Raw genomic sequence first — 72089 nt, 5'->3', positions numbered from 1 at the left:
AAAATCAAAGAATTTGGATTTCTCAAGAATGCAGAAGAGTCTTTTATTTACAAGAAGGTTATTGGGAGCAACCTAGTTTTCTTAGTCCTTTATGTCGATGACATATTAATCATAGGAAACAATATTCCGATGTTGGAATCAATTAAAGACGGGCTCCGGAAATGCTTCTCTATGAAGGACCTAGGGGAGGCAGAATACATATTAGGAATCAAGATCTATAGAGATAGATCAAGGAGGATGATCGGACTCAGTCAAGAAACTTATATAGATAAGATTCTTCAACGGTTCGAGGTGACAAACTCCAAAAGAGGATTCCTTCCCATGATACATGGCATAGTGCTTAGCAAAGATCAGTGTCCTATGAGTCCTGATGAGCTAGCACACATGATGAAAATACCTTATGCTTCGGCAATAGGATCTATCATGTACACCATGATCTGCACTCGCCCAGATGTTTCATATACCTTGAGCAAGTGCAGCCGTTACCAGTCAAATCCAGGTGAAGCGCACTGGTGCGCAGCCAAGAATATTCTAAAGTACCTAAGGACTAAGGATCACTTCCTGGCATATGGCGGGGAAGATACTCTAAAGGTTGTAGGCCATATGGATGCAAGCTTTTAGACGGATAGAGATGACTTCAAATCGCAGTCCGGTTACGTCTACTTTCTGAATGGAGGAGCAGTGAGTTGGAAAAGTTCCAAGCAGAGCACAATTGCAGACTCTACCACTGAAGCAGAATACCTAACGGCCTCAGAAGCTGCAAAGGAAGGAGTTTGGATAAAGAAGTTCATGATAGAACTTGGTGTCGTACCTGGCATAGAAGAGGGAGTGACTCTCTATTGTGACAACAGTGGAGCGATAGCCCAAGCCAAGGAACCAAGAGCACACCAAAAATCCAAGCATATCCAAAGGAAGTACCACTTGATTAGAGAAATCATAGAGAGAAAAGATGTGGTCATTTGCAAGGTTCACACGGATGACAATGTTGCAAATCCGTTGACTAAACCGTTACCTCAGCCCAAACATGATTCACACATGAGGGGCATTGGTATAAAGCGCATTGGGGAATGGCAACAAATGTAATTTGGATTCATAAAAGAGTTTATGTACCTAATTACTTACATTCGATAAATAAAATAAAAGAAATTTTATTTTTGTCCTTAAATTTTGGTTTGGTATTTAAGAGACAGTCCGTAGATAAAGAAAGCACTCAGGCTTGTCTACGTGATCTGATGAATGAAACCCTACTAAGTGAACTTGGAGTGATTCATTATCAATTCCCTAGTTCAGGTCATTGCATGGACAACAATGACTCACGAAGACTAGTACAGGAGTCGATAGGATAGCGCAGTTTCATGGGCTATAGGAATAGTGTATTCGATTCGACTACGTGAGTGCATAATAGGGATTATACGCTGGAATAACCCACAACATGAGAAGTTCATCCAAAGAATGATGATTCGTCAAACTTCTCATAAAGACAAGATCGAAGAGATTCCTCAAAACATGAGTGCCCAGCTCATCTTATGTAAGGATTGTCTGACTTTGGTTCCGTTAAACGCCGCGCCGTAAAAGGAGGTTATAAAAATGGATACTAGGAAGGACAGGATAGACATGAAGTTGAGTGAGAGCGCAAGAATGGATTATGTCCTCCTAACCATGTTAGGATGCAGTGTCCTCGGGCCACTTGATGAGCAACAACTGAAAATGCATGGCTGTGCTCAAATGGATTAAAAGTTAACCATTTGTTTTGACAGTTGTACTCGAGATCAAGAAAGTCTGGATGACGTGACATATCAGATGGGATACTAAGTGACATGGGAATCGAACATTGTACTTGTTCTAAGTCCAAGTGGGAGTCTGAAGGAGTTGAAGGAGATGTCCTTCGACTAAGGTGACAATGCGAACAACTTGTCGGATGGGACAATTTATGTGGAAGATCATCAAGTCCGAATGATTTAGGGATCGTAGAGTTGTAACTGGAGACCAACTACGATCGTCGAATTACGAAGTAATTCGCGGCTACCTTCGATCGGATCCTACAACGGGTTACACATAAGAGTCTCAAATTGATCTAGGATATGACTAGTTGGAGTGAGATATAACAATGGGAATGTCCCATAAACATATCTCATAGGCCTAAAAAGGAATTAGGCAAAGATAGTACAAAAAGGCCAAAAATAGGGTTTTTGGGCCTTAGCCGATTCGGGCACTTCTAGTGCCCGGATTGGGCTGAAATTCTGAGGGGAGATTTCTGACATATCTATTAGTATGCATGCAAACTTTAGTGGTGTTTGGACACCTCCTCATTAGTGAATTGAGAAAATATCATTAGATGCTATTTTCGACTATTTCCTTAAATCTTATTCTAAAGGGTGTTTTAGGAAACCTTTAAGGAGGTGTATTCTCATTAGGGTTCTATATAAACACTTTTAGGGCATAGAATAAGGTGTGGAATTTCTCTCTAAGCCTTCTTACTCTACCATATCAAGTAGAGAGGAGAAAGTGAGCTAATTCCCATTAACTATCTATCTAGTCAAGAAGAAAGGAGTTCTTCTTCCAACCACCATTGGTGTTCTAGCTAAACAACAAGGTGGAAGATCAAGTTGATTGCTCGTGTCCCAAGTAGAGGTGCTACGTTTGAAGCTCTTGATCTTCTCATAAGCAATTGGAAATGTTCAAGAGAAAACTAGCGAATAAGGTATTTATCTTTCTAGTTTTACTTAGTATTATTATAGGCTTATGCATGTGATCCTGGGAATACTAGTGTAGACATTAGATGTCTTATTTCTGCTATAAACACTAGTAGAAAGGTGTAAAACCCAACATCTAAGCAGTACGCGGACGATTGATTTCGACCATCGACGCGATCACCTCAAATCAAATGTCTTAAAAAGACTAAGGGATGGTATCGAATGGGTCAACGAACCAAGGACGCGGTACATGTTAGACTTAACCGGAAAACTAGATAGAGAATCAGAAAACCTGACAAAAGAGCTCGCGCAGCAAGAAGAGTTATCCTCGTCGATGCAGCGCGTGTCAGAATTGATACGAGAACTCGACGATGCATTGGAAGCCATGATGGAAAGACTGGAACGAAGGGAAGAGTTTGGTCAAAAGGAAAAGCATTCAAACAACGAGAGACAATGCCCGGAAACTATGTGTAACATTAGTTCCATAGCTGGAGGCCCGACCTTCGACAAAGATGGGGAAAACAAGCAGGATGAGTGTGGCAACAAACTCGAAACACCGCCCATCATCTTTACGGACGACGGCTTGGAAAGAGTAATCGTCCCTCATACTGATCCGTTAGTTATTACAGTTGTGATGGCAGGCTGGAACGTCAGACGATTTTGGTCGACACTGGAAGCTCAACTGAAGTCATTAGTAAGGCGTGCCTCCACAAACTCAAGGTAAATCCACGAAAAGTTATACCTTATAGCGTATTGGATAGCGTTCGGTGACAATAAAGTCAAAACGGACGGGATAGTGGCGCTGCAAATACTAATTGGGGATGGAGTGACTAGCAAGGCCATGATGTTAAAATTCGCCGTGATCGACAAGCTCCACGCTTAAAATATCATATGAGGGAGGAATTTCCTGAACAAATCGGGGGTTGGTATCTCCATAAATCATTTAATGATGAAAGTCCAGATCCCGGGCACAAACCTCGTAGGAACGGTCTGGGAAAGCCAAGAAACGGCAAGACAATGCTACCTAATTTCAACCAAAAACTACAAGAAATGAGGAACAACACAGACCACTGTCAGAGAAGGAGTCTTCTATGATGAACCTACGACGGTCGCCCAGGTACTAGGAATAACTTTCTAATATTACCAATTCTCTTTTATAAGCCAATAGGCTGAGACGTGACACCATGAGCCGCTTAATAAATAATGCTTTTTCAGAAAATAAGTATTATCTAAGGAGGAGTCCTAGTTAAACTCATTGTATGCGAGCAAAACAGGTAGCCCTGGTAGCGAAGGCCACGACTAGGGGCCCCCGAGGAGGAGTCCTAGTTAAACTCACTTTGCTAAAGCAAAACGGACAATCCTGCTAGCGAAGGCAACAACCAGGGGCCCCGAGGCGAACTCTTAGTTAAACTTACTTTGCTCAAGTACAACCCTGGTAGCGGAAGCCACAACCAGGGGCCCAAGGAGAAATCCTAGTTAAACTAGTCGTGCTCAAGCCGACAAAACAACCCTGGTAGCGAAAGCCACGACCAGGGGCCCAAGGAAAAGTCCTAGTTAAACTAGTCGTGATAAAGACGACAAAATAGCCCTGGTAGCAAGAGCCACAACCAAGGGCCCTAGAAGAAGTTCTAGTTAAGCTAGTCGTGCTCAAGCCGACGAAACATCCCTGGTAGCGAGAGTCACGACCAGGGGCCCAAGGAGAACTCCTGCTTAAACTAGTCATGATCAAGCCGACGAAACAGCCCTGGTAGCGAGAGCCACGACTAGGGGCCTAAGGAGAAGTCTTAGTTAAACTAGTCGTGCTCAAGTCGACGAAACAACCCTGGCAGCAAGAGCCACGACTAGCGGTCAAGGGGCCCTAGGGAAACTTCGAAGCCACTCAGATACGATTGTACAGGGCTAATTTGGGTTCTATTTGCAGGAGGAGTTAGTAAGTTAGGTCATACTAGAGTAGATCTCACTTAAACTTTGTTTTTTGCAGAAGTGATCATTCAGAGCATGCGTATTAAGCTAGGAAAATTGCATTAGTAAGCTTAGGATTATATTAACCCACTAACACCTGGGTTTGAGTTGAGAATTATTATGCAGGAAGGGAAACAACTCTTTAATTATAATCATTCATTCTGAAACAACACCAATTACAAAAAATTACAAAGTAAGTACATCCAAACCGATCTGAATGATCGACATCTATTACAGAAGAAATTGCAAGAGAAAGGGAAAAGCAGTTTAGGGAAAGAAAACATTAAAAGAGCAAAGGAAATGATCAAAAGGAGATTCCTCCAATTCAGAGCATCGCCGCATGAAAGATTGACTGTCAATCAACCTCAGGAAGAATCCCCATGGCAAGCGAATAAGAAGAGGCCTTAGTCGAAAGAAAGAAGTCTCCGACCAATAATGGAGCCTAGAGTGAATCTAGCCCACTTCCATCTTGGGAGCTAGACCCAAATTGGCATCCCGGGTAACTTAACTATCTCCATTGTCGGAAAAGTTACCCTTAACAATCACCATTATCGGAAAAGCATCCACCAACAAAATACCAACTATGAACTCGAACAGGGGCCTCATCTCAAAGTTATCGAAGTAGAGGGGCCAATCAGAAATCCTCAAAAGACAAAGAACAGTTAGAAGAATTGTTCATGGAAGAAACTCAAACACAAGGAGGCTATTTATAGCAGAAGAGGAAGAGTAATAGCCTCTCTCAAAAGGCAAAGAGGCAATAAAGAGAAGAATAAAGTGATGTGGCGTGAAAATGCCACATTTAGGTCACTTAACTTTGATGAGTTAGTTCTTTTTGAGTTTTATTTCTAACTATTTATGTGTTTTTATTACTAGGTAGTTTTTTTGGGGTTTGGCGTCTAATTCGGAATAAAGAAAGCGAATTATCACATTTTCATCTCATGCGGAAAAAAGAGACGAAAAGAGAACCAGGGGTCTTTTGGTCATTTTGGTCAAAATCCGAAGTCAAACAACAAGTGGAGTCAATGGCGGGTCCAACGGTTAAAACGGAAGTCAATTCCGAGTTCGGACGAAGAAGTTGTGAATGAAAGAAGCCGAGGTTCGGTCTTGGAACAAGGGTTCTATGAAGGCACCCCCTTGGTTCTAAATGTAGAGACAAGATGAAGGTACTCCCTTGCTTTAGAAAGAAGCCCAACCCCAAGAGCCCAAAGAGGAAGAGAACAATAGAGATTTTGTGGGCACCCTTTTTGGTCCAAGTCAAGAGTCTTTAATGATGGACAAAGTCAAGGGTCTGAAGTAGTCTAAAGGGATCCTATTCTACTATTCATCTTCTTTACCAAGCTACCAAGCAAGTGAGGGAGAAAGGGGTTCTAGGGTTTCTTGTTCTGGGAGTTGGAAGCTTGATAGAGAGAGAAAAAGAGAAAGGAAGAAGGGGGTCGGCCAAGACTAGGCGGCACGAGCTCGAGACGTGGGACAACAACAACCCGAGCTCCATGGTAGCAGCTCGGGCTGTTGCTTCATCTACCAACACTAGACGGCAGCAAGGGGACGCGTGCACACGCTCGTGATGGCAACCAGACAGCAGCCTCTTCACGCTGGCAGCAGCTTCCTGGCTCGGGCTGGTGCAAGCTCCGGCCGGAACAGCACTCGGGGAGCTGCTGCAACAGCAGCTCGGGTAGAGTTCCGAGCTCGGGCTGCATACCATCTTGCTCGGGACACCTAGGGACAGCCGCACCTTGGCTCGGCCGGATCTTGTTTGGCCGGATCTTTGATTTGGCCGGATTTAGACATATCCTTGCCGGATTTTCAAGAGGTTTCCGGTCATTATTTTGGTCCAAAACCTTAGGGCTTTTGTTCCCCTCATCTTGGCTAGCTTTCCAAGTGGTTTGATTTAATTTTGGTTGAAGATTGCTAGAGAGAGAAAACTAGGGTTTAGCTATAATGGAGGTTGAGTTCTAAATAGAGAAGATGATGATGGTCGCTATGGGGAACCCAGAATTTGCTTAGGGGAGATCGGCCGCACCTTAAAGATTCATATTTTCCGACGATCTTAGCCTCGAACCACATCGAAAAAGGGGGATTCTCTCATCATTTTCTTTCCATTTATTATTCATTCAATATTTTAGCTAACTCTCGTGTGTCATTGATGAGATGAAATGTGATGAATTCGTGATTATGTTTAATATGATTTAATGTTTTGATAATAAATTGATGTTCTCTTATTTTGATTACTTGTTTCAATCGTTTTTCATGTGTCTTATAAAGTACTTCGCATAGTTAATCGATTAGGCAAAGTGATCGATATCAATCGTAGTCTAGATTCAAATTTCATGTGTCTTGCCATGCACTTCACATAGTTAGGCGACTAGACGACATTTTCGATGATTCGGTTTTTGTAGCGCCCCAAATCCCAAATCTCAAGCCAACCGCCTTGAAATCGAAGATTTGATACCTTCAAACTGGATCCACGAGCGACGCCTAACATGAGTGCACAATCAATACCTGAAAAAAATAAAATAGCTGGGTTAAAACCCAACTGCAGTAGATTTCCTCAAACGGGTAGGCAAGCTCAATCCCCAATCAAGGAAGTATTTCATTCATATTCATTATTGGCGTTATCTGAAATTTAACGTGACAACTTACATAATACAACGAGATTTACCACACGCATGTAGAAATTAGTAATTTATGTTCTTGGTTATTAGGCTTTCAATGTCCTAATATTCTAATCCAATATTAGCTCTAGTGATAATAATCTTTCTTTTTTTCAATAGATATAAAAAGATCACACTATTCACCAAGATAGACCTTTATAGAACCCTAACTTGACGACAAAACATTATGCCATAAGACACAATCATCCAACTCTCATCGAATGATATGACAAGTTGGTGTCCACGTTGTATGAGAGTGTGGTCCACAAGGTCATTCATTATTTTAGCGCCGACCTCATACGCTCCATACCTAGATCACATTCGGTAGAGAGGGCCGAACCAACCAAATAAACTCATACGACCCTCCATCAACTCCATTATCACACACATAATAGCATCATACAACAAACATAAGTTGAATGAGAGTGTTGTCCACAAGGTCATCCATTGTGTTAGCGCCGACCCCATACGCTCCATACCTACATCGCCTCCGGTAGAGAGGGTCGAACCAACCACATAAACTCATACAACCCTCCATCACATCACACACATAATAGCATCATACAACAAACATAAGTCGAATGAGAGTGTGGTCCACATGGTCATCCATTGTATTAGCGCCGACCCCATACGCTCCATACCTACATCACCTCCGGTAGAGAGGGTCGAACCAACCACATAAACTCATACAACCCTCCATCACATCACACACATAATAGCGTCATACAACAAACATAAGTCGAATGAGAGTGTGGTCCACAAGGTCATCCATTGTGTTAGCGCCGACCCCATACGCTCCATACCTACATCACCTCCTGTAGAGAGGGTCGAACCAACCACATAAACTCATTCAACCCTCCATCACATCCATCGCATCACACACATAATAGCATCATACAATCATAATAGCATCACACTACAAACATTGGCTCTACAAAAGAATTACAAACAAGTTCACCAAACCATTCAAGCCAACAACACATGGCAAGTCAAAATGGATGATGCTCATAATAGATCCTCACGTGGATCACAACCTCAAACAAACAAATAACAATAATAGTTAACGAATATAGACTCACCAATATAAGGTATCATATACCTAGGAAATACATTGCTTAAAGAATAGAAACCATGTGAATTATCTCAATCAATTCGCTTATTAGAGATTGTATCGACACCTAGTACAAAAACTATTATAACTCCTCATTCGGAACTTCAATTAACTCACCGTTTGAACCACTAGAAAGTAGACAAACAGACCTTTCCAACCATATAAGATACACACCGAGATTCATTACCAATCAATATCCGATCTAATTTTAATCTAGACCGAAATACAGTAGGGACTGATGTGACACCTCGTACGAAAACTATTATAACTCCTCGCTAGGAACTCCAATTAACTAACCATTAGACAAACAAACCTTTCCAACTATATAAGATACACACCGAGACTCATTATCAATCAATACCAGATTTACTTTTAATCTAGACAGAAATACAGTAGGGACTGCTCTGACACCTCGTACGAAAACTATTGTAACTCCTCGCTCGGAACTCCAATTAACTCACCATTTGAACCACTAGAAAGTAGACAAACATACCTTTACAACCCTATAAGATAGACAGCTAGATTCCTTACCAATCAATCTAGATCTAATTTTGAATTTAGATCAAAATATTGTCCTATATAGATACTTTTTTGGAATTCAAGATAGAACTAATATCTAAATCATTCAATCATTCTTTATAAAACTTATGTGATTAACAATACTAAACCTATCATGGAATAAATTGAAAAGCCTACAAAAGAATTAGGAGATAGGAAATCTACCTCTTTTGCCTTAGATGACATCAAGACCACAATCATGCCTCTTTCTCTCTCTAGAGAACTCCATCTCTACCTCTTTTCTTCTTTATCCATTCTTCATTCACTAAGAGTGGCTTGTTGAAGATTAAGAAGATATACTAACCATAACATAAACAATACATAGATTTCTTCAACTTATTCATCAAAATCTTCTCCAAAGAATACAAAAAGAGCTCTAGACCCCTTTTTATATAATTAACTCAAGCAACCCTAGTTTTCCTTCTAACCCACTTCTATTTTAAGATGCTCAAGCCCACACTAACTTACTCTTCATATTAGGCCCAACCCCAAATTGACCTAGAGTTTTGTTATTTCCACCTAATTTGATATATATAGAAAATAGGGGTGTTACAGTTTTAGTCGTTTAGGAAGTTTGTTTGACTAAGTATTATCTCCGGACATACGTAGTGCTTATGAGCGTCCACCTTAGGAATCTAGACTAGTTTTATATCAATCCATTCGATTGGACCGTACATAGTTATAGGTTTATTATCATGGATTCCCAGACTTCGACACCTCGCTCACTTATTTGCCTCCCGACTCTTGTTCCTCCAACTCTTCTCTTGAATCTCTCTCGCCTATTTATATTAGATTATCTAGTTAGCTTTTTTATTTTCTTCTCTTATTACTTATTACTTATTCATATTAAAACCCCCTAGTTATCTTTGTTCTTTTCCGCCTTAGTCTAAGTTAGTTTGTGATACTTAAACCTTTGAACGAGACCCTTTCGATATCCAAACTACCTTCCTATCCTTGGATCGATCCCGGCTTTGCCGGATTACTACTTGATACCTCCGCTTGGGTGTGCAACCTTTTCGGGTGCATCATAAAGCCACCTCGGTAACCGGCGAAGTCATAATGACAAAATTCTGGGGTGCGACTCAAGACTGACTGGGTCAGAGAAGGAATTGATGGGCCCGACAAAACCGACTCATCCTCCATTCGTAAAACGCCATGTGCCCACATATGGCAACAGAGGTAATGTGGAGGTTAACAAAAGAGCAACGCCAAAAGTGCGTGATCAGAGAACAAAATTTGTGAAGTCACAGAATCATGCATAGAAGCGGAAATCAATTCCCTTCGACAGAAGACAAAACGTGTCAAACAAAAAAGGTCCGCCTGAACGCTTCTAAGAAGTGCTAACTTAGCTCAAACTGGTGGAAAACGAAACTTCATCAGCACAGCGGGAGAAGAAGCTCTCTCAAATGACTTAGCTAAAACAACCCCTGAATGTAGAGCTCCAGAAAACCAAGAGAATGACCGAGCTTCATGAAACAGCTTTGGTCCAGGTATACCCCTTATCGTCAGGACCATTTAAGATACTCAGAGACCAGACCCAAGAGTCACTTCTACTCCTCAGTCTCTCTACTTTGGACTAAGGAGTGGCGGGACTCGTGATGATGCACGAATTGTCCAGACGTTAATTGACGTCAAAAAGTCAAGAACGGACCTGAAGTCCAACGGGTCAACCCGACTTACGATAAATAGAATGGTTACACCTCGCTACCTACGCCCTAATTGGGAGGTCAGCTTGAGATAACAGGCATGTTTCGTTCTTGGCACGAACAGGTCAGCTCCGAGGTCTCTAAAAGGAATGAGGGGGGTCTTCGTGAGTTAGACCGATGCCTCACGCCCTAAACTGGAGAGGCAGAAGCGCGTCTAGCTCATACCGACTCAATCCTGGAATCTCCCTAAAAGATCTTAGTCGGTCACAAATCTTAAGTGTTAAAGCAAGTTTGGGCTCCAAGAGTCCTTCAGGAGGAAACATCTCCCAGAAGATCTATCACCTCGACAAGATATTATCTATCACCTCGATAGGATATCTACGAAGGATCCTTAAACTTAGGAACTTTTATTTATCCTAAATACGAGATAACTACAAAGGAAACCCTAACCACGAACAGTGGAAACTGTTGGGAATTACATGTCTCTAAGACTACCCTAATCATCTAACAAGTGTTGGTAGCGGAATCTCAAACAATCTAATGTTTAACACTAAGTTATCCAGGATCATATACATGAACTAACAATGAACTAGAAGGGAAGAAGAATACCTTTATTCGCTTTCCCACGAACTAAATTCTGACCAGTATTCGGAAGATAAAGAGCTTCAAGTGTAGCTCCTCTACTTGAGACACCGAATGTATAACTTAAACTCCTTCCTTTCAGTCAGGTAGAACCTTCTTGGAGGTTGAGATGAAGAACACCTTCTTCTAGACTTGATAGCTAGAATGGGAACCTTTTCTCTAAAATCTTCTTCTCTCTAAGATGTGTGAGAGAGGTGATTTTCTGTTGAGAAAACTCCACACCTTTTCTGAACTCTAAGTTGGTCCTTATGTAGGCATTACCTTAGTAGAGTCCCACTCAAATAAGGAATCCTAAAAGTCCCTCAGAAAAGATAAGCTTTAGTTAGAGTCCAATCTAACTAGGACTCCTAATTAAGGTCAAAACCCTAATTAGGTTTTTCCTTTAATGTGGCCGGCCTGACTAGCCCTTAATGGGCTTAGTCTGTCCGGCCCATATCCCTCTTATGGCCGGCCAGAGATCTCCCTTTAAGGGATTTCCTTTGTTGGCCCAAAAAGTGAGTTTTGCTCCTTTTCGGACTTCCCTTTCGAGTCCGATTCTTTTCAATCTTTTAAGCACTATTAGACTGGATCATATCCATCTATATGCTAGTTCCCATTAGTCTATTCTCATTGTTCAAGTTACCATTCTTATGTGTAACCCGTTGTAGGATCCGGTCTATGTTAGCCGCGGATAACCGAAGTGATCTGATAGTCGTAAGCGGCTTCTAGCTAAGCATTACGACTTCTAATTGAACCGGATTGATTGATCTTCCAAATAAGGTCATCATTATCCTATGAGCCAAATCGTACGCATTGCCATCTTGGTCGAAGGACATTCCTTTGGAAGGATATACCTTCAGACCTTAAGGACATATATCCTTCAGTCTCCCACTTGTACTTAGAATAAGTGAAATGGTCGATTCCTATGTCTTTTCATATCTCATCTGATACATCATACTTATGCTATTAAATCTGCATTAAAGAAAAAATAAGGTTTAAAAACTTGTTATTAATGCAAAACCTATTTTGCCACATGATCCAATGAAAATCGTCTTTGATAGAATAATGTGATTCCAAGACCCCATTTCTTCAGAGTTAAGTGCACATGGGCCCTACCCTTAACCCTGTCGTCCTGGGTGAGTGAACTCTTGACTGATCATACTCATATGACTCTTGGTTGATGGATCACATGTATTATGCCAGGTCCATCCTTTTACCTCGATATCCAAAACCCTTTTGTTGATTCGTTGAGTAAAACCATTTAGACACTTATACCTCTGTCATAGGTCTACTCGCATTGTCCAAGATAAAACATGACACCCTACGGAGTCAGACCCACCAATCGATGATCGAGGGCTCAATTGGCGTCTTAGTCTGGGTAGGTATTTTACTCAAAATTATTTTTAGGATATGTTCACTTTTTCTAGCATGCATTATAGTGAATTTTAAACTTAAGCATCCACGACATAAACATAAATAAATAAGTAAATGCGCGCGAAAAAAATAAATCAAGCACATATGGATCCTAGTGCAGCCCCTAGCCTAAAAATATCTAATCTTTTCAGGATTATTCTTGTTTCGCCTTAGTTCGCCTAGATCTCCATCCTCAAACCTCAATTGAAGTATCCTACTCGAACTACGACATCCTTGAGTTTCTTTAACAGACTCATAGACCATAAACTCTAATTACAAGACTCAAACGATATACAAATCGTATAAACTTGAAATTAAAATTATTACACCGTGCACACATTTGTGCTTAAAAACGAAAATGAAAGATAAACAACAATCTATAGCCATACTAGTTCCCACATAATATGATATTCGTAACAATCAAATACGCATGCATGATTAACTTTAGGAGATACTTTGTTGACATCTCTATGCCAAACGCACCGTAAGTATATATTCCAAGAATTTTGACTAATGATTTCCAAAATCAATATTAGGAAGAACTCCGTTTGGGCCTTCGGATGGCTCGGGACAATTTCAAAAAAAATATGTGTGGAATCGGGAGAAAAGTTTGGAGAAAAGACGAAAAATTCTCCCTCGGGTCAGGCCCGAAAATCTCAGCCCGCGGTCCGAGACCGTTTTTGGAATGGCCCGGGGAATCTTCAAACTATAAACCGTGGTGGATACTAAAGTTGTCCATATCTTCCTATAGAAACAGAACATAAACATCTTCTTTAAAAATAGAAAAGAAATACCTACTTCATGTACCAGTTCATTTTAATAAAACTTCGATATTTTCATTCTTGAAATGCTATGAAAAATATTGGGTACTTTCTCCGTCAATCGGTTCGGAGGCTAATCCAATTAAAAGACGCCCCAAGAAGGGAACCTTGTCTTATATAATGGTACAAATGAAAGGCCACTAAAGATGCACATGATTTATGTTATTAATTAATATTGTATGGTTATCAGACATGTCTGCATCAGTTATCACCTTATAGGATTTGATTCATATTGTGCTGCATACATTCATCATGTTTATGCAACATCGCCTTCCTCATATTTTTTCCTATTTTTCATCATTATTGCTTTTGAGGTTCTAATCTTCATATACTTCAATGATTGTATATCTTGTTTCAGTTATGTCAACTAACCTATCTTGAAAAAGGATTTCGATTTCTTTATCTTAACCTTCATCTTCCGCGTCTGATTGTGTTTCTGCTCCTCAACTTTAATTTCACATCATTATCATCCAGTTCATCATCTGCTTTCTTCATCATCTTTTATATTATTTTTGTCATTTTAAGAATTGTATAGTACAAAACACATTCCGTACAAATAATTGTGCTCACTTTATATTACAAAAATTGCTATATGAAATTTTGTTTTGTTCATACTTTTGCTTTAGTTTCTATGCATAAAAATTGGATTTTCTCCAAGCATTATCAAATTCTCACGGTACAAAATGCATTTTGAATTTCTCTATTCTAATATTACATTGTTTTTAGTAAAAAAGAAAAAAAAAATTATTTTATCATATGCAGATGCATTTTTTTTTATCAACATCGGAAAATCTATTCATGGAAACATAATTATGTATATCCAATGTGATTGTGAATTTATACTATATAGGATAACACAAAATATATTTCTTATAAAACACAAAAATATTTCTTATAAAACACAAAAATATTTGTGCTAAATATTTTATTATCTGCTCGTACCAAAACTCATTCTGTATGGCATGCAATTTTAAAACAAGATTATTTTATCGTATGCAGAATGCATTTTATCATATAAGATAACACAATCTTTTTTTTAATAAAACATGATCACTATTTGTACTAAATATTTTATTATTTGCTAGTACCAAATCTCATTTTGTATGGCATACATAAGTTTTTGTTTGTAACGTTATGTATTTTATATGCTGAGGCTTACTAATGGTGACGGAATATCATACGCAAGAATGTGCTTCAGAAGGAAAGACAACTCTAAAATCCGATGGGTGAGATAAATTTTGTACTCATGTGAGCTATCCCTGGAGTGCGGAGGCATTTAGGTTTGTCATTCGTTAATATAGTATTAACACCGGTTATGACTTCAAGTATGTGAAGCATGGTCGCAATCGTGTGACCGAAGTATGTCCTTTAGAAGAGTGTAAGTGGCAAGTCATGGTTGGTCCCCAGTGAAATGAAAATCAATTTTTATTTTGAAAGATATGGAAAAGTTGGATGACGCATGGGTGCTTCTCCTGGATTGCAATTTATCATTGTCTGCATGGAAAAATCATGGAATGTAGAATAAACAATATGAATTTCAACTAACATTATAGATTGTGTAGAATATATAACTGCCGATAGATCAGTCACAAACTAACTTTCATGGTGTAATATACGTTTTTTATACTGTAAAACGTCAGTATGCAATCCAACATAATATTATTTCCTTTAACCAAATCATGAAAGTGTTATGAATTTTTCAATTAAAAAAATAATATAAAATACCTTGTTATTATCGAGCAACACACGTAATGGTTAAAGTAAAATAATATATTCAACGACATATTAATAAATTACAGACAAGTAATAATATTATATTGATGGAGCAAAATATATTATGCTAAATAGATTCCCCGACAATTAATAAATTTATGATGTGGTTGATGATTTCTATTGGTTGTCTGAGTGTGTATCTGAAATGTGTTATTGATTTGTTATCTGGTAAAAATTCCGATTCTCCGACAATATCAACAGTTCTTCGTTCACTGGTCTTCTCCTTTTCTTTTTTGTTCTTAGCTGAAAGTCCAACCTGCTTAAAAAAAAATTGATTTAATTCACAGAAATCACTATCCCAACGACCATTTGATACAATTACAGAACCAATTAATCGTATGTAGGGCCGGGAAAACTGTCCGAAAATCCGAAACCCGACCCTAACCGCCGTACCTGTGACGTCCGACAACCGAGAATAACCCGATTCGGGCAGACCCGGCCCGAAATTTCGGTCGGGCTCGGGCGGGACACGGGTAAGGTCTCTTACCCGAGGCCCGACCCATTGTGACCGCCCGATTTATGACCGCAACCCGCCCGCCCGATTTATGACCGCAACCCGCCCGCCCGAACTAACCGCCCGACCTATTATCCACCTGATCTGCCCGAACTGCCCGACCGCCCCGTGAGATAATATGATCCAAAGGCATCATAAATATCTTCTGTACAAATAGGGTTTAAAACCTATGTTGCTCACTTTACAAACCCTAGCAGACAACTCCCACTGTCTCCACCCACCTTCATCATCCAAGAGAGAAGAGGCCAAGATTTCAAGCCACTTGATCGATGTATGTATTTTATTTTATTTTTTATTTTTTCTGTTGATAGTGTATATGGTAATGGTATTATGGTGTATGATGATAAATCATCTGAATGAGTAGATCCATCTCTGAAACCGACCATCAAATTGTCATCTGTTTTAGAAATATGACTTACTTTTGTTAAAAATCTCAACTTTTGATGTAACTTTGTGTAGAGATTATATAAATATAATGGATGAATTTTAGTTTAATTTATTGATATTGTTAATTATGTTTTTTTATGTTTATTATTTTTATTAAAAAAATATGATATTTTTAATGGAACCCGAAACCCGATCCGCCTGAGCCCGTTAGAGCCCGATCGGGCACTCGGGGATAATCGGGTCGCGGGCTCCCAAAGACTCATTTTTACCCGCCCGAAATCCCGATCGGGTAGCTTCCTCTCCCGCCCGTACCCGAAAATCACCCGCCCGAACCCGCCCGATTCCCACCCCTAATCGTATGTAACAACATAACCCATTTTTCTTTGACCAACATGATTTTGCTGACACATATTACACCACAATAACACATTATTGTTCTTACAAAATGAATTATGTTATAATTATAAAAATAATTTTTTATTGCAAAATGAATTGTGCTTACATATTTCTTAATCTCCTGCGCTCACATATATCACACTTTTATTATAAATTTTTCTTAGTTATAGATAAAAACTACTAATTAATGATAATTTTTCTGAGACATGAAGCTAAACGTAGTTCCCTTCAAGACTTATTCAGTTTCCAATTGGATATTAGGTGAATGCAAATAAAAAATAGCAACATATAATTCGCAAAACAAAGAAACCACTAACAAATTAAGTTAGTTTTGTATCACGCATTACTAACGAAACAAGATCACTATTTCAAAAACACTAACAAAAAACAATTTTACCTCAGTCATTAATCCTTCGATTATGCAAAACAGAGAAACCATTATCAAATCTAATGGTGTCTTCTTCGTCGGCTTTGGTGTAGGTTTGCTCTTTGGTGCCTATATACTTAATCTCCTACAATCACATATACCACATTTTCATTATAAATTTTTCGAAATTTTAAATAAAAATACTAATGCAATGTCATTATTTGTAGCTGAGTACCTTACACGTATTTTAGTCCATAATTTTTTTCAATTTCCAGTTGGTTACAAGGTGAGTTCAAAATCCAAAATAACAAAATATAATCCGCGAAACAAAGATACCACTAACAAATCTTGTTTGGTATAAAGTATTTCTACCAAAACAAGACCACTATTTCAAAAACAAGTTTTCCACCTTCAGGAATCTTCATGTATGAATCAAAACGTGTTTTTCTGTATATATTATATACTTTTTATCTGTGGTTATTTCATTGTTCTAACAATCAAAATCATATATGGGGGAAAACAAAAAACATCATACTTTATAATGCAAAACTGAAAAACCACAATCCAATCTTGATTTGTTTCATTAATCCTCAAAGCAAATTGAAAATACGACCATATCTAGTTCTTAAAAGCAAATCGAAAAAATAAATATCAACTTTCAAATCTTCTTTACAAAAGTACATTTTCAAAACAAGATTTGGTTTTAACATTATGAGAAATAACAAAACCCTAACCCCATTTCACTGTAACACAGATTTTTACGGATCATCCATTTTAAAACTTCAACAACTCCACACAAGAAGAAACCATAAACACTACACAGAAGAAACCCTAAAATCGAAAAAGAAAACACTCTACGATGTCGTTTGGCAACCAAAAGTAGAAGTATTTTTTTTTGCTTGTAGTAGAAGTTCTTTAGCTTCAAAAAAGTAAAAAAATTTCAAAAGTATATTTGGCAAAAATGTTACTTATAAATAAAAAAAAGTCAAAATGTAAGTTTGGTAACTCAATTTACTTTTGATAATTTTATTTTTCTTTCTCATAGATATACTTGATTTTAATTGAATTTACTTATGATTTCGACAATTACTCTCGTATACGAAGTAGTGGTGATATTTGTGTTAGTAGTGGTGCCGTGAAGGTATGGTTATGGGGGTGTGGTGGTGGTGGTGGTTGAGGTTTGATGGTGGTGGTGGTAAAGGTATGATGGTGGCAGCGATGGTGGTTGTGGTGGAGGTATGGGTGGGGGTGGAGGTATGATGGTGGCGATGGTGGTGGAAGTATGGTGGTTGTGGAAGTACGGTGGTGGTGATGGTGCAAATACGGTGGTGGTTGGGATACGGTGTTGGTGATGGATAAGGTACGTGAGTGATAGCGACGGAGTTATGGTGGTGGTGTTATGGTGATGGTGGTAAAGGTGGTGGATAAGATATGTAGGTGGTAATGATGGAGGTATGGTGGTGAAGGTACCGTGTTGGTGGTAAAGGTATAGTGGTGGTGGTGGTGACGATGAAGGTCCGGTGGTGGTGGTGGTGGTGGTGGTGAAGGTACCATGGTGGAGATACGAGGTGGTTGTTGTCAAGGCGTGGTGGTGGTGGTGGTACAAAGGTGGTGGTTAAGGTGTGGCGGTCAGTGGCGAGGCCAGAAAATTTTATGAGTGGGGGCACTTTTTTTGTTATAGTTAGTGAAAGAATTCCATAGTATACGATCAGGCTAGAATCAAAAAAACAAATTTTCAACAAAATTTTATTTATATTTTAGATATTCCATGGTAATTTTGATGTACAACAAACAATAATTTTCTCATCAATATGGTTTGGGGATCTTTCCCCCAACGGCATTCCCAAAAAATATTAAAATAAAAAACAAAGGAAGGGATGAAGAGATAGTGGTGAAGATTACGAAAACGATGGTGGAGATGATGAAGAGCAAGTGATCGTAATGGAAAAAAAAATAAAGATAAAAATAACATGTTTACTATAACAAACGTGTAAAAAAACAATCTTGAAGTCCAAAATACAAGTCACTAGAAAATCAGACAGAATCAAATTAAGGGAGTTATTTAGAAAATTCATCATCTCTACGAAGTCGTGTTATTAAGTTGGTCTCTTTGAGGAGGCCAAAATTGAATTAGTTGAATTCATAAGAATCAATTTTAGACCAAACATGCACTTTATAAAGTATTTTCAATAAGCTGTCATCTTAAACCAAACATACTTTCAACTAATGTAAATAGTAGACATTCTACGAAAAAAAATGTAAGTAGTGGAAATTCAAGAAAAAAAATGTGTTGTGTGTGGGTCGATCCCAAGACCTCCACAATGTAATCCAAGCATTTCACCACTTGAGCTACAGACGAATTCTATTTAAAATGTGGAACTATAGATACATAATATAATGACAAGTGTAACTTAAAACATACGAGTCACATTAGGGTTGTGGGGGCGCGTGCCCCCACGGGCCCCTATGTGGGCTCGCCCCTGGTGGCGGTGGTAGTTCAGGTAGGGTGGTGAAGGAGGTGCAATGCTTGTTGTGGTGGTGGTGGGGGTAGAATAGTATGGTAGAAGTTTAGTTATGGTAGTGGAGCGGAGATAAACAAAAAAATAATTCGTCAAGTAAAATTCATGCATGTCTCAGAAAAAAGTTACTTTACTTTGAAGTCAAAAACTAAAAATTAACTTTAAAATAAAGCCAAATTTTAACTTAAGTGAAGTCCGTAATCTTTGCGTACCAAACTAATTTTTTAATTTTTCTACTTAAATAAGCAAAAAATTAACTTATTTTAGTGTTGCCAAACGCCACCGACATAAGAAGAAAAAAGTACTAAAACTTGGAAACAAAATAAAGTCATGGAGAGGAAACAATAGAAGTTCAGATATTTTATTAGAGGGAGATGTGCATGGTGCAACTCCGTTTTAACAATAAGGATGTTGGTTGTGAAAATATGTTTTGGATTAGTGATGGAAAGGACGTTAAAGATTTTTTTTTGGAGGCTAATATGGTCCAAACTTGAGAGGGACTAGAAACCCTTTTTATGGAAAGAGAGGACCTAGAGCCAACGTAGAACCCTCTTTGGGTATTCTTTTGGGGCTAAACCCCCATGGACACGAGAAAAAATGAGAGTTAGAGGGTGTTTGATTTTTTAGCACTTACAAGTGCAATGTCGTTTGGTTTTCATCACTTATAAGCGCTTTAAAAAATGTTAATTGTCTAGATTATCCTTGCATAAAATCTCTTAATTTTGTAACTTTTGTTAATACGAAATTATTCAAAAAATCAATTATAATTGATCAAACTTCACATCCTAAATTGATAAGGTAAATAAACTTCATGTCACATATAGTTATGTAAGAAAATAAGCATCAAGCAATAACATTTGCACTATTACTAGTTCATCTGCAATTTCGTTTCGGAGTTGGGTCATTGCAATTTGATCTTGAGGTCGGAATGTCTGAGAATGTGGCATTGGATCATCAGAGTCGATAGGAACATTGTTGTTTATCTCTGCGTCAACATCTTCATATTGTTGAAACAACGAATCATCAAGTGAACGTCGACAAAGATAATTGTGTAACGTTATGCATGCAACCACAATATGTATTTGGGTTTGAAAACTATAAGATGACATTTTTCCTTATATAGGAAATCTACACTTCAACACACAAAAGGCTCGTTCAATCACATTTCTTAACCGGGCATGCGCGCGGTTAAATATTTCTTCTTTACCAACAGCAGGTCTAGATTTCCAACTCGACAACTAATATCTTTGATTGCAATAAGGAGACATAAACCCTCTAGTGTGCGTGTAAGCAAGGTCACATAAATAATATTTATCTGCATCAACAAATACAAAATAAAATCAATTTTAAAACTCTAAATGAAATCTTATTAAAATAATGAACAAATTTTACCTAGAGGGGGTAGTGGAAATTTCAAAGCTGGGTTACGGACAGTCTCAGATAAAACCCTAGAATCATGAGCTACACCTTCCCATCCAATTACCATAAATAAGAACTTCATATCAAAATCACATACTGCCGTCACATTTTGAAAACACTCTTTGCCACCTCGTCCTCTAAAAGGAATTCTTTTCTCAGGAGGAATCACTGCATGAATTAATGTGCCATCCAATGCACCAATAGCTCCTCTGAATGCCCCTTCTTTAAGCCGCTTATGTAATCTTACTGGTGGCATTGGTTTTTCAAAATTTGGTGCAACTATCATTTCCTTCACGAATTCTTGCATAGCCCTCAGTACTTCATGAAAAAATTTACTTATAGTTTGTCCTGAGTGTTGAAAACGATGTTTAATCATACGATTGGTTTCTTTATGACCAACTGACATTAAGAACATGGAAAGTTTTTCTTCAACATCTACATGTTTACTATCACTAAGAAACCCTTTATCTCTTAAACGAGAAGACACCTTAGTAAACGCATTTTTATGCATTCTTAATAATTGATACATCACTATCGATGGGCCATCTAAAAGTTCTCGTATGTATGCTTCGCTAGTGAGCGAAGAAACACATAACCTTCGGCGAACGTTGGGACTACGAACTTTATTAGGTTTGAAACGTAAGAGTAACAATAATGCAAAAAAAATAAATATTTCATCTTCTTAAATGAAATGTAGAATTATATCCGCATTTGATACCATGTCGACCAAATTTAATATATCTACAAAGAAAAACAATATAAATCATAAGCAACACAAACATTCATTAAAATGAAAATGTAAATCTAAATGTCATATAAAATAAACCATGATAACGATAAAATTAGGTTATGACACTAAATGTATTAAGAATCTTATCAGAAAAAAATTTAAAGAAAAACTAAAAAACCTAAATAAATATTAAACTTAAATTCAACCATACGATTGTTTCACTAGTTCTTCTAAAAAGACTACCTTATCATCTACGTCTTCTTGCATCATGAAAGCCTTTCGCAATTCAGTATTTCTACAAAGTATGATTGTAGCAGCAGCATAATTTTTTGTCTAATTGAACATCAGGTATGACCTTCATTGCATTTATAATCTTAAGACATTCATCAACAGAATAAGTTGGGTCTTCCACATAAGCAACAAAATAAATTGGACCCTTCAAGATGAGAGCGCATTATTCCAATTAATTCACTGTACTCCGCACTTGCTCTTTTTCTTTTTCCTGAACCTTGAGACCTTTCAAGAGTAGGACTTTGTGAAATAGTTGGGTCTTCCACATAAGCATCATTATTTTTTGAAAAATAATCATCTTTGTCAAGATCCACAAAAGTTTCACTTTCATTAGAAGTGAATTTATCATAGTCATCCATTAATGAATCATCATGCACATCTTGATCAAATAGAATGGACTATAAGCCGTTTCTCCAGTTGAGAGTGTAACCTCAAAGAGTTGCTCCAACTCCTTAAAATGATTTAAAGGTTGACTTCTAAACTTTGCAAACCTCTTATCTTTCTGCACATGCAAAAAAAAAGAAACTAAATTATTACTTACGTTATACTAAACTTAATAAAATAGTCTTTATCTTAAATATGTTACTTGCCTCAGTTTTCCATATCTCCTCAGGTCAATTGAATGTTCCTTGTTCAGCGTTGTAACCATGACCAGTCTTATGTGTGAGTCGTCTTCAAACCATATACCTACTCTTCATAGGACTCCACTTATTCTTAAGGGTCTTTTGGTCAAAGTTCTGATTGTATTTGTTATTCAATTCCTTAATAATGTTAGACCAATTTTTTAGAGAACTTCCAGCGTAACCAAACACCCCAACCGACTCCAAACATAAATCGATGAAATCTTTCTCCATTGACGGATTCAATTTCCAGATTTGCATATTTTTTTTGTCTCTTTCCCGACAGACTCTTTACGAACAATATTTAGATTCGACATTCTTCTCATACAAAGTAAACAACTCAAAAAGATTTAATAGATTTTGAGATGATTTTTACCGAAATATTTCATCTTCAATAATGAATTGAACTGGTTTATATAAATATTTCATCTTCAATAAATAATGTACGAATAACATAAAAACCATAATATTTTTAATGAACTGAACGTGTTTATATATTAATTAATGAATAATGTAAAATAACTATGATGAATGACCTTGTATATACATTCTCTTTGATGATGTAAAAAGATTATGATGAATGAATAACAAAAAGATAAATAATATTATAGTAATTAATGTCATAAATTATTTAATCTAAAAAAAATTAAAATGGAGACAAGACATATCAATCAAACAATAAATTAATTAAATAATAAGAAAAAATTATGGAGAACAATACCTTATTAGGTGTCTTCTTCTCTTTCTAGCTCTTTCTTCACCCGATTTTCCCTTTGTCACAACAAACTTTTTAGGTTTTAGGGTTTTAGGTAATTTTCAATAGGTATAGAGTTTAGGATTTTAGGTGGTTATTAATAGGTATGTCTTTTTAATAGGTAGACTTTAGATCCTCTCTAACATTAATAGATAGGTCTTTTTTTTTTTATTATTACTAAGGTTTAGGTGGTTTTGGGTCTTTCAAAAGAAAAAAAATAGGTGGTTTTAAGGATGTTATTTTCCTAAAACCGTTCTCTCTCTAAGAAAGAAAAAGGTGGTTAAGAATGCTAATTTCCCTCTCTGGTATAACACTTTATTACTGGACAGTAAAATAAGATAGGTTGGGAGTAGGGAGTCGTGGTTTTAATATATAAGGATGTATGTGGTAATTTTTTTATTTTGTTTAGGTCTTTTTTGTCTTTTTTAGCACTTACAAGTGGAGCTTACTTTTTTGCACTTACTTTGGCATCACTTACAAGTGATTTTCACTTATTAAGTAAAAAAATAAACGACCTAAAATTACCGTCCCGCACTTATTAAGTTAAAATTACTTAATAAGGGAAAATCACTTAATAAGTGCAAAAATCATACACCCTCTTAGAGTGGAAAAAATGAGTGAAAAACCCAAAAATCTAGACCCTAATAAGAAAAAAACCCACTCAAAAATAATAATGTCAAAAAAACCCATTTTTTGAACATTTTTCAAAATGTTCACAAGATATGTAATTATGTTGTTAACAATACAACATATTTTTTTCATAATTCCATTTTTACCCTTATATGTTGACAACATATATCATTGTGTCGTTATAAAATGTTGACAATATCTATAATAATGTCCGGACTTATTATAAAATGTTGGCGTCATATATAATTATGTTCTTAACAACAACATATAATGTATTAGTCAAAATATTATTTGTTCGTTAACGGATTTGTTAAATACAAAGGATAATATGCATAACATTTTAATTTTTGTAAAAGTCAAATAAAAAAAATGCTTTAGTCTTTATATTTATGTCGAAAGCAAAACAAAAAATGCGGTAACCATTTATTTTTTCTTTTTTTTTTTTTTAAACCAAGGGAACAAATTTCATTAATAAGTGATTGAATCGCAATGTTTACATGGATGAATTCTTATTTCTCTCCTCTGAAAGCTTCATGAGAGTTACATACCTTTAAATGCAAAGTGCCTCATGAAGAGAAAGAAATTAAGACTAGACACAGACACTATTGGGATCCTAAAGATCCGAGAAAAAAGACCCTAAAGGTCTGACAAAAGGATCCTAAAGATCCGTGAAAGGAGACCCTAAAGGTCTGACTAAAAGGAAATTACAACAATAATAATTGAAAATACAAATTAAGAAAATACTAAATTTACATCCCCTTTGTTTTCGCCGGAAAACTGCCATTGTCGCAGGAAAACCGCCGTCGGAAAACCGCCGCCGGAAAACCACCGTAGGAAAACCGCCGTCATCACCGGAAGGAATAATCAACTCAGTTCCCTGTGATTCTGTTAAGATCTTCTCCATAAAATCTTCATTTTTTCTTTGCTAGAGAGAGAAATTAACAACTTCGGCCACATCCTTTACCGACTCCAACAAATCTATTATTATTTCCTCCATCAGTTAAGATCTTCCCATCAGACATGGAAACCCTAACACAAACAATATCATTGATGGGAGGCAAAGACTATTTCACTTCAATTGATACCTAGGAAACCATAATGCAGAGAATATAACTAATGGGAGAGTTGTTGCTAAGCAAATCAATAACGATTTCACTTTAATTCATACCCTGAAAACTCTAACACGAAGAGTATAACTGATCGGAAGGTTGTTTCTAAGCAAATGAAAACCGATTTCACTCCAATTCCTACCTTGGCACCCCTCTCTTCACTGCTATTAAAGTTTTTTTTTTTTTTTGAGAAGAAGTGATTTCTGCTTGATTGCCTTGGATTACAAAAAGAGAAATTGATGGAGAAAGTAGTGGTGATGGTGTTGGAGGAAATAGGAATAGTGCTTACAGTGAAGAGAGTAAACAATAAACAAACTAAAAAGAGGAAAATCCGGCGAAGGAAGATCCTTCGCCAGAAAAACTAGATTTCAATCTCTTTTTCTCTCTCTAAGAAACGGTTTATGCGGAGCAAATAGTTAGGTTTAATAGTTCAATAAGCAGACAAGGCAACAATTACAACTTAGGAAGTAAAATTACGAAGGCTAACCATTTATTTTTTCACAAGACAAATTGAAAAATGTTGTAGCCAAAATGTTTGTGTTAGTTTGTCTATGTAAAATGCAAAAGAAAAAAATGCGAAATATTTTGGCAAAACAATGTCTAAGCAAAAATGAATTTGTTCACAAATTTACAAATTGTTGAGACAAACTAAGATTTGTTCAGAAATTTACAAAATTGTCGAGAGCAAACCAATAATTGTTTAGAAATGTTCAAAATTTTTTTTTTGACATTGATTTGGGCGGAAATTTTCATTTTAGAGGGTAAAATTGTATTTTTACCTACTGGGTTTTTTCCTCATTATTATTTAGTATTGGGTCTGATTCTCTTTAACTTCCCCATTTTGGGCCTTATAATTACCGGCCCCGTAGAGTGAGAGTGTGTGTGTTAGAGGGAGAGATGCATGCTCATAGAAGACGATTCCTTCTTCCTTTATTCAATCAGACATCTTTTCCGGTAAGATCAATTAGATATCACTGACTCAGACGATCTCATCCTCAACAATTAGCAGCTCTCTTCCACAACGTACCTTTTTTACTCCATGGTTCGCCCTTCAACGTCGTGGTGTTAAAGTTCTAGGCACTGACGTACGCCTCTCTCTCTCTCCCTCTCTCTATCTTCAATCTTTACACCTTCTAATACCCCCTCAAACGAGTTTGAAATCCGTATTAGATCTCTTCGTGAACAACCTAATTCTCAATTCACTAAAGCAATTGCTCTCATTGACGAATCAATCATTTCAGGTTATATACCTTCTGCTTCAGTTTATAATTTCCTTATTGAAACCCTAGCTAAATTAAAGAAGTATAATTTGTCTCTTTCAGTTTATAATCGAATGCCTCATGTTCAATTCTTTCCAAATTATAGTTCTTTGTGTGCTTTAATTTTATGTTTCTCAAATACCCATAACCTTGAATCTGCATTTGGAGTTATTGGGTTGATAATTAAAAGCGGTTTGACTGTTAATTTGTTAGTGTGGAATGTGATTCTGAGAGCTCTATGCCAAAAAGGTGAGGTTTTTAAGGCACTTTTCGCTTTTTCGAGAAATGGGGAGGAATAATACTTCTCCTGATGTTATCACCTATAATACATTGATCAATGGGCTTTGCAAGGAAAAGAAGGTCGAAGAGGCATCAGAATTGCTAGTTGAGATTATTAAGGTGAATTGTTACCCTAATTTAATAACTTATTCTACTTTGATTGATGGTCTTTGCAAGATTAATCAAGTAGATAAAGCAACCTATTTGTTTGATGAAATGCTCAAGAGAGGCCTTGATGCAGATGTTATTATATGTAGTACTCTTATAGATGGTTTATGTAGTTGCAGGAATGTTGATAAGGCGAAAAAGCTCTTTGATGAGATGTTGGAAAAGGGAATTTCTCCGAATGTGGTAACATATACTTGTTTGGTTCATGGTTTCTGCAATTCGTGTCGTTGGCAAGAAGCTACTGCATTGTTAAATTCTATGTGGAATGTGGGATTCATGCAGAAGTTATTACATATACAATTATGATTGATGGGCTTTGTAAAGATGAAAGCTTTACTCAAGCTATGAAAATTTTGAGATTGATGAAGGAGAGGGGTGAAGAACCGAGTACTGTAACTTATAACATTCTAATTAATGGATTATGTAAGTCAAGTAATGTTCGTGAAGCTTTTGAGCTTTTGGAAGAGATGATTGAAAAGAAGGAGTTTCCTGATGTGATGACTTATAATGCGATAATGAGAAGATTATGCCGTATTGGGAAACTCGATGAGGCAATTGAGCTTCTGAATGGAATGGCAAAGGGTAAATATTATGTTGAGCCAGCTGACATGACTTATAATATGCTCATCCAAGGGCTTTGCGATCAACATCGTCTGGATGAGGCTTTATCAGTTTATCAGAAGATGTCTGTGAGATGAAATCTCTGTAATTTGGTGACTTATATATAACGTCCTAATTAGCGCATTTGTAAGTGCACGAAACGTTGAAAAGGCTATGGATTTTTGGGACGAGCTACATGATTTCGGGTTTGTCCCAAATACCTTCACCTATAGTATCATGATAAGTGGGCTTTGCAAAATGAAAATGGTAGATATTGCAGAAGAACTTGTACATGAGATGAAGTGTCATGGACATACTCCTACTTTGCTTGAATATAATTCGTTGCTTGCAGCTTTTTTTAAAAACCGTAAGCTTGAAGTTGCGCAAAAGTTATTCGAGAAAATGAGGGATGGAAGACTCTGTGAACCTGATGTGGTCTCTTATAATATTTTGATTAATGGTATCCTCAAATCAGGTGATCTTCAAGCTGCAAAAGAGTTGCTAGTGGACATGCTTCAAAGGGGTTTGGATCCTGATAGGATAACCTTCGCCACTTTGATAAATAAATTCTCAAAATTAGGGGAAATGAAAGAAGCCAAGAATCTATTGAAGAGCATGGTTTCCCGTGGACTTCCACCAGATGCTTTTATATATGATTCTTTACTGAATGGCTACATTGACAAAGGTGAAACAAAAGAAGTCATGACACAACTCCATAAAATGGCAAAGGAAGGAGTTGTTCTTGGTACGAAGTTAACTTCTACTATATTGAATAATTTTTGCTTCTGTAGCGATAATCCTGAATTCATGGACTTATTGCCAACCTTTTCACCCGACACATCTATACAGAAAAATATCTCCTGCTCTAAGTTGTTAAAGAGATTAACAAACTTTACCACGGGCTTCAAGTGCAAGCTGCTTGATATTTATGAATCACAGCTACTAGACAAGCTTCCAGAATTCAATATTCTTCTTCTAACATATGCCCTACAATATTTAGTCATGCAAACCTTTGTTGTATGATTTTAAGCTCAAAATCCTTAATTGGGACAATTCGATGTCCTTGAGAGATTTTGATTGGTTGAAAGAGTAAAGATTGTATGTTATTTCATCTGTCATTACTTGATCCCAAATTGAGTAACAATCCTCTATATGGATCAAATGCTTCAAGACGAGCTAACATTCACAGCACACTTCAAGTACAATTGATCAGTTCGGAAAATACGTATTGATATGGCATAATTTGCAGCTAAAATGGGGTAGCACATTTGAACTTTGTTCCCCATTTAATAAGCGTTTTGGGTAAATGTTTTTTCTGGCAGTGTAGCATTCTCAACCACTTAAAATGTGTTTTTTAGATGCTCTGTAACAACGGTTGTTTTGTTTGGGTAAGTGATTGATAATCAATATGTTGGTCGCAGGTCAGAAACGAAAATGTCGTCCAAAGGAAAGGTTAACTTCTTCGATGCTCTAATTGCTCTTCTCTTTTATACGTTCTTATCAACACTCTGCCAAACATGAAGGAAATGATGTTTGGTGGTATTTGTGGTGTGTATTCCTTGTTAAGTGAAGTCATCGCTAATTTGATAGTAAATATGAACAGATTAAAGAACCTGTTGTTTGTCGAATTGATTTTTTAGGGATGGATCATGTCGAGACACTTGGTACGATCTTGTCTTTCAAATTTTCCTTTACTGAATCAGTGGTTCAATTTGGTAATGTCCCATTTTAGCTCACTGACGAGACTAAATTTTCACGACAACAACAAAAATTGTATTGCCATATTTAGTTCTTGCCTTTATGCTAGCAATTCATCGTGCACTATCTCCCGTTTATACTCTACCGCTTAGAAGAATTTATATTTTCGAGTATTATTTACTACGATATTAGCGGCTCTCGGGCTCTCATCCTTACAAGTTTTTTTTTCGATTTTGTATACATCTCATAAGGTTACGTTTATAAAAGTCGTTGAACAACATAACTTGAATAGCAAATATTATCAATTATGTACATCGGTTAGATACTTTTATGAAAACATATGGAGGAAATACCCTTGGACAAATTGCAACACACAAGGCTGGAATTTTTAAGGTATGTGTTGTTTCAGATAACAACCAAAACAAGCAAACTTTCTAACTTTCTTTGAGCTATAAGTTATTTATTGTAATAATCAGTTTTGGGTATTATGATGTCTCGTTTTCAAGATATTATCTGAAATAGGTTGATTCACCCTGCTTTGAAGCCTCTTATCCCAGGATTCACTGTACTCCAACTTCCCGAGGTGATGGATGTTATTCAAGAGAAGGCTTCTGAATTGAAGGTATGTCGTCTGATTTTTTATCCAATGTATATAATATCTCTGGAAAAAATTAAATAAAAGAAATTTGGTCAAAACTCCCTAGGCCAATTATTTTTGGGTAATAAATTATCCATATTTCATCAACATTTTTAGCCTTGAGTTCCTTATGTTAGGTTTGTATGGGTTTGCACGAAATACGACTTGCACATAGTTTTTATAGATTTGCACAAGGATCTTAAGCCTAAATACTATTGGCATGTCTTTTAACAAAGACCAACAAGAAATTTTGTTTTTGGCTCAATTTCTTGAGAAAATAAAGTGAAATAAGATACCGAAATTTTGGGCCGACTGGCTTCACGGGTTGGGTTACGCTGCAAAATTACTATACTTGCATTTGATACTTTTTATATTTCAAAGATACTTGCTTTAAGTTAAATTCAGATGATCAATATTCGAGACCAATAATTGGTAGGAGTGTGTCACACTGATTGTTTCTAACTTGCAGGTTCCTTTGGAAGTGGTACCACCTCTTGATCCAAAACAGCTCAATGGATTAAAACAGAGCTTGTCTGGTGATCACCAATACACAGATGTGCCCTTGCTGTTGCTCTTTGAAGATGTTGGCTTCAGAAAACAACATGCCCAAAGGACATCATCCAAAATGTTGGTCTAATTTTACCCACCTTCAACTATCGTTTCTTTGATTAAGTATTAAACAGAAGCGAGAACTACAACAATTAGAAGCTGTCAGAATTAGAAGCTGTCGGAAAAACTGATTTAACTAATTGGTTAAGGATTATTTTCACTCGATCTACTCAAAAAAATTAAGGGTTCTTGATAGTGAATTCTAACCAACTGATTTAACTGCTCTTAGGGCAAGCTAACAGATAAATTTTCCCTATTTTATGGTTTGTGTCATAAATTCATAGAGTTAGGAATGAATCAGTCGACTGAGAGTTTCTAGTGCTGCCATTTTCGTGGCGGATATTGAGACATACGGGATAGGATTAGGAACTTCTTATGTTGCTTAACTTTCCTGATTTGTTTAACATTCTTGCCTATACATTTTCTTCATTTTGCTCCAGAATGTAATCTCTAATGAAGAATACAGGTCCAGTTCCACTTCAATCAAATAGAAAACTACATATCTTGGTTGCTTATCATATCTTGGTTGTATCAACAGATACTGAATTGTTCTTTATAAAACTTTTTCATCTTATCTATCTCTTCTAAATCCTAACTTCGAAGCTATAATTTCAGGGACAATCTTTAGAATTGCCAGTGCCATTTCTCAGAGATCTTGCAACTGCACATCTTTTTGGACGGGCACAAATTTTCTACGGAACTCCATCGAAAACTTCCAACACATTAGAAATGAAAGATAGTTCTTCTGGTGATCTGACATTTTACTCAGATGGAGCTCACAGTCCTGAGAGTATGGAAGCTTGTGCTAGATGGTTCTCCAACACCGTAAAAGAAGATACGAGTTATTCGTCTAGGAATCCAAAAGTTGAGGGACCATCACAAAATGGTTTTATTCGAAGTGAAAGCGGAAATTTTGAAGGGTCGAAGAACTTCTCAAAGCAGGTAATATCTGTACAAGGAACTGAACTCAAATTTGTGTACATTTGGATGATCTTGTTCCCTTTGGTTTTCTACTCCTTTTATCCTTTTGATTCATACAATTCATCATAAAAATAAGTATTGAACTCCTTTACTTTTCTCTAGATTCTTCTATTCAACTGCATGGAGGTGAGAGACCCTCGAGCTCTTCTTCCTAAGCTTGTCGATACTTGTGCTTCCTCAGGTATTGCTTCGTTTTAGAAAATCATAACGCGGTTATGATATTTTCGTTCAGCTAAAATGAGACATGAACTTTTGGATATGTGATCAGGTGTTCATTTTCAAAAGCCATTTTTGTTCCAAGTATGTCAACATATAATAAGGTTACTTCCGCCTTCGCCATATCTTCAGATATAGCTCCATAGGATTTATGATAGCAAATGACTCTCCACAAAATCTGGAGAACATAATCCAAGGGAACAGTAAGAAGCTTTCATAGTTTTACTATCTTAACCAGATTCATATATATTTATTCTAGTCTTTTGCCTTAATGTTGCCTTGTCGGTGAACTTTTTTTTTTTTTTTACCTTGATGAACCGATTCGCTCGTTCTTCAACCTTCAACTAGTCTAAGTAAATTTACCTATGTCATGGTGTTGGTTGAGCTAACTGAGAATGTATGTTGTTTCCACATCTCTTTAATTTTTCTGATTACGATAAAATGTTTTCTTGTGTCATGTGCGCTTTCAGATGCCGTTGTTGATGAAAACTTCAAAGCGGAAAGCCGGGAAACGTTACCATCTACTGTGTTCCTCTATTGACATCCTAATAATTTTAGTCCGGAACCTGAGAATCTTACACGCAGTGCTTTTATGCCTTCATTACCCTTGGCAATCAAATGGTTATGGGATAGGAAAAACCCCTCTGAGAATTGAGGTAAAAGAAATGAATCTTTCTCCAACTTGAACACTTCCTCGGTGGCTGGAACAAACTCTAAGTGCTTAAATCTACATATTCCTTTTCCTTTTGGTAAAATAATCGACATATTTAGTTTGGTATCTTGTTCTCTTTCAAGCTAGCTACTGTCATTTTCAGAATTCTCTTCTCTTTCAGACTGCATTTGAATCTCGGGTTGACTAGTCTAAGAACTTTGTAATTGATTTGCTAGTGACTCTAACCATTAAATTTTATTTATCAATTTAAAGTAAAAAGATTTTTATCATGCCCTAAAAGAGGAGTTGGCGTCTCATAATTGTAATTAATCTTGGTTGCATACTCATATGTAACATTCTTTAATTTTTTTTTTTTTACAGTTTTCAACTGTCGTCCATAACCTAAAACATCCAGTTCAAAGTAGAAGAGAAACAAAACTATTAGACCTTTATTTTCAAGAGAAAACAGCGGTGAAAACGTAAAAGATGATGTGTAATTTTGTTGGTATGTCAGGTACTGGTAACCAGATCACTCCATCTAGTTGGGGATGTATTGAATCTCTTGAAAGAGAGGATGATCAAGCTAAAAGTGGATACTCTTATTTATTTATTTGGAAGGCATTTGATTCATATATCTAAAAGTTTGACTTGTTTCAATCATCAAGAACATTGTTTTCAAGTAGCAAGAATCCGTGTCTTATTGCGGTTTCTTGTTGTGGTTGTTGTTGTTGTATCAATTCCCTGAAATTTGTTTATTGTCTGCTTGGGATCGTATGTGAATCATTACGATTGTTGTTATTATTGATGTTGTATTTGAAACTTAAGTATCAATAAGAATGTTTCAGATGAAAAAGTGTTCAATAAACAAGGAGATACTGTTATTTTATAGTATCTAATCTTAATCAGAGGTATGAACTTGTTCAAAATAGTTGCAGGTCTGAAGATAATGCTGTATGTTTTAGAAGAGGGCATCATTCATGCTCATATATTAACTACTACTTAGTGCTCAGAGTGCCTATACTTCTTTAGCTAGTATGATGCTAGGCTGGTAGCGAAGGAAGAGTTTCAAAGACAGTGAAGGGTTGATGAGCTACGGTGTGGTTGGTAGTGGTGGTGGGTTTAGGGTTGTGGTGTTGTATGACTAATCATGTATACATCTTTGCAAATGAAAACAACAATACTTGTTGGAAACTCCGGTAAACGCTTACATGTTATTTACGCTTTGGAATTGTATAGTTTAAGTGAAATATTAGTACATTATTTGCCTAACTTTCGCGGATTAGGTAGAAATTGTCCCATATTATAACACTTACGCAGGTCCATCATAGACTTCCAATTAAAAAAAAAAGTAACACTTACTCGAAGGAGCTCTTGCTCGTACACGATTTTGTAAGCCCATGATCAAACATTCCCATACAAACTATTATCATTTACTTCTTCTTCTGATCACTTTTCTCCCTCCCTCTCTCTACTCTATCAGGTGAAAGGGAGGATCCTCCTTTCGTCGACGTTTGATAATTCACACTTCGTCTAAATTGGGAGTTACAGATCTAGATGAAGAATCGTCTTAATCTGGAAAGAGTAGAGAAGGAGAGAAGATAAGAAGAAGAATAGTAAGAAAAAAAAAGGAAAAAAAGAGAAAAAAAAAAAAATTTGTTGAAAGGTGTCGTCCGACAACCTAGAAGAAAGTGGAGGATTGGTTGATCTAACGGCATTAACTGTGTCGTTAGGTCAAACTAAAATGGGCATTGCGTTCTGTTTCTTACATTGTCTCTAACCAAAATATGTTGCAAAAGAGATTGTCTATACCAACATTGCCTTCAACAAATTTCATAAAAAAAAACATTGGCTTTGTCAATAGGCACTCCCTGTAAAACTTCCCATGGGAGATTTTATAGGGCCTTCTCATTTTTGTTAAAAGGCCTCCCCTCAATGATAAAACTTCCCAACTTCCCATTTGGTTGAAAGGGTATTACCAACATTTCCTTTAACAACAACATGCACTCCCCTTAAAACACTTCCCATTTGGTTGAAAGGGTATTTTGAATCCTTTGAGGGGTCCCCAAATAACGAAGGGAATTTTGGGGTCGAACTACTCTCGCCAGGTAAGACGAAAGTGAAGAAAATATCATTTACCCCTCTCTTCTCGCACTCACCTCTCTATCTTTGGTCTCTCCCCTTGTCTCCCTGAAGAAATATCAAACCCACTTCAAGAACGAATGGTTTATGAGGAGGGAGAGATGCCCGAAGGAAGCCCTAATTTTTGAGAAGCCTTTTTGATGATGTCGAGATGCTTGAAGAAGACTAATTTTCAGAAGCATCTCTTATGATGTCGAGATGCCGGAAGGAAGCCCTAATTTTGAAAAGCCTCTCTGCTGATGTCGATGTTGAAGTCCCTTCACCATTTACTTTTTTCATCTACATCATCTACACTGTGAAGGACGAATTTGTTTCTGCGTTCTTTATCTTTAGTAAGGAGAATCTTGTGATGAAATTGGGGAGAAGAGATCAAGAACGGTAATCTCTATCATAACCTTGCTTGAAACCTATTATAATGTTTTTTCTCTCCTTCCGTCACGACATTTGCGCTACTTTCTATGACAAATTCATCTTAATTTTTTACCTCAAAAAACCCTAAATTATGTATGGTTCGATGAGAAGATCTTTACTCGAAGCTTTTCCTGATTTCCTTTGAATTCTTTTATGGCCTCTCATGTTTAGTCATAGCAGCGACGTGATCTTTAATTCTGAACATCAATAGTACCCTAAGTCCCCTTTGCTCGAATCTGATAAAGAGATGCTTAATCAGTGCCTTTCTAGGGTATCAAGATCCTTAAGCATATCAATCCATTGAGATGATCACAGAGAGGCCAGAAAAATTGGTCTAGTTGTTGAACTTGATATATCACTGTTAGATCTTTGTCGGTGGATATTGATTCCTAATTGGTTGCCTAGTAACCTGCTTAGTTTATCTGATTTATTATCTAATGAAATAGTTCATATATAACTAGTAGCAGTTATATTTCTTTTAACCAAGTACAGAATTATCCCTAAAAAATCAAACATATCAGGTCCATGGATCTGAATTATTACTAGCTCGAGTTCCCATTTCAATGTCGGTTATAGTTCTTAGTTTTGGCTTTAAATTATACTATTCAATTCTCGACAATGAATTGACTTGATAGCTCAGATATTGTTATTCATGATATTGATCCGATTCAATATCAAATATCGGGATGCAATTCATCTCATTGAATTTACAGGAGAAGATTTATCATCTCCATGGGATTAGATCTCGAGTTATTGTGAAGGAAAAAAAAACGATGAGTTTATCTGATTTATTATCTAATGCATTAATTCATATATAACAAGTAGCAGTTATATACCAAGTACAAAATTATCCCTAAACAAACCAAACATATTAGGTCCATTTATCTGCATTATTACTAGCTCGAGTTCCCATTTAAATTTCGGTTATAGTTCTAAGTTTTGGCTTTGCATAGCGTATGCCACTAACAATTGTGGGAATTAGTTAAGATCAACGTTGGCAGTAACTTGACTTTGTTTTAAAGATTAGGAAATATTGATTTCCTACGTACGTGCTGGTTATAATTTCAATGGTTGTAAGGAAAAGTTCATTTTTTCGTTAAATGTTGTCCTTTCGAGATTAAGACTGGTTGTTGGTTATTTTTTGTGTTTGGCTTTTCTTGCTTGTTTAATAAGCCACTATACACGTCGCAGTAAGCTATCAAATAATGTGTGTTGATATCGAGTCGGCTGAATCTGTAACTTTTTTGTCTCATTAAGGCATGGCATAAAAAATGTGGTCTCATTTAAGATTAAGGCTGCCAGTTGGTTTACTTTTTGTCTGGATATTATTTCCAATCTAACAAGTTATTTCGCATGTCGAAATAAAATTTTAAATGATGTGGGCTGATGTTAGATCTATAATTGTTGTCATGACACCAAAAGTGTGGTCCCATTCGAGATTAAGACGGACAGTTGGTTACTTATGTGGTTGACTATTCATTCCATCCTAACAAAGTATTGCGCACGTCGCAATAAGCTATCAAATGATGTGGGCTAATGTTGGATCTAAATATTCGTATCGAATAAAAAAACGTGGTCCCATTCGAGATTAAGGCTTAAGGCTGGAAGTTGGTTTACTCTAGTGGTTGAATATTCTTTCCAACCTAAGAAGCTATTGCGCACTTCGCAATAAGTTGTCAAATGATGTGGGCTGATGTTGGATGTAAATTTTCTGTAATGAATCCGAAAACGTGGTCCCATTCGAGATAAAGGCTGGCAGTTGATTTTCTTTTGTGTTGGCTCTTCTTAACAAACTATTGCACAAGTCGTAGTAGACTATCTAATGATGTGGGCTAAAGTTGGTTTTATAATTTGTGTAATTTTTTTCGTACATCATGGCATGACACAAAAAATTTGGCCCGGTTGGTTCCGTTCGAGATTAAGGCTGGCAATAAGCTTACTTTTGTGGTTGGGAATTATTTCCAATCTTACAAGCTATTGCGCTCGTCCCAATAAGCTATGAAATGATGTGGGCTAATGTTGCATTTATAATTTTTGTCATGACAAAAAAAAATGTGGGCTGCTTCGAGACTAAGGCTGGAAGGTGGTTTACTTTTGTGTTAGCTGTCAAATTGTGTGGGCTAATGTTGGATCTAAATTTTTTGTAAATATTCTCTAAATCATGGCATGAGACAAAAAACCTGTACCCTTTCGAGATTAAGGCAGACCGTTGGCTTACTTTTAAATTTGGCTCTTCTTTCAAATTAAGCAATCTATTCCACATGTCGCGATACGCTTCAAGTAATGTGAGTTGGTGATTGATCTGTTGGATCTTAAAATTAATAGGTATCCACCATGAAATGACACAAAATTTGTGGCTATATAACTATATTCGAGATTAAGGCTGCAGTTGGTTTAATTTTGTGTTTGGTTATTCTTTTCAATTTAAAAAATGTGGTGCACATCGCAGTAAATGGTCAAGTGATATGGGCTGATGTTTGATCAGTTTAATCTATTGGAAACTGCTCGGGCAACACTTATGTTAATGCATGCAAATACTTGCGTCCTTTTCTGTCATTGCATTTCGGGTAAACTTCTATTTCTTTCTTTTGTTCTTACATTGGAACAAATTGGTATTTTGTCTGTTGCTTCACTGACGACAGTTCACAATCACGAGTTGTGGGTTTTAACCAGTTGATTCAATGCTTGATGCATGTTTACTAGGGGTCAAACACAACTTGTGGCTTATACACCCTTTATACATTGTAAGAAATCGATGTTTCATTTGACCACCAAAATGGCCAAACACACGAAACAAAATACACTTCGTATGATAGTCGTAATGCATATTTGATTTCTCAAGAATTGTTGAATTACTATGAATATCTTAGGTCCCCATATGTGGTGGACAAACGTAAGCGATTTTGTATACGAAAGGAATGACAAATTAACACACATAATTGTGAAATTTATTTCCATTGCCTTGGAAATAGTTAAGTTTATTTTTTAGTTACAACCGCTAGCTATGGTTCAATATTCTTTAAGGTGGAGACTTTTTTCTGCTAGAAATATGTTGACAGTCAAACTCGGTGAAATTACAATATTCATATGTTGCAGCGGTTATCTTTTGATGTGGATAATGTGTGGATGCTAATGAATATTTTTTTTTCCAGAAGTACTATAAGGCAGTTTCATAACATGTTTGTGCTTTGGTTTTGATGCTTTTCAAACATGAAGAATGTACTTGTAATCATCTGTTAGGAAGTGTTTGAGATTTTGAAGTTTTGACTACTCAACTTCAAATCGAGTGTGGACTATAATCATGATTATTCTTTATCTGGTTTATGTTTTTCTAAAATTGTAGCTCTGACGTTGTATCTTTTTCTTATATTCAGTTAAGATATCTTACGAAGAGCTCATAGTTTACTGGGATCTTGCAGGTGTATTAGTACATCCTCTTAGTTAAAATGCATAGTTTTCTGCCTAAATTTTTTTTTGCGTTCATCAACTACAGGGTGAAGGACAAATCTGTTTTTGTGTTTGTTTTCTCGAGTAAGGATACTTGGTCTGGAAGGAGAGATCAAGAGAAGTAATCTTGCTGGAAACACCATAAAATCCAGGTAATAGTGTCAACCACAAATGACTACAATTTTTGTTCTATATCATAACACTAGTTGAAACCTAATTGAAGGTTGATACCTATTCTCGCCCGATGACTCTGCATAGTGTATGCCACTAACAATTGTGGGAATTAGATAAGATCAACGTTGGCAGTAACAAGACTTTGTTCTCAAGAATAGGGAATATGGGATTCCTACTTACGTGCTGGTTATAATTTTAATGTTTGTAGCGAGAAGTTCATTTTTTAGTTAAATGTTGTCCTTTCGAGCTTAAGGATGGATGTTGGTTATCTTTTGTGTTTGGCTTTTCTTGCTTGTTTAAAAAGCCACTGTACACGTCGCAGTAAGCTATCAAATAATGTGTGTTGATATCGAGTCGGCTAAATCTGTAACTTTTTTGTCTCGTTAAGGCATGGCACAAAAAATGTGGTCTCATTTAAGATTAAGGCTGGCAATTGGTTTACCTTTTTGTCTGGCTATTATTTCCAATCTAACAAGTTATTTGACATGTCGGAATAAGCTTTTAAATGTTGTGGGCTGATGTTAGATCTATAATTGTTGTCGTGACACCAAAAGTGTGGTCCCATTCGAGATTAAGACGGGCAGTTGGTTACTTATGTGGTTGACCATTCATTCAATCCTAACAAGCTATTGCGCACGTCGCAATAAGCTATCAAATGATGTGGGCTAATGTTGGATCTAAATATTCGTATCGAATCAAAAAACGTGGGCCCATTCGAGATTAAGGCTTAAGGCTAGAAGTTGGTTTACTCTTGTGGTTGACTATTCTTTCCAACCTAAGAAGCTATTGCGCACATCGCAATAAGCTATCAAATGATGTGGGCTGATGTTGGATGTAAATTTTCTGTGATGAATAGAAAAACGTGGTCCCATTCGAGATAAAGGCTGGCAGTTGGTTTGCTTTTGTGTTGGCTCTTCTTAACAAACTATTGCACAAGTCGTAGTAGACTATCTAATTATGTGGGCTAAAGTTGGTTTTATAATTTGTGTAATTTTTTTCGTACATCATGGCATGACACAAAAAATTTGGCCCGGTTGGTTCCGTTCGAGATTAAGGCTGGCAGTAAGCTAATTTTTGTGGTTGGGAATTATTTTCAATCTTACAAGCTATTGGACTCGTCCCAATAAGCTATGAAATGATGTGGGCTAATGTTGCATTTATAATTTTTGTCATGACAAAAAAAATGTGGGCTGCTTCGAGACTAAGGCTGGAAGTTTGTTTACTTTTGTGTTAGCTGTCAAATGGTGTGGGCTAATGTTGGATCTAAATTTTTTGTAAATATATTCTCTAAATCGTGGCATGAGACGAAAAACCTGGACCCTTTCGAGATCAAGGTAGACAGCTGGCTTACTTTTAAGTTTGGCTCTTCTTTCAAAATAAGCAATCTATTCCACATGTCGCGATACGCTTTCAAGTAATGTGAGTTGGTGTTTATTCTGTTGGATCTTAAAATTAATAGGTATCCACCATGAAATGACACAAAATTTGTTGCTATATAACTATATTCGAGATTAAGGCTGCAGTTGGTTTAATTTTGTGTTTGGTTATTCTTCTCAATTTAAAAATGTGGCGCACATCGCAGTAAATTATCAAGTAATATGGGCTGATGTTTGATCAGTTTGCTCTATTGGAAACTGCTCGGGCAACACTTATGTTAATGCATGCAAATACTTGCATCCTTTTCTGTCATTGCATTACGGGTAAACTTCTATTTCTTCCTTTTGTTCTTACATTTGAACAAATTGTTATTTTGTCTGTTGCTTCACTGACGACAGTTCACTATCACGAGTTGTGGGTTTTAACCAGTTGATTCAATGCTTGATGCATGTTTACTAAGGGTCAAACACAACTTGTGGCGCATACACCCTTTATACATTGTATGAAATCGATGTTTCATTTGACCACCAAAATGGCCAAACACACGAAACAAAATACACTTCATATGATAGTCGTAATGCATATTTGATTTCTCAAGAATTGTTGAATTATTATGAATATCTTAGGTCCCATATGTGGTGGACAAACGTAAGCGATTTTGCATACGAAAGGAATGACAAATTAACACACATAATTGGGAAATTTATTTGCATTGCCTTGGAAATAGCTAAGTTTATTTTTGAGTTACAACCGCTAGCTATGGTTCAATATTCTTTAAGGTGGAGACTTTCTTCTGCTAGAAATACCTTGACAGTTAAACTCGGTGAAATCACAATATTCATATGTTGCAGCGGTTATCTTTTGATGTGGATAATGTGTGGATGCTAATGAATATTTATTTTTCCAGAAGTACTATAAGACAGTTTGATAACATGTTTGTGCTTTAGTTTTGATGCTTTTTAAAGATGACGAATGTACTTGTAATCATCTGTTAGGAAGTGTTTGAGATTTTGAAGTTTTGACTACTCAACTTCAAATCGACTGTGGACTATAATCATTTCATGATTATTCTTTATCTGGTTTATGTTTTTCTAAAACTGTAGCTCTGACGTTGTTTTTTTTTTTCTTATATTCAGTTAAGATATCTTACGAAGAGCTCATAGTTTACTGGGATCTTGCAGGTGTATTAGTACATCCTCTTAGTTAAAATGCATAGTTTTCCGCCTAAATTTTTTTTTGCGTTCATCGTCTACAGGGTGAAGGACAAATCTATTTTTGTGTTTGTTTTCTCGAGTAAGGATACTTGGTCTGGAATGAGAGATCAAGAGAAGTAATCTTGCTGGAGACACCATAAAATCCAGGTAATGGTGTAAACCACAAATGACTACAATTTTTGTTTTATATCATAACACTAGTTGAAACCTAATTGAAGGTTGATACCTATTCTCGCCCGATGACTCTGCATAGTGTATGCCGCTAACAATTGTGGGAATTAGTTAAGATCCACGTTGCCAGTAACTAGACTTTGTTCTAAAGAATAGGGAATATGGGATTCCTACTTACGTGCTGGTTATAATTTCAATGTTTGTAGGGAGAAGTTCATTTTTTAGTTAAATGTTGTCCTTTCGAGATTAAGGATGGATGTTGGTTATCTTTTGTGTTTGGCCTTTCTTGCTTGTTTAAAAAGCCACTGTACACGTCACAGTAAGCTATCAAATAATTTGTGTTGATATCGAGTCGGCTGAATCTGTAACTTTTTTGTCTCGATAAGGCATGGCACAAAATATGTGGTCTCATGTAAGATTAAGGCTTGCAATTGGTTTACCTTTTTGTCTGGCTATTATTTCCAATCTAACAAGTTATTTGAAATGTCGGAATAAGCTTTTTTGTCTCGTTAAGGCATGACACAAAAAATTTAGATCTATAATTGTTGTCATGACACCAAAAGTGTGGTCCCATTCGAGATTAAGACGGGCAGTTGGTTACTTATGCGGTTGACCATTCATTCCATCCTAACAAGCTATTACGCACGTCGCAATAAGCTATCAAATGATGTGGGTTGATGTTGGATCTAAATATTCGTATCAAATCAAAAAACGTGATCCCATTCGAGATTAAGGCTTAAGGCTGGAAGTTGGTTTACTCTTGTGGTTGACTATTCTTTCCAACCTAAGAAGCTATTGCGCACATCGCAATAAGCTATCAAATGATGTGGGCTGATGTTGGATGTAAATTTTCTGTAATGAATCGAAAAACGTGGTCCCATTCGAGATAAAGGCTGGCAGTTGGTTTGCTTTTGTGTTGGCTCTTCTTAACAAACTATTGCAAGTCGTAGTAGACTATCTAATTATATGGGCTAAAGTTGGTTTTATAATTTGTGTAATTTTTTTCGTACATCATGGCATGACACAAAAAATATGGCCCGGATGGTTCCATTCGAGATTAAGGCTGGCAGTAAGCTTACTTTTGTGGTTGGATATTATTTCCAATCTTACAAGTTATTGCGGTCGTCCCAATAAGCTATATTCTTTAAATCATGGCATGACACAAAAAACCTAGACGCATTCGAGATTAAGACAGACAACTGGCTTACTTTTATGTTCGGCTCTTCTTTCAAATTAAGAAAGCTATTGCACATGTTGCGATACGCTTTCAAGTAATGTAGGTTGGTGTTTGATCTTTTGGATCTTAAATATTAATAAGTATCCATTATGAAATGACACAAAATGTGTGTCTATATAACTATATACGAGATTAAGGTCATATCCTATTAGTGTCATCATGAAGGAGGATGTGGCCATTTCAGAAGAGGAGGAGATAAGTAAGGAGTCCATATCCTATTTTAGTAAGCTGTATGAAGAACCTCGCCTGTGGCGCCCAGGGTTGGATAACATGCACCTTCCTTCCTTGTCTGGTGTAGAAACTGAGCTCTTAGAAGCGGATATATCAGAGGAGGAAGTGTTGAATGCACTTAAGGACCTGGCTAAGGATAAGGTGCCTGGGCCGGATGGCTTCCCTATCTCATTCTTTGTCAGGGTGTGGGATATCATTAAGACCTATTTGATGGAGATGATTGCTGAGTTCTCTGAGGGGCATTGTTCCACTAGAGACTCAACCACTTCTTTATAGTTCTCATTCCTAAAACTCAAAATAGCTCTAAATTCCAGGAACACAGACCAATCAGTGGCTAAAGTTCTGGCTATGAGGTTGGCTGGAGTTGTGGGAGGCTTGATTTTCCCCTTCCAATGGGCTTTTGTGAGTGGGAGGCAGATATTGGATGAAGTCCTGATAGCTAACGAAAATAGACTCAAGAAGGAAAGAGGGTACCAAGGGATTAGTAGTGAAAGCTGACTTAGAGAAGGCCTATGATAGGATCAGCTGAGATTTCCTACATATGGTTATGGAACGTATGGGCTTTGGCTATAAATGACGTAGTTGGATATACTCATGTATCTCCACTGCCACCTTCTCTGTCCTGATCAATGGAAGACCCTCTGAGGTGTTCCAGAGCTCTAGAGGTATCAGACAAGGGGATCCTCTATCCCCCTTGTTGTTCCTTCTAGTAGCAGAAGTGTTGAGCCAGTGCCTCCAAGAGGCTGGGAGGAGGGGCTGGATTAAAGGCTTCAGAGCTGCTGATGATGGCGAAATGATCAACCATCTCCAGTTTGCAGACGATACGCTGTTCTTCATCGAGGAGGATGCCAATCAGCTGAGGACATTGAGGGACATTCTCATATGGTATGAGATAGCATCGGGGCTCAAGGTAAACCTGCACAAGTCATATATTTATAGTGCTACTAAGATAGGTGACAATAATATGAACCACGAGATGATTAAGGAATAGCAGTGACTACAACTTTTGTTGTATATCATAACACTAGTTGAAACCTAAATGAAGGTTGATACTTATTCTCGCCCAACGACTCGGCATAGTGTATGCCACTAACAATTGTGGGAATTAGTTAAGGTCAACGTTGGCAGTAACTAGACTTTGTTCTAAAGAGTAGGGAATATGGGATTCCTACTTACGTGCTGGTGATAATTTCAATGTTTTTAAGGAGAAGTTCAGTTTTCAGTTAAATGTTGTCCTTTCGAGATTAAGGTTGGATGTTGGTTATCTTTTGTGTTTGGCTTTTCTTGCTTGTCTAATAAGCCATTGTACACGTCGCAGTAAGCTATCAAATATTGTGTGTTGATATCGAGTCGGCTGAATCTGTAACTTTTTTGTCTCGTTTAGGCATGGCACAAAAAATGTGGTCTCATTTAAGATTAAGCCTCGCAGTTGGTTTACTTATTTGTCTGGCTATTATTTCCAATCTAACAAGTTATTTCACATGTCGGAATAAGCTTTCAAATGATGTGGACTGATATTAGATCTATAATTATTGTCATGACACCAAAAGTAAGCTTTTAAATGATGTGGGTTGATGTTAGATCTATAATTGTTGTCATGACACCAAAACTGTGGTCCCATTCGAGATTAAGACGGGCAGTTGGTTTACTTATGTGGTTGGCTATTCTTTCCAATCGAACAAGCTATGGCGCACGTCGCAATAAGCTACAGATGATTTGGGCTAATGTTGGATCCAAATTTTCTGTAATGAATCCAAAAACGTGCTCGCATTCGAGATTAAGGCTGGCAATTGGTTTGCTTTTTGTGTTGGCTCTTCTTAACAAGCTATTGCGCAAGTCGCAGTAGACTATCTAATGATGTGGGCAAAAGTTGGATCTATAATTTTTGTAATTAGTTTCATACATCATGTCACGACGCAAAAAATATGGCCCGGTTGGTTTCATTTAAATACCTTACGAAGAGCTCATAGTTTACTGAGATCTTGCAATGTGTATCAGTACATGCTTATATTCAGAATGCATGCTTTTCTACCATTTTTTTTATGCGTTCATCGTCTACCGGGTGTAAGGACAAATTTGTTTATGTTTTTGTCTTCTCGAGTAAGGATACTTGGCCTGGAAGGAGAGGTCAAGAGATGTAATCTTGCTTGGAAACACCAGAAACTCCAGGTAATAGGGTCAACCACAAATGACTCTGCAATTTTTTGTTATATATCATAACACTAGTTAAAACCTAAATGAAGGTTAACACTTGTTCTCGCCCGATGACTCTAATTCTGTTCATTTGTCGCGATCTTTGCCCTTTTTTTCATGAAAAATCAATCAATGAATCTTTACATCAGAAAATCCTAGATTATGTATGGCTCGATGATAAGATTCTAACTTAAATCTTTTCGTGAGTTTTTATTTTAAATTCTTTTCCTGTCTCTTTTAGTTGTAGCAGTGACGTGATATTTAATTCTGAACATCACTGAAATCCTAAATGCTTTTTGCATGAATCCGATCAAAAGATCCTTAATCAATGCTTTTCCTAGGGTATTAAGATTTTTAAACATACCAATCTCGTTGGAATGATTAAAGAGAGGCTAGGAAATCAGTCTAGATGTTGAAATTGACGGTCAAATGTATTACAGCTGGATTTTGTGGGTGGATTGGTTGGTCAATTTCCTGCTTAGTCCATCTGATTTATTGACTAATGCAACAATTTTTTGCAACTAAGTAAGCTTGAAATTATCCCTGAAAAAGAAAACTGGGTCTTCATTATAACTGGTATATTTGGGTCTGATTTGACAGTTGTTGATTTTTGGCTTTGGATAGTGTATGCCACCAATAGTCGTGGGAATTGGTTAAGATTAAGGTTGGCAGTAACTAAAGTTTATCCTGAAGAGGAGGAAATATGGGATTCTTTCTTCCATGTCAGTTTTAATTTCTTGTGTGCAAGCAGAAATTCGTTCTTTGTAATTAACATGTGGTCCTCTCGAGATTCAGGTTGATTGTTGGTTTGCTTTTGTGTATAGCTTTTCTGTTCAATTTAATATGCTACTGCGCTCGCCGGGTCAAGTAATGTCTGTTGATGTTGGATCTGCTGGAGCCATAATTTTTCTAAGTATTTTCATACATCATGGCATGACACAAAAAAATGTGATCCCATTCGAGATTAAGGCTGGCAGCTGGTTTACTTTTGTTGTTGGCTTTTCTTTCCAAGAAAAAACAAGCTATTGCACATGTTGCTATAAACTATAAATGATATGAGCTAATTTTGGATCTATAGTTTTTGTCATGACACCAATAATGTGGTCCCATTCGATATTAAGCCTGACAGTTGGTTTACTTTTGTGGTTGGCTATTTTTTCCAATCTAACAAGCTGTTGGGCTCGTCCAAATAAGCTATCAAATGATGTGAGCTAATGTTGGATTTATAATTCTTGTCATGACACAAAGAGGTGTGGTTCCATTCGAGATCAAGGATGGCAGTGGGTTTACTTTTGTGTTGAGTCTTCTTAACAAGCTATTGCACAAGTCTCCAGTTAGCTTATATCTAAACTTTTTGTAAGCACTCTCATAAATCATAGCATGAAACCGAAAATGTGGACCCAATTGAGATTAAGGCAGCATAACTGCTTTATTTTGGTGTTTGTTTCTTCGTCTAAACTTAACAAGCTATTGCGCGTGTTGTTGTAGCTATCAAGTGATGTGGGCTGATATTAGGTATGTTGGATCTTAAGTTTTGTAAGTATTCTCATACATCATGGCATTACCCAGTAAATGTTGTTGCATTCGAGATTAAGGCTGACATTTGGTTTACTTTTGTGTTGGCTCTTCTTAACATGCTATTGTGTAAGTCTAAGTAAGCTATCAGATGATGTGGGCTAATGTCTGATCTATTAAATCCAACATTTTGTAAGTATTCTAGTAAATTGGTACAACAACAAAAAATGTGATTCTATTTGAGATTATATTTAAATAAATATCTATAGTACATGTCGCAATAAACTATTAAGTAATGTAGGCTGATGTTGGATCAATGAATCGATTCGAAACTACTCAGGCTATACTTATGACAATGTATGCAAATACTTGCACTTTTATTTTAACACTTTTATAGGTGACCTTCTCATTCTTTGTTTTGTTCTTATATTGAAATAAATTGTGACTTTGGTAAGTTTATTTTGAAGTTAGTTTACTACCTATGGTTGTTAGTTTTATTTAATGGCTGAAGCATGTTGACAAAGGTCCAAACATGACAAGTTGCTCATACACTCTTAGCATTGAGTAAGAATTCAATTGTTTGTTTTCTTAGTCAGTTTCGTGAAATAGCTGACTGTCTGACTCCATAAAACTTAAATACACTTTACTTGGTACTCCTATTGCATGTTTTTGTCTCAAAAAGTGGTTAGCTATTCTTTCCTACCTACCAAGCTATTGTGTAGGTCACGATAAGCTATCAAATGATATGGGCTAATGCTGGATCCATAATTTTTGTGACGACACAAATAATAAGGTGGTACCAATCGAGATTAAGGCTGGAAGTTGGTTTAGTTTGTGTTGGCTTTTCTTACCAAACTTGGCTATTGCACAAGTTTGCTATGAGCTGCCAAATGATGTGGCCTTTTGTTGGATATCAAATATTTTCTAAGTACACTCAGAAATCATGGCAGGGACACCAAAAATGTAGACCCATTTGAGATTGAGTATTCTCAGACATCATGAAATGACACAAAAAGTGTGGTTACGCTTGGGATTAAGGGTATCAGTTTGTTTAATTCGGTGTTTGGCTCTTCTTTGCAATTTAAAAGTTGTAGTACACATCGCAATGAATTATCAAGTAATGTGGGTTGTTGTCTTCGGAACTGCTTAGGCAATACTTATGTTGATGCATGCAAATACTTGCATCCTTTTCTTTCATTGCATCATGGGTAAACTTTTGTTTCTTTGTTTCATTCTTACGTTTGATTAATTAAGTTTGTTTTGAAGTCAGTTTACTATATATAGTTGCGGGTTTCATTCAACGTTTGATGCATGATAACGAAGGTCCAAACATGCCCAGTGGCTTATACACCCTTCGCATTGAGTATGAATTCAATGTTGATTTTCTTAACCAGTTCCCTGAAAAGGTTGACTTCTAAAACGTAAAAACACTTCACATGGTTGTCGTATAATCGTATTACATGGTTTTTCGTCTCAAAAGTGGTGAAAATCCTATGAGGTATGAGGTCCCTTATTTGGTGGACTTAATGAATGTTGTTTGGTTGAAGAAAAGAATTACGATAGTACATAAAGCTAGAAATTTATTTGCTTTGTCTTACGATGAGATTGGTATTCTTTTTTTTCGAGTGGTCATAGTTATTCTTGCAGATTTCGATGTCTATAGAATTTTAGCCGATGGAATTTGTGTAGGAATTGGATGTTCGTTAGAGATCTGTTTCCTTTATTTGATATCTTTATTTCTAATTACTGTGAATTTTGATGTGTTGTCCTCTTTTGACTGCAACAACACCTCGTACGGATGTTGCGTGCATCCACACTCTGCCCTAAGTGTCTTGCAAAGACATAGAATTGTGCAGTAAGTTAATATAACCGCATGGCGATGAATTGGTAGAGTTTTGTTGCTTGTTGAAGAATTTTGAAAACAAAGTTTTGGTTATCTGCCTCATGATTGCATACATATTTCAACTAATCATGATAATTTGGTAGAGTTTTGTTGCGTATTGAAGAATTGAGACATCATATTCACCCAATTTTGGTCTTTGATGAGCAAGTTTTTTTTTTCACTAGGAACATTCACTGCAGGAGCAAGGTTGAACTGATGGACCATGGATAACAAGAACTGCTCTAAGACTTGAGGCTAGAATCTGTAGCACAAGGCAGTGGAGTTTGTAGCGTGTATTGGAATGTTTAGGAAGAAATATCATATAAGGTAAAATGTTCTTTCACTTCTACAACATCTTACACTCCCCAGGAAATTTATTTGATTTTGATCTAATACCAGAATCAAGTTTCTACTTTTGCTACATCCTATTTTACTTTCTTGTTATACTCGTCCTCGTCAAAAAAAACTTATTTTTTAAGGTTTTTTTAAATTTTGTTGTACTCTTTGTTAGTCCATCTGTCATGCTCGGGTAAATGTTTTCAACATCTTTTCGAACAAAAGAACATTTATCTGCAACACTTCAATTCTATTCGCTTAATTGTCTGATTTACCGTAAATGAATTGAATTGTTTGCTCATTTAAGTGTTTGTGGCTTAGAAGTTAACCATAAATGATAATGCAGTTATAATGGTTTACTCTTCTCTCTGCGCGCACACTCACACACTAAGACACACATTGAACCACCATTTAATCTTGACTTCACTACCAGGGCAGCGGTTCTTATTTGCTAAAAGGTACATGCTCTCTTGCTATAGTGCGGTATAAATATCTTGTTCTCTATTTATTATTTACAATTTGTACATCGTAATTTCGGTCCTCTCAAGGTTATATAATATGATTTAATCGCTTCAAGATTATGAGTTATCATGTTGATGCTTTTCTTGGTAATCATCATAATTTTTTGTTAATTGGTTTTTTTCTTCTTTTTGAAACAATCTGATGGTGTAAGCACCAATCGAGGACCGAGTGTTGTTAAAGACATGCCCACTTCTTTTTTCTTTAGCGATTTTTCTTTTGAGATGTTATCTGTGTATGATAGAGGAAAATGTAAAATTAATATTAATGAATATATGAAGATTTTGGTGGCCATGGAGGAAAGCCGCCACACGACAACTGCCTGGAGGTCGTGGATGTAGAATTAGACTTCCATGGGGTGTAATAGTGGTAGTTATTTCGGCCTACATGTAAGGTTCATCTCAATTTAACAAACAAACTCTCTTAAAGCAGTGCTAACTCATTTAACCAAAACTGTTCTAAAACCCTAACGTAAGAGTTGTCATCCTCACCTGTATATACATGGGTGAAGATAACATCTTAAAGATTTATATTAAGGACTAGTAACATCGTACTTTAGTTCGGAAAAAAAAAGTACGTGGTGAGTTTTTCATGGATAAATGTTACAGCTATTTTTGTTTGCATATGAGGGTATCATCGTCATTCTTAGTGTGTATGTATGATTATGTAATGTGTTTTATAGATAATATATTTACTAAACATGATTAATATATTTTTTGGCTATTGTGTTTTCTGGATATTCAAGAGTATTTGTGAGTGGTATATGTTATTAATATTTTGGCAAGTATATGGACTTCCTCATTTGGATGACTATGCATATAGAGTATGAAAGAGTACGAAAATATTATAATACACGTGATTGATCTGAAGATTATCTAAGATATGTGTGTGTGTGTGTGTGTGTGTGTGTGTGTGTGTGTGTGTGTGTGTGTGTGTGTGTGTGTGTGTGTGTGTGTGTGTGTGTGCATAAACTTAAGATATAGAAGTTGGTAAGTGCAAGTTTTATTATTGTGATTGTGTGTATACTATTGTGTGCTTTTGACTTTCGAAAATGTATATTTGTATATGAAAGTCTTGTATCCGGTGTTCGGTGTTTTGGCATCTTATAATCTGAGCAATAAATTTTTTATAGTTTATATTATATATCACATGCTGGTATATTTTGTATCTTAAGGTAGTTCTTTTTGTATGACAATGGGCAAATGTGTATTTAAGTATTTTTTGAAGTCATATTTTGTTTTGTGGTGAATATGTTTGTCTGCTTTTATTTTAGGTTAGAGTATTTTTGCTCGGTTACATTTGCTATAATTAAGTGTTCCCGTTGATGTATATTCTATTTTCAGATTAAATATTTACTATAAAATACATTTTGTATAATTAGTATAATGAGGTGGGTATACACGTTAGCGTATTTATTTTAGAATGAATGCATTCATACGAATTATATTGTGTGATAGCGGCTATTAGTTTTTCTTTACGTTTTGTATAGAGTGGTTGTTGTGGTTTTTTGTACTGTTGAATGTGTTTTTGTTTTTGTTATATTGTCCCTTTTGAGAGTATTTAGAATGAGGAGTTTTGTGTAAGTGCAGCTTTTATGTTATAGTGCATTTTAGGGTGAGTATTTTGTAGAACATAACTTTTTGTTTAATGACATGATCTTTTGTCAAACCACGGTAAAATGAATAATTTGTGGTTGTTTTAATGGATAAATGTGGTTCCCTTTATTGGATAGTTCCAACGTGGAAGTATACCTTTATGTTTTGTATGTTTGTATAGTAATAGTGATACTATTAGTATGTTTCTATATGGTTTTGTTTTGTATGTGGTGGACAACATTTTTAGTTTACACAGTATAATTTATGTGATTCATGTTCGAGGGTGTTTGAAATTATTTGTAAGTGGTATATGTGGTGAATATGTTTGTGTGCTTTTATTTTAGGTTAGAGTGTTTTTGCTCGGTTACATTTGTTATAATTAAGTGTTCCCGTTGATGTATATTCTATTTTCAGATTAAATATTTACTATAAAACACATTTTGTATAATTAGTATAATGAGGTGGGTATACACGTTAGCGTATTTATTTTAGAATGAATGCATTCATACGAATTATATTGTCTGATAAGAGCGGCTATTGGTTTTTCTTTACGTTTTTTTGTAGAGTGGTTGTTGTGGTTTTTTGTACTGTCGAGTGTGTTTTTGTTTTTGTTATATTGTCCCTTTTGAGAGTATTTAGAATGAAGAGTTTTGTGTAAGTGCAGCTTTTATGTTATAGTGCATTTTAGGGTGAGTATTTTGTAGAACATAACTTTTTGTTTAATGACATGATCTTTTGTCAAACCACGGTAAAATGAATAATTAGTGGTTGTTTGAATGGATAAATGTGGTTCCCTTTATTGGATAGTTCCAATGTGGAAGTACACCTTTATGTTTTGTATTTTTGTATAGTAATAGTGATACTATTAGTATGTTTCAATATAGTTTTGTTTTGTATGTGGTGGACAACGTTTTTACTTTACACAGTATAATTTATATGATTCTTGTTCGAGGGCGTTTGAATTTATTTGTAAGTGATATATGTTGTTAATTAATGTTTCGGGAAGTATTTTGATTGTTTCGTGCGTAAAGTCGACAATTTGACTGTTTTGTGTAGAGTTAGTGTTTATTAAGTGTAAGATTTACTACTATGATAACATACTGACTTTACTAGAATGTAAAGTCTGTAAATCGAAATTATGTCCTCATGAGTATGCCTTCGTTTTTTGTACTTTTGATTTTAGAATATGTGTATTTGTGTGAGTTTTATTTACTTTGGTATCCTTTGTAGTATGAGTATATTTTACACAAGTTGTATCTTGTATAAGAAGATATGTACATAAGTGTATTTTGTAGGGGTGAGCAAAAACTGAACCAATTGGCCGAACCAAACCAAGTCGAACCGCATCGATCGGTTTTTGGGGCGAACCGATCACTGTTCTACTCGGTTCGGCCGAAAAACCGAACACCTCAAAATTGGTCTAGTTTGGCCTCGACTTGAGTTTCTAGAAACCGCTCAAACCGAACCGACCGAACCCTAAGGAAAAATGAAATAATAATTTTTATAAAGTTAGAAAGTGCTAAACTAAAAAGGAAAAAAATTAGAAAACCCTTAATCAACTCTTCCAAACTACTACCCGTCCTCCTTCCTAGTTGTTGTTGTCGGCTTCACCAACCACCTATTCAACTTGATTGAAAGGTTTTAAAAGTAAGTCTACTCTGATTTTCTATTTACCACAACCTATTCTTAGTAACTTAAAATTATAGATTTTGTATTCGTATTTCTATTTTTATTTTTATTTTGTAATGGTGGAAAAGTAAGATGAATTTTTATTTTCGGCATATTTAATGCGGAAAAGTATGATGAGTTCTTAATTTTTTTTTGTATGTGCAATGAAGTGAACAACATTAGTTTACAATTTTCTCTAAATTGTGATTGGTTAAACCGATCAATCGAACTCAACCGAGCCGAACCAAACCGAGTCGAACCATGTCGACTGGCCGAATGATCGGCTCGACTTCGGCCGACGATTTAGTCAAATCGCCACTTATTGGTTCGGCTTCGGCTTGGGCCAAAATCGAAAAAAAACCGACCGTTGCTCACCCCTAGTATCTTGGGTCGTAGAGGAGACCCTCGACCAAGATGACTTAATTTTCTCTAACTTTGGCCAAACGACTTTAATTTCCAACAACTTTTAAAATGACCTAATTTTTCAATTTCCTGTATATCCTAATTTCCTTCCTTTTTCAATTTTTTCGGCTGAAATCACATTTTAATTGAGTCTCAATCACCTTCCGTTTTGAATCTTTGCAAGGGTTTCTCTTAAATATCAGTCTCCTTCGCCGAAAATTTTGGCCCAACCCAATCTTTTGTTCTGTCATGGTTTTTAGAAATTTAAGTTAAGTTCATCTTGGCTGGATTTTCCTTATTTCATCTTCATTGCTACTTTGTTTTATAATATGTGTTGTTTTATTTCATCTTGGCTAGGGTTTTTGATTGATTGAGGTATTGTTCGTATTGCTAGGGGTTTTACCTTATATCATCTTCACTGTTATATTGTTTTATCTTATGTTTTGCTTGTTTGTCTATTTTATAAGATAAATTCATCTTATGTGTTGTTGGTATGTCATTTTGCTAAGGTTTTATCTTATTCTTACGCATTTGTTATTAGGTTTTTACAATGTTCACCAGTTGTTTGTTCATTGTCTTCAATTGATGCGTGTTATATTGTTTCATCTTATGTTTTGCTTGTTTGTCTGTTTATAAGTTAAATTCATCTTATGTGTTCTTGGTATGTCAATTTTGGCTAGGATTTATCTTATTCTTACGCATTTGATATTCGTTTTTTACAATGTTCACCGTGTGTTTGTTAATAGTCTTCAATTGATGTTTATTTTCATCTGCATCTTTACATCTGTTTATCTTAGGTATTTCTCTTTTTTCAATTTACATGTTAAATTCATCTTAAGTGTTGTTATTTTGTCGATCTTGGCTACGGTCCACCTTCACCATGTATTTGTGAGTAGTTCTTAGTGGCTACTATCTATATAATAAGGGAGGAGGGGTATCTCTCCTCATCCTGATGATCTAGATTGATTCTTTCAGAGATGTTTTTTTTATTTCACCTTCCTACCCCCGAAATCGCTTGAGCCTCTCTCACACGACCAGTAACCTCCTCTCAACTCTCTTATCTTCCTCAAATCTCATCGCATCGTACTCACCCACCTAGGTATCTTTCTCTTTGGCGTTCTCTATCACTCTTTCATCTTTTATTAGATCATATTCTTTTCAATTTTTGAAACTAAGCAAAGATCTATGAAATTAGGTGTGTCTCTCTCAACTGGTATTCTCTCATTTGACTCGCACACATTTGAACGCACACTTGAAAGTAGCAGTGTTAGGGTTCTGGTTTTATCAAGTTAGTATTGTTAGGGTTCTGGTTCTATCAAGTTAGTATTCTTAGGGTTTTATCAAGAAAAATTGACCTAAATCTATACAAGGTCTTTTGGGATTTTGTCAAGAAAAAATTGATCAAGAAAAGAATCTGGGATCTACAATTAATTTGAACTAAGAAGAGATTTCTAAACTGAGGTGTTTTCTTTACTGTTTCAGCTTTTACGAGATTCAAAATCGCAAAAAACGAAGAACATAAAGAGTCTAAGGCAGAGCTCTGGTAAGCTATCTCTACTAACGTAATCATTTATGTTGAGTAAATTCTTTGTTCGTTCCTAATCTCTCTCACAACTCATTTTGAAATGGATGTTTTTCTTTCAGAAAAATGTTGGGGAGAAATTTAAGGCTTCAAACCCCAACAGCTGCTGGTAGGTATGCTTTTCTCCCGAATTCATTTTGTAACAAATCGATTTACGGTTTCTATCATTATATTTAATGAACTATTAGGTGTTGTACCGAAGTAGATTATTGATTTGCTTGGATTATATAGATATTTCATTTATTTTATAGACTAGTGTAAACATAAGAAAGTAGTTGAAAAGAATTTTATGTTTGATGTTACATGCTACTAATTCCTGTAACGTTATTCAGATATCGTAAATGCAACGTTTAGATGAGAATTCGAGATACTTTATAAAGAAGACTTTATCGACTTCTTTTATTTGTAAGTTGTTTGATGGGTCATGAAAATGTCCCATCTAAGTCGTTTAATTTAGCCAAGTTAGTCAGTTTCGAGTCTTTATTATAATAAAATGGTTGGTTTTCTTGATTAGGTGTCTTTTGCGAAGTTAGATGTGAAAAACGGTTAAAAACGAGGAAAAGATGCATGAAGGGTATTTTGGTCATTTGGAGTCAAGGACAATCTGGTAATTTGGCCAAGGTCAGTGCGTGGTTGAAAAGTAGAGGTCGAGACGATTCCGTAGGAGAAAACGGAAGTCAAATCGGAGTCCAGACGAAGGAATAAATCAAAGTCAAAGTTTAGTCAAATGTTGTTGACTAGGTGGGAGACTTTCGGTGGACATTCGGGCGTGCGGGATTCTGCGGGACACGTGGCGCGCTCTAGGGACCGGTGTATCCAATTCCCATGTTTCCGCTGGACATCGAAATGGCCCTTATAAGCCTGATTCAGTGTGACGCGCTGTAACTTGCTTCGATAGCCCCGTCTCCCCTTTTTAATCTTGGCCGCTACCTACCGCGTTTTCAAGATCCGACGGCTCCTGTGCATTCCGTCCTTTATTGTTTATTCCGTGTACCCGGAGCAGCTTACATGCGTACTCCCGCGACATGTGGCTTAACCTGGACCTCCAGATCCGAGAGATCCTTCATCCGACGGCTGCTGTGTCTCTCTCAACTTAACACCATAATTCCGGCCACACCTTAACACCCGAATTCCACCCACCAAACCCTAGCCGCCCAGACTTGTCCTTTCTTCATATTTAACCCATTAATTCCCAAAATGACCCTATCTTTTAAATCTTTTTACCATTTAACCCAACCAAAACCAAAACCCTATATAAATAAGTCCTTTGCTCCTCCATTAGGACCTAGACTTGCAAACCCTCTCAATATCCTTCTCCTCTTTCAATCCCTCTTCTCTATTCCCATACCTCTTCTTACTCAATCCCTCTTCTCTATTACCTATTTCTTTTTCCAACCTAATCCATCTTTTCCATTCTTTTTCTATCTTATTCTACTACTACTACTACTACTACTTCTTCTCTACCACTATTCTTTCTTCCATTAATAGTCTTCTCCTTCATCCTTCCATATTCTTCTACATTTTTATCCCCTTTTATCTCTTATTTCCAACTTCTTTCTACATCTAATTTCTTCCTTCTCTTTCTTTTTCTTATTTGGGTGACAATAAAATAGCTATTACTTTGATTTCTTGGAGTAAAATTCTTGAGCATAAATGGAGCAAATCTTGGATAAAATGGAGATACATGGGGATATGGAATTAGACATTCTTAGTGTTTTCTTTCCATTAATTTCTTAGTATTTTCATTTATTTTACAATGTCAATGAATGTTATTCTAGATTCCATGTATAGTTAATTTAGTCATCTAAGGTTGTAAATGAAACCCATTTTGGATCTTTATAATACTTGTTCTTGATTAATTAAATCATTTGATGTGCTTTAATGTCTATTGATTGTTTATCTATATGGATTGGACTTTCTTTCCATTACTCATGCCTCATAATTAGATATTTCATACTTTCGTTAAGTTGTTAGATGGAGTATGCTTTTTAGATGATGAATAATAGTTAAGTGATCCGAATCTTTATAAGGAAGACAATTAGAATTAGTGATTATAAAAGGGTTATTTCCCTAATGGCCCCCTACTTTGTGACCAGCTTCCCGCGTGGCCCCCTACTTTACAAGAAATACCCATATGGCCCCCTTCCGTTATAACACCGTCACTCTCTCTCCTCCATCATGTTTTCTCTCTCTGCCAACTCACGCCACATCATCTGTTACGCCACCTCATCACCTTCTCCGGCATAGGTCGCCGGCCGGCCAAATTTCCGGCCGGCGACCTTCAATTTTTTTTAAAATTTTTCATCACGAACAGCTCCGGCGAAGGGAAACCCCCTTCGCCGGAAATTTGGCCGGCCGGCGACCTCTGCCGGAGAAGGTGATGAGGTGGCGTAACAGATGATGTGGCGTGAGTTGGCAGAGAGAGAAAACATGATGGAGGAGAGAGAGTGACGGTGTTATAACGGAAGGGGGCCATATGGGTATTTCTTGTAAAGTAGGGGGCCACGCGGGAAGCTGGTCACAAAGTAGGGGGCCATTAGGGAAATAACCCATTATAAAATTGTTTTATCTAGAACATCATCCGGAATCCAAATAGTTCATTATATTGGATCCCGAGTAAATACAAAAGAGATTTAAGTAATTAAGTGCTTGTTTATAAAGTGAAATTATTGCGGTGGATTTTATAACCTTAGATATCTTCTCACCTCTCACTTAGATAGTTTATTTAGTTTTATTTGTTTTCTTATTTCTTACAAATCAATCACCAAATTTATAAAGTGGGGTGTGTGTGTTTTAGTCTAAGTTAGATATTGACATCTTGATTATTGGGTTAAACCCGCATTCAATATCCGAAGTTACCTACCTATCTCTTGAGACGATACTCAATCTTATTTTCAATATTATAACTTGACCCCGTATACTTGCGGGAATAGACCTATTTATAGGCCTATCAAGTTTTTGGCGTCGCTGCCGGGGATAGGTTTAGTAGTTAGGATATCGATTGCTTGTTTGTTCATTAGTTTAGTGTTAATTTCTTACTTAGACGTTTTTGCTTTATTTGTTTTTCTATTTTCTTAATTGTATTTTCTTTTAGGTACCATTTCAAGGAAATAGCCAGAAGAGACATAGGAGCGAAGGAAAGGAAGGAATCGAGAAGTAAAGCGAAAAGTCGATAGTATCGCATTCTATCTCTTCCTTCTTACTTGTGTGATTGTTTAGTTCTATAATTGTTAGTTCCCATTTTGTGATTATGTGTTACCATCTTTGAATACTGTGAGATCATGGCACGTTCTTATAACGGTTGGCCATTCGATGTTGATGACGATGAGCTTGTTTCGAGGATTCCTCGCACTAACCGACCTGATATGACCTTAGGTGAATACCAAAGGATGTGTAGGGATGCTCCGATTAGTGAGGGAAATAGACCATTTGAGCCTGACCGATCTCGTATGACCCTAGGAGAATACCGATGGATGTGTAGAGACGATCAGATTAGTGATAAATATGGTCCGACATCAAATATGTATGAGAGACCTTACATTTCACACTTTTCTGAGACAAATGATTTTAGAGGTAGGTATCATCCTAGCGTGTATGGTGGGAATTATCAACAAGAGTCTTCATCTCGTTACACTTATGAGCCTTATCATGAAGAGACTCTTGAAGATAAATCTCAATTAGAGTCTGTGAGTCGTCTGACTGAAATGATGTTACAACTTGAAGATACACAAGATCGATTTGAACAGACGCAGATTCAAATGCAACAAGAGTTACATCAGAGGTTTGAGTCTCTAAATCATCAATTAGAATCTCTAAATCATCCATTAGAGATGATGATGTCACAGTTATTAGCCGACGAGGAAGGGGTTTTACCACCCCAAACTCAAGAGGGTACTAGGTCCGATGGCGAGGGTAATACGTCTAACCCTAGTACTAAGTTAAATGTCGACGAATCAACTGAGAGGACCCAAGAGCTTGAACAAACTGATAACCTTGTTGTCTCGTTTCCTCACCATGTGTCGTCTCATCATGATAGAACTACATTAGACTTTGAGATTCAGGATGATGACTCTATGAACAAGTTTGGGGATGACATTATTTTGAACTTTCCGATTTTGGACACTTGTAAGGAGTCAGTCTTAGATGCCGTACATGATGCTATAATTGATTATGAAGCTTTAGATGCCTTTGAGGACATTGATGACATGTTGGATAGTTTGTCGGACCATTTACCTAAGGAAACCATGGACCTTGACTTGGTCCCCGAGCCTATTGCCTTACCCTTAGAGTCCAGTTCAACTTTCCACATGATCTCAAACTCGGTTGTTGATCCCTTTTGGGACATTTTAGACGTCTTCCCGAAGACATCTATGGACATAGTGGATGTTCTATCCACTAAGCTTCCAGATGACTTTTTGCCTTCGACTGACCTCTTAGTATTTCACTTGTATGTCGATCCTTTTGACGACTTCTCAGTCGTCGGCCCTAGCATTTATGCTTACTTAGTGGATCTTGCATCCACTAAGTTTGGGGATGACTTATTTTCTTCAATCGTCTTACTTGCACTTTATGGTTTGTATATAGTTGTGAGACGATTACCATTTGTATATAGCTTTCTTTGGGTTGACCCCCAAATTTTCCATCTTTTGCTTTATGATCGTTAGGCCGATTGAGATGGGTCTTGATGTTTGTGGGTATCATCTCTGGAAACCCTCCACGAGACATAACTCGTGTTCTTGTGTGAAATCAAGAGAATCAAAGGCTAATTGCATAGCTCAATGCAATCGTGTATACCCACGTTAGTGGTAGATTTATATGTGGTCATGTCTTTTATGTGATTCATTCTCATGATATTTGTTGATATTTTAGGAGCAATTCTTATATGTTTTACTTCTAAGGCGTGGTTTGTTCCAAGTTTGGGGATGGCGCGAGCTTGGCATCAACTTGGAACCTCTTTATACATGAGCCTTGGTAGTATCATCTTTTATCTCCTTCGGTTATGGTAATATCTCTCCACTCTTCTCTTTAGATTGACGTGCCTCTTTATCTTTTGGTGAGTGTATGCTTAGAACATTGAGGACAATGTTAGTTTTAAGTTTGGGGATGCGGGATATGACCATAACCAATGCATGACCATGTGTTTCAAAGACAAAAGGGGTCACCAATGCATGACCATGTGTTTCAAAGACAAAAGGGGTCAAATTAGCCAAAATTTGAAAATTTTGAACATTTTGAGTAGATTTGCATGTGATTCTAGTGATAGTTTTAAGAATTTTGATGCATATGTGTCGAGTTGATGAGTTTTGTGATTGCTAATGGCCTTTGCATGAAAGTCGAGTCTTTTAGTGTTTGTGTTGTGCCATGTGAGTTACATCTTAGTGAAGAAGAAACATTTCTAAGAGACCTAAAGTAGTCATTAGTGGAGACTTAACCCATGTGAGAGCTCAAATTTATGTTGTTCAAGTACGCAAACAGTGAAGCACTGTAAAACGAATAAATACAAAAAGTAGTTTCTTGGTTGTAATTTGTGCTCGACTTGTAATGGGTTACAACCTCGTATTCTTATGTCTTGGTTGTTAATGTTTGAAATGTTCAACCAGTGTTTGTCAATAATCCTTTGAGTATTGACGTTTTATATATAGCTATTAAATATATTTCTTCTCTGTTGATACTTGATCTCCTTCTTGTTTTTTTTAATGATCAACAATTATAAAATCCATCGTTTGCCTATTCTTATGAAATTAGTTAGATTTAGAGGAGTATCTTGTTTCCACGCAGGGTGATGGTTGGTAGTACTTTTAATGCAAATATATGGTAATTTGTAATATAATATATGAGCATAGGGTCATTCCTTGGTGACAAATTGGAAAATGTGAATAACGATATAAAGTAAAGATCCTTATAGATAAATTTGAGGGCATCATCTTCACTTTTGTTCCTAGAGACTGCAATGCTCCTGCAGACGCGCTTGCAAAATGGGGAAGAAGAAATGATTACAGAAATGTGTGGAATACTGTACCTTCTTTTATTTCTGCTTTACTCTAGTTATTTGGTTTGTATTTTGTACGTTTTTGGTTTCGTTAATGGGATGTTCCTCTCATCAAATAAAAAGGAATAACGATATAAAGTATATTGTTGGTAGATTCGTAATGTAATAAAAAAGCAGGAATAATTTTATTAAACGAGACAACACTTAGAGAACTTTGTAAAGTTGTTAGGGAACTTGTATGTGAAGATTGGTTTGTTTGAAAAAATTAGAGTTTTACAGTGATGAGTTACAGAGTCTCCTAATGTTCTTAGCGAAATCTCAAATGTCTATGTGTCTAACATTAGGTTGGATATCATGCAAAAACTAATACTCCCTCCGTCTCAGATTAAGAGTCCAATTTTCAAAATATAATTTTCTTTTCGCAAATTTTACTTTTTCATTTTTACTAATATTAACAAGGTAGAGATTTTTTTCCTCTTTGCTTATTATTGTAGAGATAGAAATCTTCTTAAGAAAAATCCACACCTGTTTCTGTTTTGATGAAGTATATTTTGGGCGTCCCTTTAATGTGACCAGCCAGATCCGACCTTTAATGGGTTTGGTCTGACCGGCGCATCATATATGGCCGGTCATAGGTATGGCCAGTCCCACCCATGGACGAGGCCTTAAGCCTCCAAAAGATCGGGCACTTGACAAGGCCCATGACATTTTTGTCCGGCTATTTAGGCCCTCTAGTCATATTTTACGGATTGAATTCATAACTTTATATGCCTAATCCCTCTATATTCTTTCGTGTAACCCGTTGTACAATCCAACCGAAGTTAGTCGTGAATCATTCGAGTGATTCAATCGTAGGTTCTTTCTAATTAAACATTATAATCCCTAAAAGGACCAGACTTGATGATCACATCATTTGTCCTTTTCGACAAATGAGCGCATTATCATTTTAATCAAAGGACATCTCCTTCGATCTCCCGTTTGTCCTAGAATAAGTGGAATGCTCGATTTTCATGTCACTTCGTATCTCATCTGATACGTCATTCCTTTCAGGCTTTCTTGATCTTGAGTTCAACTGTCAACCAAATAATTAACTACTTCATCCGTTTGAGTATGACCATGCATTTTTCAGTCGCTACTCATCAAGTTGGACTGATATACTAATCCTTACTTAAGAGGAGGACATAATCCATTTTTGCACTCTCACTAAGCTTCCTGTCTATCATGCCTTGCTCAGTAACCGCCTCTATAACCTCCTTTTACGGTTAAGCGGTTAACGGAATCAAAACTTGACATAACTTACATAAGATGAGTGGAACACTTATGTTCTGAAGAATCTCTCCAATCTTGTCAATTAGAGTTTTGACGTTCGATCACTTTCAAGTACTCCAATTGTGGGTTATCCGATATATATTCCCAATTATACACCTATATAGTTGATTTGCATACTCCTATTCTCATAGCCCGTGAAAAGTGGTATCAATCAATTTCAAATGCTAGTGTTTATAAGTCATTATTGTCTATTTAATGACCTGGAGTAGGGAGTGAATAACGAAACAATTCCAAGTTCACTTAATAGGGTTTTGTTTATCAAATCACGCATCTGATAGACTTATTTGGAATATTTCGTTATCTGTGAATTGTCGTTTTAAATACTAAACAAAAATTTTAACGAAATAAATATTTTTTATTTCTGATAACAAAAGTTTGTGAATTTGAGTCTTCTTACTTAAACTCCTCTATGCACTCAATTTACGAGTCTAAATCATTCTTAAATGCACCTAATGCCTCGGACCTTCGTATGACTTTTCATATTCGCTCTTTGGCGACCGTTTAGTTAAACGGATTCAATCAGTGTAAACTCTGTTGACTATCTTTTTGATCGAATGAAGCTTCTTTCGATTCTCTATGATAATCTCTAGTAAATTCTATACTAGAATTAATGTTCCTAAAAGTTTAATTATTTTCTTTTATGTACCCGAGCTAAAATATTTTCCAGTCTATTATTCTTCCATGTCTAGAAGTTTGCAACATATAACTTTATACAATCATTTCACTTCCCCACTTTGTAGCGAGATCTCTTCCTTAGTTCTTTCCAAGATTTTGGATGTTTCAATTGCAGTCCACAATACCATACCTGGATATGATTAGTGACGACCACATATGCTGTGAAGTATTTGAGACTCTTAGGCAAATACTAACCGATCATGTCTTACATAACTGATATGCTCAAGGCATAAGCATCTTTCTCATGCGTGTTCGCTCATTAGGGTCTTCCGACAAGTTTTGTTGGGCTTTGTGCCATGAGACTTGGGTAGAATTACTCATCCAAAGTATTTCATATTAGACATTTTAAGAATCTTATCTCTGTAAGTTTATTGGGTTAGTCCTATCATCTTTTCGGTTTATCCTAGTAGATCATTTATGCCCAAAAGTCCTAATGTTCTAAGCGGAATGTTATACTTCTAACACTAGCTCCAAAGATCTCGTACATAAACTAATAATGAACTAGTTAAGGATATGATTATACCCGAATCTCTTTTCCGCGGACTAAATTGATTTCCTTTATCCCAAAGATGGAGAACTCTAAATTACAACTCCTTTAGATAAAACAGCAGAGCAATCGACTTGATCTCCCTTCTTTACAGTCATCTAGGACCTTTTTCAGTGGTTAAGACGAAGAATTATTTTCCTTTTGACTAGATAGATAGCTTAGGAGGTTTTTCTCCAATTCTTTCGCTCTCTGTCCCCACTTTATTTGACAGAGATAGATTTCTTAAAAAAATTCTACACATTTTGTTTTTTAATATAGTCCTTATATAGAGACTTTAAAGTCGGAATACATGTCGAAATAAGATTCAATAAGGACCACGGAAAAAGTAAGACTCAGAACTCGTTCGGGGTGGGATTCCAGGTGGGAGTTTATCTCATCTGGGACCCTCCATTATAGTGGACGACCAAAGCAACCCACAAATTGGCTTGGTCGACCCACTTACTATGGCTGACCATAACTATGGTCGGCCCCTTGCATGGGTCGCGCCTCATGGTCGACCACCCATTTGGCCCGAGGACTTGGCCATGCCTATGTTCTCTTTGTTCGATTTTTTACCGGACCTTTTAGGCCTATTTACACGGCCTTAATCCATCCCTCTTATCCCTGTTCCCTCTAGTCACATCTTTCCGATCAACCCGTCACTCTTTAATGTAACCTGTGGTAGGATCTGGTCGAAGTTAGCCGCAACTCATTTGGCTGACTCGACTAACGTAGTTGGTTTCTAGCTAAACATTATGATACCTAAATTGACCAGAATTGACGATCTTCTGGATAAAGTCATCATTTTTCCTATCTGACAAATTGAATGCATTGTCATCTTGGTCGAAGAACATCTTCTTCATCTAACACATTGTCTAATTTTTGGAATGTTAGTGTGGACTACTTTGGATAAGAGTTCGATGGTTAGTTTTTAATGGTGGAATTATCAACAGGGGTACCACGTTGAATGTTATACCCCATTTCTCGACAGGTGTTTTACAAGAATAGACTATTTAGATATTAGGGAATATAAAATCTATCTTTTTTTAGGAACTCTAGAGGATGATGGTGTAAATATTTTCATATGACAGTGTCTTCTCACAACAACGACACTCATTTTATTCCCAACAAAATGATATCATTTGCATTTTTATTTGGGAGATTGTGTTTGTCATCATTAAAAGGGTTGAGCTGTAGATTTTCTTGGATCAGATTGGCAGAGACGATAAGGGAATGCTAGGGTGAACTTTCTTCTTATGTAAGAATGTCACTACAGAATAGTTAAAGAGATTCCTACTTCGGTGAAATACCATTAGGAATATGGGAATGCCTACAAACTTACAGATTATAGAAGTATGAGTTGTGTCGAAGTCAGTTTTTCTCTTGGTTTGAGATTTGTGGCAACTTATATTCACATCGCCAATTGTGGTATAACTGTAACGATTCAATTGTTATGCTGCACTATGATATGTATCTCGTTTCATTTTCTACTCACTTTAATTTCTACTCGCTTCAATTTTCATGAGGAAGTTGCAGTTAAAGGTTGTGATGTTGTAACATCTAGACTTTTGAGTTGAAGAATCTGACGAGTTAGAGTGCCGAGCAGAGCTAATGACTTTTTGGATTTGGTTTTGAATACTTTTTGGTTGAGCTGGATCATTCACCGGATAGATCTCTAGAAAAAATGATTTTTGACTAGCTATTTCTGAGATTCCGACGTTATTCTGACTTTAATAGAAGGCAAATATAAATTACAGTGGCTGAGCAGTGTCAATTGTTGATTAGTTTGCAGCATTTTTAAAATATTACTAATTAACTTATTTTGACAAAAAAAGAAATTAAAAATTTTTATATTCTTATGGTTTAAAATATTTCAGAATAATATGATATAGACTAATTCGTTTATATAGTACTATTGTGGTATCTGATAAATGTTTTAACTACTACTTTGACAAAATCAAACTTGTTTTTAAATCGTGTTGATTCATTGTTTGTTCACAAGTGGTCATGAGTTATTAGTTCCATTTAGTTAGTGCCTAATGAGAGGTTAAGGTTATATACTTATTATTTAAAAAGAATTAAATTTGAAAAGTCATATAAGGATTTATATAATTCGATGGTGTCACTTTCCTTCTTATTGTACACGTTTTGTCCCCTTGCCACCTCATATATACGAAGGATATAGTCATTCAGTCTGAAGGAAGATGTCATTCTGAAGGAGTGTCCTTCGACCAAGATGGCAATGCGTGCAAGTTGGCGAATAGGATGACGATGACCTTATCCGGAAGATCATCTAGTCCGGTCTAATTAAGGATCGTAATGCTTAACGAGAACTTGCTTACGATCGTCGGATAACTTCGGTAATCCGCGGCTAACATAGGCCGGATCCTACAACGGGTTACACATAGGAGTGGTAGCTTGAAAAGAGAGAATAGACTACTGGGAGCTTGCCTATAGATGGATAAAATCCAGTCTGATAGTGCCAAATAGAAAGAAAAAAACCGGGCTCGAAAGGAAAGCCCAGAAAGGCTTAAAAGGAAGTTTTGAGCCGGGAAGATCAAGCCCACGTAAGGCTTGATCTAACCGGCCATAACAAAAGAGTGGGTCGGCCAGGCCAAGCCCATTAGTGGGCTACTCTGGTCGGCCACATTAGAAGGAAAGCCTAGATGGGAATCCCTCTCGTCTAGAATTCCTTAAGTTTGATAATCTTTTATGCGATCCGGATTAAATCCTAAAGTGAAAGGGATTCCTATTAGGGTTAGTTTATATAAGGACCATTACATAACAGAAAAGGGGTGAAATTTTCTCAAGAAAAATCATCTCTCTCAGACATCTTAGAGGGAGTTCAAGTCAACCTACTCGGTGTCTCACGTAGAGGAGCTAATCTTTTGAAGCTCTCAATCTTCCGAAAAGGTGTCGAACTGAATTCGTAGGAAAGCGAATAAGGTATTCTTCTTTCCATGTTTAGTTCATAATCAGTTCATGCATATGATCCTGGAAACCTAGTGTTAGACATACTAGATGTCTCAGATTCCGCTAACCACATTAGGTAGTGTTAAAACCCAACAATATAACCATACTTTCATTACTTTAAACCTCATTTTCAAAAGGAAACGGTGAGAACGAAATGGATGAGTTTTAAGACAATAGATGTTATAAATTTCTTTCGATTGATTTGAAGCTATTCATGTCTGAATTTGATGAAATTTGTTGCTTTTCGATTTTATCCGTTCAGGTTTTCCTACTTCGTCCAAGTTTGCAAGTTATATCGAAAGTTATATAGTTTGGTTGAATTTTACTTGACTCGTAATTTGAAGCTGTTTAGATAATTATTCTTTAATTTCTTCAGATGATCTATGTTCTGAAAATTGTTTAGGATGTGATGGTCTATTTCGGGATGTCCATGAAGGATATATCCGTTCGATCTGAATGAGATGTCCTTTTGAAGGAGTGTCCTTCGACCAAGATGGCAATGCAATCAATTTGTCAGCTAGGAAAACGATGAAATCATCCTGAAGATCATCCATTACGATCCAATTAGGGGTCGTAATGTTTTGCTAGAAGCCAACTACGATCGCCAAATCACTTCGGTGATTTGTGGCTAACATAGACCGGATCCTACAACGGGTTACACATAAGAGTGGTAACTTTCTCGAAGAGATTTTGACTAGACGAGAAAAGGTGTGGATTTTTCTCAGAAAGAAAAATTATACAGCTCTCTCTCTCTCTCTCAATATACAGCTAGTGGAGAGAGATGATTGTAGAGAAAAAGCTCTCACTCTATCAATCTAGTCAAGAAGAAGGATTCTTCTCAACCTTCCATTAAGTTCTTGCAGACATTAAGGAAGGGAGATCAAGTTAACCTACTCGGTGTCTCAAGTAGGGGAGCTACACTTGGAGCTCTGGATCTTCACATGCGATTGGAAAGGTTCGAGGGAAAACGCGATAATGGTATTTATTCCTCTTCTAGTTCATTGATTAGTTCTTGCTTTATGATCCCGGTAATCTAGTGTTAACATATAAATGTTTGAGATTCCGCTTAGAACATTAGTTAGTTGTATTAGATACACACAAAATCCAACAGTGGCATCACGAGCCGGTTGCATGAAACTAACTTTGACTAGACGAATTAGATTCGAACTTGATTGATTTGATAATTTTATGTTTAGATATAGATTTTGACATGAAATTGATTAGTTTAGATTAGATTTAGACACAATCAGATAGAAATTGAAAGGGTTTCAATGCATAAAAACTTTAAAATTTCGGTTTTTTGATAATAGTTTCAAAAGGGATAATTTAGGGTTCTTGATTTTTGAAAGAAATTTTAAATATCTGGTATTTTTGATGAATGTTCATCAAGAACAGTAGGTGGAAGAAGAAGAAAACGAAATCTTAAGAAATTTCTAAAACAGAAACATGAAGACAGCGGCCCGGACCAGCCAGGACGCGTCCGAGCCAGTCGCGGACGCGTCCCAGTTTGTCCTGGACTAGGAAGTCCCGATCCGTCTCGGACTAGGAGTCCAAGACGTGAACGATCTGGACTCTTGGTTGCGTCTAGGACGCGACTGGCGGACTGCTTCTTCAGACGCGTCAAGGACACGTTTGAGCATGCCTAGGGCATCTCGGATTGGGAATCCGAGATGGCTTAGGACTTCTCCTTGGCCAGATCTGGAGATGCCTAGGGCATATCTCGGACTTAGAACCCGAGATGTCCCAGGTTGCGTCCTTGGCCAGACGTGTCATAGGACGCGTCTGGAACGACAGGAAGCGTCCAGCCTTGTGTTAGACGCGTCTGGCTATGGGACAGGGCACGTTTGGAACGTGTTGTCCCCATGCCATCTTGTCTAGGGCCCATGCCTAGCCATGACTCGGGCCTGTCCGAGGCTAACCTAAGGGTCTTAACCGAGAGGGTCTCGGACCTAGACCAAGGCAAGTTCCGGGCCATTCCAAGAGGAGTCTTGGATCATGGACTAAAGTTTCTCGGGTCTTGACCCAAGTGGGAGTTTTTCGGGCCTTGTTACTGTTATTCCTTCTGATTCCACCAGAATTTTTTCTGAAAGTGACCCGGGCTCTCCAAGGGGCCAAATGGAGTTTTTCTTTGAATCAATTTTGGAAATCATTAAGGAAGAAACATAATGTGCCTTTAGTTTGAATTTTACGAAAATAAACTTTAGAGCCGATTAGACATAGATATGTCACAATTTCCAACAATTAGCTATACGAAACGTAGCAAACCTAGAACCGAATCTAGGATACATACTTTGTTTTTAAATTATGAATGTCATATTATTGTATGTATGAGTGTATGTGATTGCGTAGATTAATATACCTTTAGATAAGTAATCGTTTCTTGTTTCTAAGCACAAGTGAGTGTGCTCAAATAATACTTAGAGTATAGGGTCTTAGAATCTATTGATGAACCGGACGATGAGGTCATGGTTCAAGTGGGAGTAATCAATGGAGGTTCAAGGATATGAATCCAAATGAACCATAGGAGAACAAGAAATAACCTAAAAGATGAGATCTTTTAAAGATTATGCTAATATTTAATAAATCATTACACAAACCCACATAAACTTTTACGTAATAAATCATAACTGGTTATGCTAGAGTTCACAGTAACGCAACTTGATAAATTACCTTATAAGTCCCAAAAAGAATTTTGAGTAAAGCCTACCCAGATGAAGACACCTATTGCGCCTTGTTCATCGATGGTGGGTCATGCCAAAGCAGGGTGCCATCTTTTACCTCGGGACAATACGGGTAGACCTGTGAAGAGGTCTACGCGTCTAAATGGTTATTCTCAATGAGTCAGCAAAAGGATTTTGGATTTCGAAGCAAAAGGATGAATTAAACACATAAGTGTTATTCATCCTTCAAAAGTCATAGGAGCATGATAAGTAAAGAGTTTACTCACCCAGGAGGGCGGAGTTAAGGGCAGTGCCAAAGTACGCTTAACTTCGTAGGAATGGGGTCTTGGAATCGCATTATTCAACCGGGGACGATTTTGAATAATGTGGCAAAAAAACTGTTTTTGCAATGATAAGAAGTTTTAGGATTTTACTTTTTCTTTTACTGTACTGTCTATATGACTGTTAGAAAATAGTTTTCTAACCTTCGTTCAATCCTTCAGAAGGAATTAAACAAAATTATTTTCATGATTGGTAAAGAATCCGAGAAACATTCTCGTATTCGAAACAAAGGAAACGTCCAAGAATATCCCATTACCGATGTTCACTACCACTTCAAACGACTTAGGATATGATTATCCATAAATTCTTTTGTGAACATCCATAAAATTCTTCTCTCTCATAGAGATTAATGATATGGATGCTTACACAACCATTCGACAACTTGAAGAAAAGTTCCACTAGATGTCGTGAATGGAGAGGTTGGTACCTCTAAGAAAGTCGTCTTGAAAAGAACATCGAATCTAAGAAGCATGTTCTTAAGATTCTGTTACCGAAGGAATATAAGAAGAGTTCTTATGATTCAAAAGGTAGAAGGGTCGACGTAAAGGTTTCTAAAGCAATGGCTAGGCCATTAAAGGAAACTACCCTAAGTACCTGGAAGTCAAAAAAAATGGAATTGTGAATTCCAGTTCTTGTATCTTTGTTAACTAAGTTAATTTAGCAAGTATCGTATACTACCTTCATCAGGTGTTTAAGACCGGATGTGCGGCTCAGTGAGAGCCAAGGGAATTACATACTTGACTAAAAGAAGAAAGGATCCAAGAGGGAGCAGAAGGAAAGTGTTGCTAAGGATGCTGAAAGTGATCAAAGTCTTCTTTTAGACACTGATCTAGGTAGAACTTAATAAGTGTATTATGTTCTTCTAGAAACATCAAATGTTTTAAAACAGTGCTAAATTGACAAAACGGTTCTTAGAGAACCAAAAGCGTTAACAATGATACTATAGGCTATAATCAAATGATTCAAACCGGTCAACTCTGGTTTTGTCATTGGTCAAATTGACATAAGACACATGAAAAGGATCCAATTGTATGGACTTCTGCGTCCGAATGATTTAGAATCATAAGACACATGTGAATTTGTTCAAAAGGACTATTTGACAAAGTCATCTTTTAGAAAGGGAGAAATGGTTAGTGAACTAATAGTCGTCATGCATCCAGATGTATGGAAAGCTATTGGTACACTAACTAGAGTTAACCCAAATCCACTTGACGGAATATAAGTCATTCGATTGGATCGAGATGATAAATATTTGAGTCAAGAATTTGATGACCATCAAAGAACTTGAGAAATAGTTCCTCCACTTTCTCCACAAACACATCATATGGGTGATGAGTCCAGTGGGAGCAATCGGACATGTCAGACATGAGTCGATCAATGATGGGTTTAGGCCAATCTTCCGAACACTTTCTGGGATACATTCTCAAACACGGTCGTTCATCCTAACTAACCAAATTCCGTCAAAAGCTGAAAAGACACCATAAGAGTATGGGTTTGGAATGGTTCCAAAGTGGTATTTTCTTAAAGGTCTAGTGATATGAAATTAACGTAAATGGTTTTCGAGAACCAAGTTTACATATCAGACAGAATATTTCTTTATGGGATAAAGAAATATTAGGGATTCTTCCACAAGCAATCAGATAACAAGGTGGTTGTTGCTCGTGGTGGTGTCTTCCTTGAAATAAGAGTTATTTCAAGAAGACAAGTGGGAGAAATATTAGTTATCGAAGAAATTCGATATGAGCAACAAAATTGACAGTGATGTACAAATGTCAGTAATTGCGGTTCCTATCTATTCAGAGCCAATGGACATGGAAAGGAGGTAGAGATAGGAGATCTCAACGATCCTCCCGCACAAGGCGAATTAGATTCACATGAAAACTCTCAAAGAGTTGAGAGCGTCTCAAGGTTGCTAAAACCCCTTATAGACCTTGGAAGCTCATAAATCTATCTCAGAGGATGGAGATCCTGCTGAAGAAAAAAATGAGCTAGCTACACAAAAGCTGTGATGGATCACTCCGAAACATGGCTTGGAGCCATAAGATCAGAATGTAATCCATGTCTGAAAACAAGTTTGGAACTTGGTCTATTTGCTTAAAGGAATGGTTCTTGTTAAGTACAAAATAGGTTTTCAAATGAGAAAACAGGCAAGGATGGAAACATCGGTGTTTCCCAGAGCATGACTAAAGGTCACAGAATTAGTGGTTTGGACCACGAAAACACCATCCCTCATGTCACGATGCTTAAAGACCATAATCATCAAATCACTAGCAAAATAATGTGTACTTGACGCATTCCGGAGGAAGTTAACTCTTCTAAAGATGGTGAAAACGTAAGCTTCAAATTCCACCGAGGGATTAAAGCGGGCAAGTAGGAGTTGGAATCTTCGATTCAGCAAAGTAATCAATAGTTGGTTCCTTTGGGAATGAACAAAAATCTTGAATTCAAGAAGTTCAAGAAGGTTAGTGGGAGTGACCCAGTTTTCTTTGGTCCGGTATGTAGACGAAATACTAGAAATTGAGTACAACATTATGATGTTGAAAAACAGTTTAGAACTGACTCAATAAAAGGACCACACATAAAGGTGTAATGCTTTTGGGCACCAAAGATCTACAGAGATAGATTAAGTAGGTGATAAGACTGGTTCAAGAGAAAGTCTTAAAAAGTCCAATACAAAAGACTCAAAAGGAGTATTTCCACCCAAGTCTCATGGCACACACCTTAGCAAGATTCAGAATCTGAAGGATTCTGATGAGCGAGAACGCATGAGAAAGATGATTATGCTAAAGGCATAAGATCGGTCTTGTGGGACATGATCCGCATTCGCCTCGACGTTACAAAATACTTGGAGTATCTATGATCGTCACCAATCAAATCCAGATGAGATGATCTGGATCGCACAATGTACTTGAGAAGAACTTGTAAGATCTGGGTAGGAAAATAAAAGGTTGAAAAGTCATATGTTGCAAACTTCCACATTAAGATGACAATCTTGTCATGGAAGAACAGTAAGCTGGAAAGATTCCAGGCAGAGACTGTTGCAAACTTTACAAATAAGAGAAAGTAGTTAAAGCTTGAGAAGTTTTAATTCAGTATGGAAATACTGAAGATTATCATAGGGATGATAACAAGCAAAATCTATATAGATTTAATCTATTAACTAAACTGTCACCTTAGACTAAGTATGGAAATAATACTAAGGTCATAAGCATTAAGCTTTAAGCTTAGACTAGTAAAATTGAGGGTGTAAGAGTTACACGGGAAGGCTCAAAATTACAAACTCTTATTATCAGAAATAAGTTATTGTTTCGTCGTTAAATCATGGTTTAGTGTTTAATCGACGGTCCAAGAATAGTGAAGCATTCCAAGTAGGTTTATCAGATGCGTGATCTGGTAAATGAAATCGTACTGAGTGAAC

General features: G+C 36.6%; 1 protein-coding gene, 3 long non-coding RNA genes and 2 pseudogenes across 8 annotated transcripts; 4 read left to right on the top strand and 2 right to left on the bottom strand.

Annotated features, from left to right (window-relative positions):
- The first annotated feature begins 384 nt into the window (after nt 1-384).
- LOC147544200 (secreted RxLR effector protein 161 pseudogene) lies at nt 385-925 on the top strand (annotated as a pseudogene).
- Nucleotides 926-4778: 3853 nt separating this feature from the next.
- LOC147544199 (uncharacterized) lies at nt 4779-9388 on the bottom strand. Its single transcript, XR_015224017.1, has 2 exons — nt 9141-9388; nt 4779-7154 (listed from the first exon to the last, which is right to left on the bottom strand). It is a non-coding gene; the product is annotated as an uncharacterized LOC147544199 (long non-coding RNA).
- An 11282-nt stretch (nt 9389-20670) lies between these two features.
- Nucleotides 20671-22231, bottom strand: LOC147544198 (uncharacterized). The gene is made up of 5 exons (XM_086635649.1): nt 22017-22231; nt 21793-21876; nt 21570-21592; nt 20825-21472; nt 20671-20747 (listed from the first exon to the last, which is right to left on the bottom strand). The coding sequence occupies exons 1-5, from the start codon at nt 22229-22231 to the stop codon at nt 20671-20673; spliced, it is 1047 nt and encodes a 348-aa protein (XP_086491775.1).
- A 3862-nt stretch (nt 22232-26093) lies between these two features.
- LOC147544197 (uncharacterized) lies at nt 26094-28314 on the top strand (annotated as a pseudogene).
- A 5821-nt stretch (nt 28315-34135) lies between these two features.
- Nucleotides 34136-56059, top strand: LOC147544195 (uncharacterized). Of its 5 annotated transcripts, none has more exons than XR_015223373.1 (9): nt 34136-34601; nt 38128-38233; nt 40888-40993; nt 48261-48402; nt 48758-48869; nt 54078-54138; nt 54240-54286; nt 54510-54582; nt 54692-56059. It is a non-coding gene; the product is annotated as an uncharacterized LOC147544195 (long non-coding RNA). The 5 variants fall into 5 exon arrangements; XR_015223372.1 differs by having other exon boundaries at nt 54240-54290; nt 54692-54792; XR_015223375.1 differs by lacking the exon at nt 54510-54582.
- LOC147544196 (uncharacterized) lies at nt 44587-45493 on the top strand. Its single transcript, XR_015223376.1, has 2 exons — nt 44587-44654; nt 45279-45493. It is a non-coding gene; the product is annotated as an uncharacterized LOC147544196 (long non-coding RNA).
- Nucleotides 56060-72089: the final 16030 nt, after the last annotated feature.

This window comes from Eschscholzia californica, unplaced genomic scaffold, assembly GCF_041429995.1.
Source record: "Eschscholzia californica isolate CP2 unplaced genomic scaffold, dmEscCali1.0.p SCAF_4, whole genome shotgun sequence".
Taxonomy (NCBI): domain Eukaryota; kingdom Viridiplantae; phylum Streptophyta; class Magnoliopsida; order Ranunculales; family Papaveraceae; genus Eschscholzia; species Eschscholzia californica.
This window is presented reverse-complemented; position numbering and strand designations above follow the sequence as displayed.

Bases quoted from the DNA above. Each gene is read 5' to 3' on its own strand.
- LOC147544198 (XM_086635649.1), bottom strand. From the start codon at position 22,231: ATGGATGACTATGATAAATTCACTTCTAATGAAAGTGAAACTTTTGTG. The intron at 21,877-22,016 runs GTCCAATTTATT...CATACTTTGTAG, and splicing joins ATGCGCTCTCATCTTGAAGG to AAATACTGAATTGCGAAAGG. The intron at 21,593-21,792 runs GTATGGTTGAAT...TTTTCTTTGTAG, and splicing joins GAAGAACTAGTGAAACAATC to ATATATTAAATTTGGTCGAC.